The sequence below is a fragment of the Vigna unguiculata genome, chromosome 1 (genome assembly GCF_037176805.1).
Source record: "Vigna unguiculata cultivar grain cowpea cultivar isolate G323 ecotype 2 chromosome 1, ASM3717680v1, whole genome shotgun sequence".
In the NCBI taxonomy this organism is placed as follows: Eukaryota; Viridiplantae; Streptophyta; class Magnoliopsida; order Fabales; family Fabaceae; genus Vigna; species Vigna unguiculata.
In genome coordinates, this window is record NC_140792.1 from 5,206,126 (window position 1) to 5,278,214 (window position 72,089).

Here is a 72,089-nt window from a genome sequence, read left to right on the forward strand (position 1 = left end):
ATAATTGATTATCACCAAGAATAATCGATTATTCCAATAGGTTTCCTGAAAAAACATTTTTAACAGGATAATTGATTATTTCAGGAGATAATCGATTATTCTAGTAGGATTTTGAAAATTAGGTTAAAAACTTAAACGTCATGTTCTAACTACCAAGGATAATCGATTATCACTAAGAATAAGAGACGAATGCAATGCTGCTGATTCTAAGTTTAATTAAATTATTCTACAATACACGTATTTTATTTTACAAGATAACATTTGCACATTTAAATACTTTCTCTTCATTCTTGCTTGATCATCATTCAAAATCACTAGACTTCCTTCTTTTTGCCAACAATATTTATATATATATATATATATATATATATATATATATATATATATAATTTAAAAAAGAAGTTATATAAATATATTATATATCATTTCAATTAAAATTAGCAGGTCCAAGACTTTATATTTTTGCTACTAAACCAGCTCGTCCATTAGGAGTAGGCATATCAAAATGGGTTAGGCCCACCGAGTTAACCTGCTAGCCAACTACAAAAAAGGTGGGTCGGGTTGAAAATCTGAACCACCAACCCACTAAACTTGTCCCGCCTTGACCCGTCAACCCGTCGGATCACAAGGCGGGCTAACCTGCCCTAACCCATGGCCTATTTCACCTTAACCTAACTGTATACTTTATTTGGTTCTTATTCATTTTGCACCACAGCAGCAGCTTCGCAGCAGCCAAACGTTCTCTTCTTATTCTTATTCTTATTCTTCTTAGGCCACCACCACTCACAAGCTACCCACGAGCCACCCATGAGCGAGAGATTTGTCCTACCACCACCACTCACGAGCCACCATCACCACTCACAAACCACCACCAGTCGCGACCCACCACCTCCACCACACACTCATGCCGCAAGCCACCACTACCACGCGAGCGACCAAGCACAAGCGACCACTGCTCGAGTCACCACCACCATGCGAGCACCACCACACGAACCATTACCATGTGAGATTTTTGTGATTTCTAGTTGTGATTTCTATTGTGATTTCTGGTTGCGATTTCTGGCTGCAATTTTTTGTTTCAATTTCTGGTTGCCCTAACTTTTAGGGATTAAAAATTTTTGTTGGCTTGATTTTTACATATTGGAATTTTTGCAGATCTTAATTTCTGGTTACCCTAATTTTACATATCTCGCGTCTTGATTTTTCTGTGAGTATAGAGGGGGAACATGATGGAGAAAGAAAAGGTTGAAGATCTAGAAGAAGAAACATAGACTCAAAATGATGAGTGGCAGACGAGGAGAGACAAAGAAACGGTAGGATAGCCCATCAGCCCGCCGATCAGTCCAGTAACGGGAGGGGTTCAACTTTTAGACTCGTTTTCTGATGTCGAACTGGCCTGGCCTGACCCGATTTTGAAGGGTTAGAAGCGAAACGGGTCTAATCGGGACGGGTCAGCCCATTTTGACATCCTTAATTAGGAGAGCTTCCCATAACTAAATCAGCTTGTCAATTGGGGGAGCAGAAGATAAATTATGACTTTATAACTAAGTGCGATATTAACCAAGAAAAAGTTTGTCCCCTCTTTGGGAGAGACATTTGCATTTATAGGCAAGAAAAGTGTTGTTCACATCTTGAATTCCCACCTCCCCTTAAAATTTGGGAATGGGTGGATTCGTGTTGCAACTGACAACATGACTAGCTAGTGGGTAGAGAATTAACGATTTACATGTTTAAAGATCTCTAAAACAAATAATCGGAACAACGTCGCTCATATTCTTCCTCAAGGTTGGTCCAAGATCAGTCCATATCCTTCCTCAATATCGGTCTAAGATTGGTCTATATCCTTCATCGATATTGGTTCAAGGTCGATCCATATCCTTCCTCGAGGTCAGCCTTCTACCTATCTTAGGTCGGCCCAAATCCTAAAAAGTCACATTGTCCCATGACATATCTTTATCGAGTCAGAATAAAAAGATCACGTTGAGATCGACCCTATAAAATACACTTTACAAAAACTTCTTCAACTTATATTATTTCATAGTTTATTTATATATTCTACTTCAAACCCAATCATAACATTAAAGATGAACTAAGAAGTACCGGAGAACCATAACGAAAAACATGGGATTGGGATCATAACAGTAATTTTCTTCACTTATTATCAATATTCAAACTTTGTATATTAGAAAAGTGAGTGTTCCGACAAGGCATATTTATGTTGACAAGACGAAGGGTCCAAAATAGCACTATCATCATTACTTCCATTACTCTGGCAATGGGACCCAAAATCTTTCATCAAACATAATTTCATTAACATGAGTTAATTTAAACTCATTTCCCTTTGGAATAATCGATACAATATTGTTAATGATGAACCCACAAGCCCTTGTTTGACGAAAACTAAATACAAATATTTGTTTGGACAAATATCTCAATAACCTTCTTTTATTAATATTATTGCATCAACTAATTTATAAAAGAAATACTTTATTAACTTCTTTGAAAATCAGATTTTTAATGCATACCTAAACTAAACTTGGCTTATTAATTTTTATTTTTTTTTTGGGTCATTTGGGGGCAGAGTCCTTGTGTTTTGGACATCTTTTAAAGTTTTCATGTGCAAGACACCCACTCCATGTTGAAAGAACATGAGATCTCAGGGTGGCAGAAAAGAGCCGGTGCATTGAAATGATTGATGATAGTGAGTTTTTAGATTTTTCTTTATGACCATTTTGGCATCAATTTAATTTATTCATCACCAAATGCACTAACTAACATATATTTATGAGTTTAATTCGTTCGTATTGTTAATATAAATATCTACGTATATATATATAATAAAACCTTACCACTTTAACTTACCATCTAGTAATTAATATAATATGGTGATTAGTTCTGTTGGGTATCTGTGTAGAATAATTTACACTAGTAATAATATATGTAAAATAATGTTACACTTATATTCTTATGGTTTCTTAAGTGTATAAACCTTTGTAGTTTTTTAACATTTATAATAACGTTTCTTTTAGGGTATAAGATTTATTTTGACGAGTTTCTCCATAAATCTTTCAAGAGGGGAAAATAAAATTGATTTTTCTGCAAACTAAAACTATCTAATAAATTAAAAAAAAAGTTAGTGAAATTTATAAAAGAACTTATATAAATTAATTCATACATAAACTAATTTTCTAATTCTATCTTTTCTTGTTATTTTTGTCCTTAAAGAAGTTTATGAAAAAGTTCACAGGTCCGTGATGTAATTTCGACAAACCATTAAGACATTTAATGCAATATACAAGTTAAAGAGGAATGAGCAGACAGCTTTAAAACTTTTGTATATTTACGAAATTTGTTATAAGTAGTAAGCGGATATTTTAAATAAGTAATTTAATATCTGTTTATAAACCATTGAGTGTGGATATTTATTATTTATAAAAAATTAAAAATTAAAAATTAATTTTTATTTATATTTATTATGTTAAATTTAATTAAAATTAAATTAAATTTATATTTAATTTAATTAATTCGTATTATATTTTATATTTTTTTATAATTTCATTTTAAAAATTTATAAAATAATTTATTTTGAAATATTTATGGATATCTATGATTATTTGTAAATTGTGAAAATTTTATGGGTATTCTTTAAATGAAATCCGACGAGTAGCAAAATAAGTAATGAATCGGATTTTCTATTACAGAATAGATAGCGGGTAGGCATTATTTGTTATCATTTCTAGTTTGGACAAACCGAAAAAGGACTCTTATAAGAAAAAAATAAGATAAAACTCACTGTAAACTAAAATTAATTTGTAAAAAATCTCTTACATAACTTCCTATCTTTTCTTGAGTTAATTTTAGTTTAGAAGGAAATTCGTTTCATTTATTTTTTTCTCAATTAAAGATCTGTCTTTATACTTTTAAATAAAGTCTATGCTAAGCTTTTCTATTATCTTTTTATCATTGTAAATGTAATAGATTGGACCTTTGTTTGAGCTTTTATGTTTGCTTTTACTTTTTTAGTTGCACCTTTATTATGTCTTTATTTGGCTTATTATTGGTAATAACTATAAGGGTTTTTCTTACTGCATTTTCAAAATTTATTCGATACCTCTAAAATTTTTTTAAATTCTTAAAAAACCTTTTGACCATTTAAGGAAACTCACGGACACCACATCCCCAAAGTTATGTTGACTTTCAGAAGTCAAAATATATGACTTCTGAAAGTCAAAATATATCACCAGAAATCGACTTCCGAAAGTCAAAATATATTACCGGAAGTCGACTTCTGGAAGTTAAAATATATCACCGAAGTCGACTTTCAGAAGTCAAAATATATCACCGGAAGTCGACTTCCGAAAGTCAAAATGTATCACCGGAAGTCGACTTCCGGAAGTCAAAAATTATTATCGAAAGTCAACTTCCAGAAGTCAAAAAACATTACCGAAAGTCAAAAAATTAATTCTATTTTAAATATTTTAAATTAATGTTTTTTTACTTCTGGAAGTCGACTTCCGGTAATAATTTTTGACTTCCGTGATACATTTTGACTTTCGGAAGTCGACTTCCAGTGATATATTTTGACTTCCGAAAGTCGACTTCCGGTGTTATATTTTGACTTCCAGTAATATATTTTGATTTTCGAAAGTCAACTTCCAGTGATATATTTTGACTTCCGAAAGTCATATATTTTGACTTATGGAAGTCAACATCCGAAAATAATTTTGGAGGTGTAATGTCCGTGGATTTCCTTAAATGGTCAAAGGGGTTTTTGGAAATTTAAAGAAATTTTGGAAGTGCAGAAGAAATGCTTGGGGTGTAGGAAGAAAGACCCTAACTATAATAATCTCAAATTGATTGTATAAATAGTGATTTTTTTTGTTTGTTTAAAGATTTTGATTCATTTATTGAGAAACCTCTTATGTTCTTAATAACTACTCTTGAATTTTATAATTTAAAGTAATAAAACTTTCCAACTTAAATATTCTCATTCTCATTGAACCACTTTTCTATTTTTTGAAAACCTAGATTGTTTGGTTGATGTTCAAATGGATCCAATATAAGGGAGAACTTCACTGATAAGGAGGGTGAATGAAATGTTTTCCAAATAGTCAACACATGTAGAGTGAAAAACCAGGCATCGTGTACAATCTCACAAAAATCACAATCTATGTATAAATAAGATTCCATATAAGTTAATGAAATTGCTCATGCAGACAAATGGACAAAATGAAAAGGTAAAAAGCTGATTCTTTATTCTTCCTCTTTCCAATATTCCACTGATTCGATGAAATGTTAAATTAATCCTCCACAATAAATGGCACAACTATTCATTACAATGATATTACATGTGGATTGGTACAAAACAATTTTCATACATAATCTCTACAAAATCTAGTGAGTGAAACAGACATTTTCAATCTCAATTAACCAGGAAAATGTCTTCAGCAATAAATGATTCCTCCTCAAAATCTAGTGAGTGAAACAGACATTTTCCTACCCCCTTGTGTAGAATAAAATATTTATGATATTCAAGCAAAAATGTCTTCAGCAATAAATGATTCCTCCTCAGTAGTATCAACATGGCTTTCTGAAGGTACCTGAAGTGACTCGTAGTTTAGTTGTCTGGAAGCTTCATACAAAGCTATGCCAACACTTACAGACAGATTCAAACATCTGACATAAGTCTCAACCATTGGGATTTTGACAGTCCCTCCACCAAATGGTTCAGTTTTGCAGTCTAACAAGGCTTCAGGAGGCAAGCCACTCGTTTCAGAACCAAACAAAAGATAGTCACCTTTTCTGTAGGAAAATTCCTGCACAGTGAGAAGGAACCACAATTATAGGCATGTTTACAGTTTTCTTATATTGCTTTATGGATGCTAAGGCACACACTACTTTCACATGATAATTAATCTTTGCTTCATGAGATGTCCAAAACCGTAAAAAGAAGAACCCAAAAACCAGAAGGTATAGAATTGAAAAACTGAAAACTAAATAAGCATTACTAAAACACCATAAAGAAAAGAAAGTAAAACTAACGGACCCTAATGTGAAGGCTACTGGTTAATGCCTATGCAAATACTAAACACACAAAGAAAAAGAAAAGAGAAAAAACTGGATTTGATTGGTTTTCAGATACAGATCAATAATATATAACACATAAAATTGATAGATTATCTATACTATGCAAGAACTTTGCTAGTGTTCCTCCAGTCAAAATTAATTCCCTCTTGGATTTAGACTAATTGTAAGATTGGCAATTTATTTGAAACTATATTTAGACTTTAGCTATTAAGAACTTGACTGTATTTTGATGTAATAGCATTAATTCGTTTGAACCTATAGTTAGTGTATTTCATAAATTAGTTTAGACTTGGAATGGTGTAAAAGAAAAGAAAGGGAAATTTTTTTATAAAGCAGACCAATTTAAATAGGACTGGATTGTGGTTTTACATTTTGAATAAAGCAGCTTATATTATATTAACAGAAAAGCGATTAGAATTTTAGAATGGATCAGTTGGCTTTTCAGTTAAAATCAATCTAATATGAAAATACCTCCTACTTCCTACCAGACCCCAAATGATCCACTCTCATAAACCACGTCATAGGTAAGTGAGAAAGTCATATCCAAGACCTGGTTCCACTTGACAATTGTACCCCAGATCTATGCTAAGCTGTCATTTAATCCGGGAAGCAAATGTTGAGTCAGATCATACCCTTAACAGATTTTGGAAAACTTAGAATACTGCATCTCCATGTAAAGAGCTTTACATTTACTTCATCTGTACATAATGCTCAATTCTTTCTCTTTTTTTTTTATAGGGGGGAGGGAGGGGGTTGGTTGGAAGAACACTTCATTATAACATGCTCTGACATAGTAAAATACCTTCACCAATAACTTCAGGATGCAGTGTAGATCTATTTATAACTAAAACCTAATTACATGTTAGTATCAGTCTTCACTGACATTCATTATCTCCTCATAAATGGAAATACCATGATTCTGTTCCCATGTTTCCTATTAGTTGTAGACAATGTAGAGTAGGAAGGATGCTATGGGGATTCCAAATTTGTATTTTGTGTGCTTCAATGCTATAAGAGAAACTACTGAGGATTGAAAACAAAATCTTCAAACTTTAATTTAAGGATAAAAGAAGAAATTCATTATAAGAAGACCTTCGGAGATGTAATGGCATTACAAACATCGAGCATCAACAGGATAAACGCTGTAATTAAAGGAACTATGCTATTGTGGGCAACTCACAGAATGAATTTGTGTTCCCCTCTTTGTAAAAGCTAGCAACCGCTTTTCACCCTCCTGTGCCAAATGATGGAAACATGTCACATGAGGAGTCAAAGGAGATGATGATATACTGAACTTATCTGAATGGCAATTACCTGTTGCCTAAAATAGTCACGAAAATCTGCCCAAGAATTATGAACTTTAACAACCACATATCTGCATTAAATGTTAATAATGGAAAACAAATAAAAAAGCAGCAAAGCAATTATATCAATTTCGTAGCAGTTTTTATTTTCATTTTGGACAAAACAATATTAGATCAGTTAAAATTACTAGATGCGTTATACTAGAAAAGCAACACACGTCACCCCATCAAATCAAAGCTTTATAGGACTTAAAATCCAGAGTCAGGCATTCATAATAAATAATGATAGACAATTACATACAACCCTGTATGGTAGAAGTGTTGGTCTAGTATTGGAGAGATGCAAGTGAGGAAAAAAATCAAAATTCAATAAGCATATATATATCCATGGATACGGCCAGTAATCCAATCCAGCTCGCTTAAGTTTAGTATCATCCACCTGAAATCCTAATGGCTGAATGCAGAGCCTATCATTAGTATTTTGCAACACAAGAAATAGATGACAATCTTGTCATCAAATATAAAAAATATTCAGATATAGAGAGTAAAACTCACCCCAACTAAGTGTAATCCAACATTTGATGCTGCACATGTTCTAGCAATGCACCCTGTGTTTCCTGGAATCTACCAAGGACAAAATAAATCCCAGAACATCTTTCAGTAATTAAAATTATAATTTAATTATAACTCTTAGCTAAAACAAGATTTATCGAGGCCAATTTTAATATTTAGAGCTTTAATTCCTTACTTCTTTAAAGTGATTTGAACTTTAATATCTTTCAATTTAAATTGCAAAACACTTGTTCCAGTCCAACAATAACCATTTTGTTTTTTCATCATCATTATCATTTTGAAGTTAATATCTATCCATTTCCTTATTACAATATTCTCAACAAATATATTAAATTGAAAAATTACGTAAATTATCACAGATCAGTGACTGGCAAATGCATAGTTAGATCATTATTTTCTTAATTCTTTTGATATGAGCCATTGTCGGGGGAATTAGCAGGAAATTGTCATAAACCAGTTTTGTAATATATAGGTGGTGTTAGGATACAAGAGAAAAGATGCATTAAAAATATCAGTATTATTGAATCAGATGTTGCTTAAAGTTAGGAAAAATCTTTCTTGGGAGGAGTTTCTACTCTGTTTGAACTTAAACACCATCTGATTCAATAATACTGATATTTTTATCCTTTTTTTCGTTTGTATCCTAACTTTAAGCACCATCTATCCAACAAAATAACTATATACCAGATAGTTATTCCCATACTCTCTCACTATAACCCCACTGCCCAGCAAAATATCCGCAGTATTGAAATTATCCAAAACTGATTAACAAAGATAGTATAGCAATGCTTCCTCTCCTTGAAGATGTGTCTTCTCATGCCTAAGTATAGCCAGATTAGCTAGCCTAACCTCCCTCATATGCAACCACCACTTTTGTAATGCATTCTCATTGTAACCAACAACCTAGGTGTTGTAAACAGGACATTAAATGCATTACTAGAAGTTGGTAGAATATTAAATGCATTAATAGAAGTTAATAGAAGTTGTTAGAAGATTATAGAGATCTCTTTGTAATTATTACTTTAAGGTTAGAGTTTTCTATATAGATGTACTGTTTCAAATGAATCAATTGAATAAAAATCTTTCTTTCATATTAATTCTTTCAAGTCTAGGTAATGATGAAAGGGAAGCATACTCCGTCCCAATTGCCCTAGTGGCTGGGACTTGCACCTCGTAGAGTTATAAGTCTGAATCTTTGGCCTAGCAGTCTCAGGTTGATGGTCTCATGTAGTATTAACATAGTCTTGGAACCATGAGTTCTATCAGATGCGGTGACAGGTTTGACAAATAAAATTTTATTCAAATAAAAGAAAAAAACTAATCTCTTAGAACTCAAATATTATTTAATTAATAATTCAACAACAGAGTAGTAATCAACTTGTAAGTCGTTGTAAGGTTAAACTAGAAGGCTATTGAACATTACGAAATCATTGACAACATAAATGATAGTCAAACTAAAGTATACAAGTGCATTCTTACCTAATTATTTGATTTTGTAAGGTTAAATTAAGTTCAAACTCAAATTCTAAGATGATATCAAAGTTTATCTTTACAATTATTGTTAAGTCTATTGATTATCCGGTATTGGGCACAATAAAAACCACCCATAATATTTCATGTCTGAGATGTCTAATCTTTAACACCATAGTGTTTGATCGACTCGTGATATGGCCAAACTAAAGAATTTCTCACTTATAAGTTTTGTAAGGTTGACTTAAAGTTCACATCCAAATTCTAAGGATTGACTAATGACTTCAATTAAATAATCTGCATGACATTATGTTTATTCTTGAAGCTTCATCTCTTCTATTCTGCAATCTCTTCTTCGTGCAAAATGGACTGACCGATTAAGTACCCAATACTGGCAGCAAAGGTTGCTTCATAACAAAACGAACTTGCATAAACAGTTACAGATAAATATCATCAGGTTTAATTCTATTTAATTTTTTATAAAGTTTTGGGACTAACTTAATGTTTCAGTTAGTACCGTATCTAAAAAATTCAAAAACTAACAAAAAAGAAAAGTTACGCAAGAAACAAAACAAATCATAATAATTTGAGTACAAAGAAAACTAGTTGAAGGGAATGTTGTTGTTGTTACCTGAGGGGACACGAGCACAACCTGAAGAAACTTGGAACATGATGCTTCATTCACAGCCTCTCCAACGCCGCGAGGCAAAGCACCTTCCTTGGTTACGATTTTAGCTGACCCATCTGTAACACAAGAACAAAATCAACTTTGGAATAACAAAAAGCAAATTACCCACAGATAAAAATAGCGAAAGAGTGAGAAATGTGAAATTACTGAGAGAGCAATGGGGGAAGGACCGACTTGAGGAAGAAGTGAGAAAAGGTTTGAAGTGAAAGAAAGTGAATTGAGAAAAGGGAGAAAATTTAGATGATGGAAAGTGAAATGGGGTTGGAATGTTAAGGGATTTTAGGGCAGGAATGTCCATTCTTCACTCGCCTTTGCTTCTTCCTCCTCTATCCGTTGGAACATGCATAGGAATACAAATATATAGCTTTCTTCTTTAGGGAAAAAGAGTATCCATGTTTTTTAAAATTAAGAATATATATATATATATATATATATATATATATATATATATATTAAACATTTTCTTAGGTTCGCGTTCATTTAAGAATGCATCCTGTCTAAATTAACATTTAAAAAAAGAAAATTTTCGGATTTATTTTCTAAAACAATCAAAAAAGTCATTTGAATATATATATATATAATATATATATATATATATAATATGTTAAAAAAAAAAAAATATATATATATATATATATATCACATATCTTATATCTTTCATATTTTCACAATTTCTTCGTTCATAATATTCTACACTGTAATTATATGATCCTAATATTTCATATTGTAATATGACCATTTAAATTTCATAAATTCGCATCCTAATTAAGTCAACATCAAACTCTGAAGATCAAAATAAAGACTTAAATAAATGTTTAATATATATATATATATATATTTGGTGATAAAATAAGATGTAAATTAAACTTGAGGTAGAACCAGTGGAGTAATTTTGTATGTGTAGTTAAAACATGATATTGTAAATGAAAAAACATGATATGGGTATAATTTATAATGTTTGTTAAAGGAAAATAAAAGTAACATGAAGTTTAATTTATAAATTGTTTTATCCTTTATTGTAAAGGTGTTAAAGTGAGTAATTTGACTCACATGTGTTAACTCACACCGAGTTGAGTGAAATAAATATTCATTTAACTTACATTTTAATTAGTTATAAATCTTGTAATTAGATTTGATTTCGTTACCATTTGGTGGATTAATCTATTTAAGAATATTTTGCTCTCTTAATTTATTTTATATATTTATTAAGGTATTATCAATGACTTGGTTCATATATTTAAAGCAATACAATCAAAGTATTTATCTAATTAAGTGTTAACCTATATAATTAGAGAAATAAATAAATTAAGCATCCAAATTATTAAAATATTATTGAACAATATTTTAGTTTAAAAATTTTAGTAAATAATTATAATAAAGAAAGTTATGAAAAAATAAAAAGGTGATAAAGGGTTGTTGGTGGTAATCCACCACCAACTTGGCTTAAACCCTGGAATTTGGCTTAAACTCACTTAGCTCTCATATTAAGTAAGTTGAGTTCAATTCAATATTACTCAAACTTGTGGTGAGTCGAGTTAACTCACCAGATTTTTCTTTTACTTTTGAAGAGATTTTTCTTGATTCTTTATCCAATTAAAAATCACATCCTTCTTTTTTTTTTCATTAAAAGGTGCAACAATTATATTAACATTTTCACACACAAAAATATGCATAGAAATAAGTTATTCCATAGAAATCTTAACTTTGCTATTTTTTAGAAATTGGTCAATTTCCACATTTTTTATGCATCCTAAAGATTCTTTTTTCCTTATTAGCATACAAGTTTTATTTTCCAAGGGTTCAAGCACACACCTAATATGATCTATATATTCGTCCATAGTCAAGTTTTATATTCAAATGTCACCAAAATATACTACCAACTTAACAATGTAAAGAGAAAACACATTATGCATAACAAGTTGAAAACATGATGTTACATAATGCATAACACATTAATTTTCCATAAAACAACGTAAAATAAAGTAAGGTGATAATTTTGTAAGTATGCACTACTAAAATTTTTCATATTAAATGAGATTTTTCTTGCAAATTTATTAAAAAAATTGCAAAAAATGAGTTTTTTTTGCAATTTTTACTAAAAATTTCAATTGGCAGATAATTCATTCGTGGATAATTTTTTCCTGCAAAATTATAAAATTCGCAAGTATTTCCTACAATTTTTGTTGCGAAAAGTGTTTTATACAAAATATTTTGCAAAATAATTGGTAGCAATTTCTTGCAAATATTTTTTTCATAACAAAATTTGTAAGTATTTCCTGTGAAAAAAGTTTCAAAACAAAATTCGCAGGAAATATGAATTCTTTTAGTATTGATGATGCCACATATTAATCACTTGCTTTAGAATTAATCTAATTTAACATAATATATTATATTTTAAATATTACATCAGCTACTTTAAAATCAATGATTAATGTCCATATTAAATCTATTCATTTAACAATCAACATAACATGTCACGTACTACATATTAGCTATAACACAACAATATAATATGTCACATACTATATTAGTTATAAAACAACCAATGTAATATGTCACATATTACAATAGTTCTAAAACATCATCCAATGTAATATATCTCATTATTATGACACACTCCATTTTCTTTTCATTGTCATTTTCTCCTTGTCTCTCTTCCCACACTTCCTCACTTCTTATATACTATATCATTGCAACTCCCACTTGCAATTTATATGTGGTCACTATATTTAAGAACTTATTTTCATCACATTGTTGCCTCCAAGTTATTGTACCACAAATTACATAAGTTCTGTCACAACCACCCCCGTCCCTCTAAGTTTGATTGCACCCACCACCAACAAGGAGTTGTTGCCACCATTATTGTTGTATCAGCACTTCAAAACAAGTAATAATTATAATACTTAATTATTTATTTTATATTTATATTAAATCATAAATTTTAGTATTTAGTTTTCCTTTATATATTTTAATTAGTAAATTTTTATTTGTTGATCGAATATTAACATTTATTTTACTGGCAAAATATATTTCTTATAGCTGGTTCAAATTGGTTCCAATTATAAATTATGAAACGTATATAATGCAAGTAACTTTGCTAAAATATAAATCACATATTACATTGATTTAAACTTTGATTGATGTTGAAAGACATATATAACATGGAATCCTTCACATAACTAATGTTATATGTATCTTTCTACATCGGTTCCAAATTTAATTGATATAGAAAGATCTCCTAATAAATATTAAATCTTTATTGTGCAATTTTAAAGGATATATACCTCGATGTTATGATACTCACTTTATATCGATGATAATTCGATGTAACAAGTTGCTCACTTTTTACATCGATGACATCTACATCGAGTCTTTGAGTGATGTAGAATGTTAAAAGTACTTGATGTTAAAAGTCTTTTTTCTAGTAGTGGTTTGTCTCATGAATGTGATTGGAGTATTAGTTAAGTTAAAGGGCAAGATCAACAATTTATACAATCCAAACTTTATCTTGAAAGTGTTTTTTCATTAATATCCATCTTTGATTTATATTTTAGTATACACATTTTTTCAATTTAGTTTTGGAGAATATACAAGATCCATCTAACTCATTAAGCAAGTCATCAAGTCTCGAAATCAGTTGCTTATACAACATGGGTTCATGTGCCAACAACCATCATTTTGCAGAAAAAAAATGATAATTGACATAACACACAAGTTCATGCTATCTTGCATCCATCTCTTTTAGATAATCATTGAACTTGCTTTTGGATCTCTTCAAACAAATCACAATTGACAATTATTAGTCTCAAATTAATCATATTGGATATGTCTCAACCAGTCACTCTCATATTGGTAATGTCCAACCTATTTTTAATTCAAAGAATTTTAAAAATCTATGGATTCTTGATTCGGGTGCTACTGATCATGTATGTATTTCTCTTGATAATTTCATTACATATAATTGTATCAAACAATTTTGCATCAATCTACCAAATGGCAATGTTGTATATGTTCCACAATTCTCTTTCAATCTAATTTTTATTTCCATATCACAATTTCTCTTCAATGTACACTAACTTTATCCTTTAATTCATGCACTATACAGGACAATCACACCAAAGAAAAGATTGATTCAATTAGTGTAAAAGTTGGCTTGTATGTTTTTTACTCTAATGTTGTCATAAAAAACAATGCTCGTGCTTTTTCAAATTGCTCTTGTTTCGGTATACCCAATAAGTCTCACATCGCTTAGGAGTCGCGGTCAAGCGCAATTTAAATACTTTTTCCTCCCTCCACCTTCTGAAACACCTTTTAAAGACAAAACTGTCATAAAACTCATTCGTATCTCTAATATATTTTTCAATTGGGGTATGGGTATACTTTCTATCTTTTATTTCTTCTAATTATTTAGTTTGTCATGAAACTCATTCGTATCTCTAATATATTTTTCATCTTATCATAACCTTTATGTAATTATGTTAAAATGATGTATGTAAATTAAACATTTTTTATGTGTCACATTTGAATATTTCTATTTTTTTTAATATTTTTATTTATTGTATATTTTCCTTTCACATGAGAATGTTTAATAGCATAAACCTTTCATTTACTAGGTAATATAAAAAAAATCTTTACTTATTATTATTAATTTTTGTTTCATTTAAAGAACTTTTTTGTTTTGCTAAAATATTTTTTGTTATTTCTTAACCATTAAGTATATATGTTGATATTTGAAAAGTTTTTTTAGATCTCTAAGGTATTTTTCATCTTATCATACCCTTAATTATACATTTGTTTTCCTTTGTACGATTTTTTCAATAGTTTCTCTAATTGTTTATAAGACACACATTTATTAAATTTTTAATATTTTTATTTATTGTTTATTTTCATTATGTAAAATATTATTTCGATATATTTTATCCAATTATTTTTTATTTTCTAACTCATTATCAATTATACTGTAATATTTTCACTATAATTGTATAAACAACTTTTATTTACTGTAATATAAAAATTTAATATAATTGTCATGAATATTTTTTTATCATCATCCAACATATATTGGAGTTCAAAAGGTACAACATCTATGCTAAAATTTTATTATTATGTTTATTATTTGTTCTTTGTGTCATTTTGATCAAGTGATGTATTATAACTTTTTATTAGTGTATAAAAAAGAGATTCATTAGAATTTAAAAAATTGAAGTAACACAAACATTTAAAATATATTTTAATTTGAATATTTGTTTTCCTTTTACATTTTTTTAAAAATATTTTTAAATTTTATCAACTATGTTTTAATGTTTGCAAATTTAATAAATGTTTTGGTTCTCATGAAATTTTACTTGGTATTCTAATCTAAAATGTAAACAATTATAATTTATTTCAAAGTATTTGATATCGAAGAAAAAATCATCTTCCTAATATTGAATATTTGATAATATTATGTTTCATTTACCGTAATTTTTTATTATTTTATAAAAATTAATTAAAATTAATATTGAAGTAGTAAGAAAACGGGTACGGATATGGGTACGAGATTATACATGTTACACGGTGGGAATGGGGATGAGACAAAAGTGATACCCATTGGATTTGGGTATGGGGATGAGGATGAATCTTTTTTATAGGGATGAGTATGGGATAGTGAAACTCGTCCATGTCCCGCCCTGTTGCCATCCCTATTCCTAACGAGTCTGTCGGACAGACTTGGGACATGTCAGAACAACTCTGTTGAGAATTGTAACTATGGAATATCATAATGGGAAACCCATCTGATGACAAATTGCATGCTTTAAAAGCAAAATATTCATATGTTACTAACAATCATACTCATGCTTATGATACTTGCCTTTGTGCCAAGCAAAAAAAACTACCTTTTTGTCATATTAAAACTAGTTTAATAAAACATTTTATTTTATTTTTCACATGGATATTTAGGGCCCTTGCAATGTTTTATCTATGAGAGGTTACAAATATTTTTTCATGTTTTACATGGACCACATATATGTCGTTATGCCTAACAAATCTATTGTCAGAAAACACATCATGGATTTTGTCACCTACATTGAAAACCTGTTTGAAACTAGAATTAAAAGACTTGCACCGATAATGGGTTGAATTTTCTATGATTGATTTCTATGCTTTTGAAGGCATTACACACCAAACCACTTGTGTTGAAGCACCAAAACATAATGGTATCGTAGAGAGAAAACATCAACATTTGTCAAATGTTGTTCATGCCTTGATTTTTCAAGCTAGTCTTCCAACAAATTTGTAGTGTTTTGTTGTCATTCATGCCACTTTTATAACACTCAATTTGATATTCCTACCTCCGATGTTGTTTATAATAATCACAACATAGTAGATTCCCCTAATAACAATCAACTCAGGAATCCTAGTTGTGCCTAAAAAACCCTGGTTATCTCAATGATTTCCAAACCAACTTTGCCACCTATTATCCCATACACAAGTAGGTGTCTTACGTCAGTTTTTCTAATGATTATAAACATGTTGTTATGTCCATCATTGTTGCTATTGAACCACACAACTACAAAGAAGCCTCTAAACATACTAAATGGATCAAAGCCATGATGATGACTTATAGGCCCTTGATGATAACAACACCTGGATCCTAACTAAACTTCTCGCAAACAAAATTGATATAGGATGTCGTTGGGTTTACAAGATCAAATACAGGTCCAATGGAGCCATTGACCAATTCAAGACATGCTTGGATGCAAAGGGATATACTCAATTGGAAGGTTTGGAGTTGATGAAGGATTGACCCCAACCAAGGATGGAGGCAAATGCTTAAGAAGACTAAGCATGTTTAGAAAGGAAGTTCACTAATCCTTCATCCCTTTCATTTGTGTTTGCTATTTTTGATTCCCTAAGTTGACTTAGTTGAATCAACTTTAGTTGACTTGTTAACCTTTGACTAGGTTTAACTTGTTGACTATAGTTGACTTGACTTAAGCCAACATGCTAATCTATGTTTATTTGCTTTGTAGGTTAATTAGGAGTAAGAAAGCAATGTTAGGTGGCACATGGTGATTGGGGAGCATAAATGATGTGGAAGAGAGAGTAAAGCAAAGGCATAAAGCATAAAGTAAAAGGCATGAAGCAAGTGTACCTATGTACCTTTGGTCTCCTTTGTTTTTAACACACTTTGGCCACTTTTTGGAGACATATGAGACACATTCTTTGTCTCCTTTTGTGCTAGAACGAAATTAGCCTTGCACACACCATAGTTAGCTCTTTTGTCTCTCATTTTTGTAACCTTATTTGACCTAGTTTTTAGAAGCTAGGGTTAGGTTTTTGTAGAGACATCCTTAGGTATCTTTTATTTGCTTAGAGCCCCCTAAACTCTTCTATATAAGGGGTGCTCCTAGACATGTAAAAGGGTTGAACATTTTGAAGTAAAAACACTCTTGTGTCTCAACCATTTGTGAGAGTTTCCTCCCTTGGGAGTGAATACTTTTAAGCCTTATCTTGCATAGCAAGTGGCGGCACACATCCACTCATCTTCAAGGTTGCCATGGCTTCTAGCCTAGCCTTGTAGTGGCGTGCTTCTCACATTTTTACCATTTCTTTCCTTTCCATTTTATGTTTTCTTCTTCCTTTAATTGTTCTTGGTTTTCTATGGTTTATGTGCTTTCCATTTCCTTTTTGCTTTGAATCAATCCATCATCTTCTTCTCTCGAGCTTTGTGAAAGGAACCTTCACATCTAGATAGCTTGCTATCTTAATGTCCAGTGGGGATTTCACTTAGCTTTCTTAATCAACTCACACCATATTCAATAATATTAAAAGAAAACAACATAATCCTTCATCAGGAGTACATTAATATGTTTGCACCATTACTGCGTCTTCTTCTTCTTGTTGTTGCCTCTCAAAATTGGATTTTGTAACAACTAGACATCAATAATGGTTTTCTCATGGAGACCTCCAAGAAGATATTTATATGCAACCAATACCTTGTCTGCATCTTCAAAATCTTAAAATGGTATGCCAACTACAATGATGCCTCTATGGGCTCAAACAAGTGGGAAGGCAATGGTATGCAAAGCTTTCTTAATTCCTTATTTCTCACAATTTTAAGTGTACTTTTGCTAATAACTCGTTATTTTTGAAACATGACGCTTACTACATCAAGACCATTCTCATTTATGTGGACGACATTGTCAATTATGTTTTGTTCTTTTGTTTATCCTTTATATATATATATATATATATATATATATATATATATATATATATATATATATATATATATCTTTGGCTATCTTTTCTAAGCAAGTCAATTCATATTATCAATAAAATCTTTCTTTCCTTTCACGCTCTTACCCTTATCTTTTCCTTTGAGTTTTCTCTTTTCTCTATTTGTTTGGAGAGTTACTGCTTCTTATACAAACAATTTAAGTGTGTTGTTTTTTGATCTTGATGAAAGCATGAGGAAAATTCGTAGACACAAAATGTTATATAGGTAGACTATTTTGTTAAACTTAATTTTGATGATTTATACCTTTATTTTTGTTGTGTCTTTTAAGATATCAAACATAATTTGATATGAAGTTGAAGGGGGTTCAAAGTAATTTTCAATAAGGAGGAAAAAAAGAACAAAATAAGATACATTTAATAAGTTGGAGAAAGTGTGTTGTCCAAAAGAGCATAAAGATTTAATAGTAAGAGATTAAATCTGATTCAATGAGGTACTTCTACAAAAAAATAAAGTTAATTATTTCATAATCATGCACATATAATTGAACAAGTTGTAAAAGTCATTTATGAGTTGTATACTCTTAGGAATCCAAGTTAGTCTAAGTCATACATTTAGTAAAAGTGAGAAAGTTGAACATCGTATAAGGATGATGATCCACAAACTCATATGGTGAAACAAAAAACCCATAATTTGTTGTTTACATGCAATAAGTCTTATTTAAAAAGAAAACTTTATACTAAAACAAAATTAATCTATAGTGTAAGCTTCATGAGCACAAATTGTATTATTATAAACTTACAAATATAGCAAACTTTTACCTTGTCTCCTAAAAAGAGGTTATATCAAGCTTAAAAAAAACAAACAAATGAGACCATAAATATGATATAAAAAATGCATTTGTGTAAAAAGGTAAAAAGCAAAGCACTAAATTGGTCTCTAATCATTAAAAAAGCAAAAAAAAAAAAAAGAAGAAAATAATTTTGGTATACTTAAAAAAATATCCAAAATAATACGCATATGAACTTTGAAATCATATAGAAAGCACACTAATGTAAAATGCACTCAAACAAAATCCTTTATTGACAAACAAAGACTATCACGTAAAGACAATTAAAACAATTAAATTTAACATTAATTGAAGAATGTTAGGTTTTTTCTTATGGAAATGGATTTGTGTTAAAGTGATAACAAAACATAAAAGTCGTCAACCTATAGTACGTGTGACAATGTGGGCTTGGCCCAACAGGTCGACCCACATGCCTGTCGAAAAAACGCGGACATGCCAAGATATTGAGTTTGCTGGCTCATAAAAGTCTTACCCTCATAACTCGCAACTCACACGGGCCAAAGGCAAGATGGGGCGAGCTGACCCGTGACTCGCATAAAAAAACTTGCTCTTGTGTATGTTGGTTACTTTCCTTCTAGATTTTTATATGGAGGTTCCAAATTCTTGTATGAGTGGGAAAGGCAAGTGTTAAATATTTTTGAATGTGCTAAAATTTGGAGAATGTATCATGCATATCAAAGTATGAATATGAATATGATGAAAATGTTGGATTATCAATTTATCATTCAACTCCCTAAAGTCTTTACTTAATTTTGTGAATTTGTTAATGTTTCAGAATTTCTTAAACATTAAAAGCTTTATTATGAGAAATTTTTTAAAAAAATGAGCAGGCTCGCGGACTAGAATCTATGCGGGTTAGGCAAAAATTTTGAACCCTCATTTTCAAAACGGGACAGGCCAACTTGACTCGTATTTTGCGGGCCAAGTCAGAGCAGACCTAAACGGGTTGAGTCGACCCCTAACCCATAATACATACTTTTGAAACACTAATTGTATTATAAGCTTACAAACATCACAACATCTTACATTGGTTCCTTTTGAAATCCAAAAGTAGTGTGTAGGTGTAATTCAACTTCAAACAAGAAGTAATCAAAGTAACAAAAGCAGCAAAGCACTTGGGTGGTTTATGATGGTGAAGAAAAAAAAAAGTCTCAAAACCAAAAACCAAAAATCAAAAATCATGAAAATAAGCCTAACAAACAAAACGAACATGAAACAGAATAAAAATCAAACATGGTTGACCAAAACTCATACTCGTAAGCTTGTAAAGATAATAATTCTTCTTATTTGATTTCCGCTCTGCATAAAGTAAAAATTTGTGATAGAGAAGATGCATTAGTTTGGATTTTGATAATTGATATACATCTTCTTAGTCACAAAATAAAACAACTTTTTAGTAAAAACATAAAAACAACTTTTGACAAAATTTCAACAAATCCTAAACCTCAAACTCTTACCTCTTGAATCTTAAATAGACAAATACTTCGATCAAAATCCAAACACTCTTTTCATTGAACAAAAAGAAATCTAACATGCCATCTTTACATTGAAAGATGAATCGTTGAATCATGTACTTCTTCAATTATTAAACCGATACTATTTTTTCTATGATTCATCTTCCACACAAACTTTGGGAGTAAAAATCCCTAAAATAGAAATACATGTTTTTGGGTAAATAATTGGTTTCCATCTCATCAAAACATATATATGCATTATAAAAAAAAAGAGAAAAAAGGTCAAATAACAAGAAAGTAAACTTTTTTTCCCATCTGTTAGCAAATAAACACGAGTAAAACAATAAAGTTTCTGTTGCTAATGAAAAAAATTAAGATTTGACACCTGTAAAAAACCATATATGATAATATAATTTTTTAATATTTTTTATCGAGTGTACAGTAAATAATAAATAAAAATATTATTAAAAAAATTAGATATTATAATAATTATTAAAATGAAACATTATAACAAATTATAAAATACATATTTTATTAAATTTTATAATGTAATAATCACAAAAATATCTAAATATAATTATAAATTGTTGAAGTTAAATTTTTATAAATAATAAAAATAAATTATATTAACAAAGATAAAATTAGTAACAAAGTTAAAAATGAATTATAAAAAATCGTTTATTAGTAGCAAAAGTCATTATCTCGTATCATTGAAAATATTATAGTTTATCAGTATGTAAAATATAAAAATTATTTTTTAATATAAATTTTATTATTCATAACACAACATAGACATTGTTAAATATTTTTATACTCATGGAATTAGAAAACAAGCTTGATCTAACAACCTTAAGGTTTAATTAGTATATATAATAATTTTAAAATTATATCTTTATATTTTTCTTTTCTCAAAATTAACATTACAAGTTTGATTTAAAAGGTCAGCTAATAAACTCTTGATCTAAATCGAGTTATTTTTAGTCAATGACCTAAATAAATTTAGGATTATCTGCTATTCAAAATAATAGTTAATCTTAAACAATTAAAAGAAGAATATTTTATTAAATTAAACAAATTAAAAATAGTAATATTATTGCCTATATTATAATTTATAGATTAAATTATTATATTTAAATTTAAATTAATTTAATTAATATAACCTTAATTCTAAAAATATTTTTAATTTTTAATTTTTTAGGTTGAATCTATCCTTCAAAGAGATTAATAAAGAAATAATAATGTATTTATTATTATGGTTATTATTTATTATTAAAATTTATACGTATTTTTGTCACTGGTCTTCTATTCCATATATAAATGAAAGGAGACAAGAGACAACTATCTATTTCGCTAGGTTTGTACAGCGTTTGGGGGCTAAAAGTTCAGCCTTTTCCGATTTGCATCAAATTCAACACACAACAACATCGTTTGGTCAGTCTTTTTTGCTTCTGCTTCCAATCTAGGGTTTTCTCTCTCAATCTTTTCTTTATCTTCAATGGTTGTAGTTCGATTTAAAGGGATGTAGGATGAGGTTGGAATCGAACTTCCAATCTAGGGTTTTCTCTCTCAATCTTTTCTTTTCTTTATCTCAATCTTTTGTTATATATTTTTTCCTGAATCTGTTATGCAAGGCTTAGGTTATTGTATGCTGAGTATATGATGGCAAAGCTGTATATGGTGACAAAGTTGTAATTGGTGTAATTGGCGAGTCAATATTTTGCGTCCGTTCCATCATAGGGATTCATATGTTCTGTTCCTTTTTTGTCACCCTGGGTAAATGCTGAAGGTCTAAGAAACAATATGAACTAACATATATAGGAGAGAAGCTATCATATATAGTGAGCGTTTAAGAGATGAGAATAACAACCCTAAACCCTAAACCCTATGTTTTAGTTAATTTCAATCTTAGCCATCCATTTGAATTACACAGCTGAAATTTTCTTGTCTCACTCTTTCATCTGATCTTCCTGACGTGCCAATTCGGTCTGATGAACACATTAAAATTTGTGGTTTGATGTTGTTTCTTTGTTACGAACTTCTGCTTCTTTTGAACAACCCTTTTTCATTGGAAGGGTTCCCCTCTTTGATTTCCATTTATATTGATGTGATATATTGCCATAGTTCAGTGGAATAATTGTTACATTTGTTTCACAATATGCATGATAAAATGACTGCTCTTCTATGGGCTTGTTTACCTTGTTTTGAATAATTAGGTTGTGCTTATTGTTAATGATATCAGGCTTGACATTGAATTTATAATTCTTCACATATTTAGATTTCTATTATGTTTGGCTACCGCTTCTTCATGACAAAAAATGGCTTTTGTCAAAAGCTCTTGTCGGAAGCTGCAAAAAAGATGATTTTTCTTAAATAAATTGTAGTATGCAAGGGTTAGTAATTGCCAGTTATGCTTGCGGACACCATTTCAGAGATGTAGTGATTCATTGTAGTATGCAAGGGTTAGTAATTTTAAACGTAAAGTGTTGATCAAAAACTCATCCAAAAAATCTTAAAGACATGTTAATGATGGACAAAGTTTTGTTTTGATAATGACTTAACATAGTCTCTTCCCAAATCAAGAGCCAAAGAAGAGATATGAACATTAAAGATTTTGGTTGTGAATAAATCTGCTTTATTTTCCCTAATGTTCTTCATAATTGGAGTTTGCTACTATTAGAGTGAAGAATGAAGATAATATAAACTTTGTTTAATTCAAAACTTCACCAAAAAGTTAGTTAGATTGGTCTTGACCTATGTTATTTTTTTATTTCAGAAATTTATAAATTTGAGTTATGGTTGACTCAATCTTCCAAGCCAATTGTTCGGATAATTAAATTATAACTTAAAATTCATTATCAATTCAGTATGAATATTATTATCGACATTTGAAAATAAATATAAATATATTAATATTAACCATTATCTCAATTGATTTTATTATTATTTAATTTAAATACATCACATAATATATATTGAATTTACTTTTAATAATAATTAAAAAAATTAAGATTTAATTAACCTTTAATTCTCACAAAACCCACACAACAAGAATCATCAAACTTAGCATCCAAGTTCAGAAAATTAGACACCTCAAGATTTTATTCTAATTTTAAAATTTTAAGAAAAAATATTATGAGAGGAAGCGTGTTACCAGTGAGCTGAGACAATTAAAGGTGGTGAAGTGCGAATTAGTTAATAAAAAAAAGTTTTAGAAATTTTTGGAAAGAAAAGGGTTTTAAGGTTATCTTATAATTGTATTATAATTTGGAAAACTAAAAAAATGGACCTTCAGACAAAAATATTTTCCCCTCATGGGAAATAAAATAACAGATGTCCAATACATATGGGAGTGTGAGTGAAAAACATTGGTTCATAAAGAAAAACATTTGTCCACATGGAGGACATAGAAGAGAAAATATTTTTAAGAGTGAAGGCCCAACAAGTCCAATAGTTCCAAATTATTACACATTCATTTCTCGGTGTTTCTCTCTCACATGGAAGAAGCCGCCTCAGCCACTGCTTCTTGGGTTTCTCTCGCTCTACCAAACTTCAAAAACCTTCTCTTTTCAAAACCTTCTAAAACCCTTATTTTCTTATTTCTATGCAAACGTCTTCTTAACTAATTCGTACTCCACTCCACCTTTAATTGCTTCGTCTCGGTAATACGTCTGCTCTCATGATATTTTTCTTTCACTCAGGAATAAAATAACATTAGTAGAAAACCTTGTGTCTAATATTCTGGACCTTTTTAGGTTTGATGATTTTTGTTGGGTAGGGTTTTGTGGGAATTGAAGAGATGATGAATGTTGGTGTCGTTGTTATGTTATTTTGAATTCATGTTTCATGTTTTTTACGTGATTCTCGTGAAATCTGCTACCAGAAATGGAACTCACGTGATGTGTGGTTCTGGGTTCAGTTTGTGTTTAAAAGTTGAGACCTTTCAATATTTTTATCTGATTATGGATTTTATATTTGGTTGGGGTTTTAACTTTGTCTATAAACTTTGTTTATGAAAGTTTGGAGACATTGTGACATTAGTTGCTTGTGTTAGTATGTTTCATTGTGTATGGGATTATGTCTGTGGTGGTTTGCATACTTTTGAATTGAATTAGGTAAAGTGATGTTGTGGGATGGATTGTTATGGTTTGCTTGTTTCGACGTTTATACCAGACCTTTTAATGTTCTTACTTCATTGTTCTTTTTTGTGGTACTTTGACATGGTTATTTGAATTTCAGAAAGAGGAAATGGCTGGAAAATCAAGCAAGGGGAGGAACAAAAAAGGGTCTCAGCATATTTCTAGTACTTCAGAACCAGCAGTCCATTCTGATCTTCCTGTGAAGAATAACGACGAAGGCACCTTAGAATCTGCAAAAGCTGACATGGCTGAAGCTGCTGCAATTGGTGATTCTATTGGTGTCAATCCAGAGTTGAAGGAACATGAAACTGCAACGTCGGAAGGGAGCCAACAAAAGCAAGGTGAGATGGATTAAAGAAGAACTTATATTGTTTATACATATAATAACGTTAAAGCATAGAAATTGTGCATGGTAATTGGACATTATAGCATGGTAATTGGACATTATAGCATGAAAATTGGACATTATACCATGAAAATTGTGCATGGTAATTGGACATTATACCATGAAAATTGTGCATGATGGTAATTGGACGTGATAGCATGGAAATTGTGCATGATGGTAATTGGACGTGAACCTCCCAATGTGTTACATTTTTTCATTTGCAATAAAAATATATATAAACTTTATTAAGAGATAAAGGAGTTATGTAACCGAACCGATAGTAGCGGGAAAAGACAAAATAAATATTAAAGCACCAATCATTAAAACACAACTTAATGGTCAAATTGCATATTACTTTTGCTATCCCAATTGCCTAACTACATTGTGGCATTAGTTGTTTGTAGCTGCATTTGTGCATCTGTGTAATATTGTGGTTCCAAGTGTTACAAAACTGTTATGGCTGCTCCAATGTGGTAATGTTGGACACGTGGCATCCCTTATTAGCTGCTTCCGTTATTTGCGCTATTTTGCCGTTATTTGCGCTATTCTGGATTGTGCCCATCATATGCTGTGGCACCCATTATGTAACTCCTCATTTTCGAGATTATTTCATATACTTTAAAAAATTATCTATCTTTACCATTATTTCCTTTTGTTTTTCCCCTCCCCTCTTTTTCTTCATTTATTTATATCTTCCTAATATTCTTTTATATTTTTATTCAACTGCAAAGTTGTTCGTAATTGTTTTATTATATAAGACAGTGTCAAGCACCCAAAATCAAATTCTTTTGAGACTTGTGATACGTTGTGGGATTTTTGTCCATGATTTTGTTATTTTAATTTATTTATGCTCTTTTTTAGTTTTTAGACACACACATATCATTACTCTTTGTTCATTATGGCTTCTGCCTGGGCCATCATTCCATCTGCCAAAGGCATTTATCTGTTATTGGTAGCCTTTTACAACTACAATTACAATTTAAAACCTTGATCCTAGTGTTAGTTAGGAAGTCCGAAAATTGACTTCTGATGCCCATTTCCAAAGTGGATTGACTACCCTTTGTACTTGTTGGGTGTTCACTGCCTTTCAAATTTAGTTCTGTTTCATACTTTGCTGTAGAAGCTGCTTTGACACTGGACAAAACTAAATCGATAAATTAATGACTTGAAAATCATCCCTCATAAATTTTGTTAAAGTAATTGAATATGTCATATGGTTATTAAATAATGGTATTGTTTCTATAACCTTTTTAAATGGCTGTTGAAAGTAATTTATGCTCTTGAATGTTTGTAGTGAGGTACTTTCTTTACAGGTCTTAGCAGATGGAACTGCAGACATAACAACTGCTGTTCTCTAGGGAGGCAAATTTCCTATACTAAATCCAGCTTTATCTGACTGGATTTACACAATAGGGCCCTTTAGGTCTATTGATGATCCCATTCTTGCTTAGTGATCTGAATTGCTTTGACAAAGCATTGCTTACAGGGGTTGACTGTTCACTAGTCAATTTTTGTTTATGTTTTATTGTGTTGTATGTGTTTCTATTAGCTACTTCTGAATGTTTTTGTTTTTTTAATTGCTATACTCTTAATTTAGTTAATGTTGAAATTATGTTTTCTAGTTTTTTCTATCCTATCATGTTCTTTTCCATCACTCTCACAATACTAAATTTTTTTCTTCCTACGGTTTAGAATTTAAAATTACTAAGATTATCTGTAAATAATGTGAATTTTTGCAACTTTATATGTTTTTACATAGAATATATGCCTTGCAACATTTGTGAAACCCTTATTTTACTAGTGATTAGGTGATTGTGCAAGTTTTATCATGTTTTGTGCTATGCATTATCTTTGATAACTTTTGTTGTGCAGTTGTTTAGTCTTCTATTAAAAAAATTGGTAATTTAGTCAAATTTATTTCATTCCTTTTGTTAATGGATATACTAAGACTTCAATTTCATTTTATGACCAATATTTGGTAAAATTATTGTGCAGGTGATCTTCAACTTTACCCTGTTTCTGTTAAAACACAAACTGGGGAGAAACTTGAGCTTCAGGTCAGTTAACTTAATTTGTGAAGCTTTTGCTTGTTACTATATCACATCACTTTAAGTGAAACCGAGTGATCAAGCGGTTCCAAGATGATCATGACAGAGATCTGACTATTTCCTTTTATTCTTGTTTTGTAAAATTGTTTGAACATTTAATTATTTATAATATCATGTTTACATGTGCTACTATTTCACCTGAAGAAAAACTGAGGAATCAAGCTTCTTCTAACTTGTATAATTGATTCACAGTTGAATCCTGGAGATTCTGTCATGGATGTACGACAGTTCCTCCTTGATGCTCCTGAGACGTGTTTTATCACATGCTATGATTTACTGTTGCATACGAAGGATGCATCAACACATCACCTGGAAGATTATAATGAAATTTCAGAAGTAGTTGATATTACTACTGGTGGTTGCTCCTTGGAAATGGTCCCAGGTATGTTAATGAATTTTGGGTATTTTTGATGATTAAACATTGGTGGATTACAATATGATAAATCCTCTTTGCAGCATTTTATGATGATCGATCTATAAGGGCCCATGTTCACCGTACAAGGGAGTTGCTTTCCCTTTCTAATCTCCATGCTTCACTATCAACATCGCTTGCCCTACAGAATGAGGTAGCACAAAATAAATCTGCAAATTCGACAGGTATGGGATAATTCTGTAGCTATACTCTGTTTATTTGATAATTCCAGTAGTTATGGGATAGTTACTAGACTGCTTCTGCATTTCCTGCATTATCAGATGCCTTGAAACCTGAAGTTCCTGAGCTCGATGGGCTTGGTTATATGGAGGACATCTCTGGTTCATTGGGTAATTTGTTATCATCCCCATTGAAGGATATTAAATGCGTAGAGAGCATAGTGTTTTCATCCTTCAATCCTCCTCCGAGCTATAGAAGGTATCCCAAGATGCATCCTCTTCAGTTAATGTAATTTCATTGGCTTGCTTTGTTTATATGCATGAGACTGTTCTGTGGTTGCTTGTAGGCTTCTTGGAGATTTGATTTATTTGGATGTGATCACTCTTGAGGGTAATAAATTTTGTATTACGGGAAGTACAAAAATGTTTTATGTCAACTCGAGCTCAGCGAACACTCTTGACCCAAGGCAAAGTAAAGCTACTTTTGAAGCAACAAATCTTGTTGCTCTCTTACAAAAGATTAGCCCTAAGTTCAAAAAAGGTAGTTAAGTGTTATGACTTAAATCTCGTAGAAGTTTGCTTGAAACCCAAAACTTAACCTTTTGTCCAATTTTGAAGCTTTTCGGGAAGTATTGGAGGGTAGAGCAGCTGCCCATCCTTTTGAAAATGTGCAATCTTTGTTGCCACCTAATTCTTGGCTTGGGTTATACCCTGTTCCTGGTGAGCCTAGTCTCTGGCATTTTTGTTTCATCAGCATTAGTTTTAAATTCTTTAGGTTGTAATATTTTCTTTATCTGATTTGATGATATTGTTGCTTTTACTTTAGTTCTTGGCGATGTATTTTTCTTATTTGTTTTGTGAGAGCACATTGTTATCAAGCATCTTTCTATTAACACATCTGGCCATGTAGTTTTCATGCACTTTTGTTATCATTTACCATATCTGAAGTAAGGCAAATTATTGTCACATATTCAAGAACTATTTTGTTGTAAGTTATAACAAATGATCGAAACAGAAGGAAACAAGTAGTGATGGTTAGAGTACTAAAAGAATTTAAATTATTATCAAGGACTTAATTTAAATAGAATTATTGGAGATCTAAAATTAAGTAGAGATATGATCAAATTATAATATATAAGTAGGGTATAAACTTTGGCTTACAAGCCATTTTTTTAGGCTAAATTAGGCTTAAAGTCCAATTTCTAAGATGGTATCAGAGCTTCTCAAGGACCTAGCCTGGTGAGATTTGTTGGGCCTATCGTGCTATCCGATGTGGGTGGGTGTTGGAAATTCCATTGACTGATATATGGTTAAATTTTAATACATAAGTGCGGTGCAAACTATACCAAATTAGTTTTGTGAGATTGAGTTGGACATAAAATATATTTTCTAAGAAAAACCTCTCAGAGACTTGATTTTTATTAGAACACGAAGAAGTTAATTGACCTGTGCAGCTGTTGTATCCTAGAGGGAAGACTTTTATTTTGTTCGTTGTTATTATGTCCTACTTAATTTGGAAGCCAATTTTAAAATGTCATGAAATTTCAGGAGTCCTTGTAATGAGGTTCCTAATATCTGAATCTCAGATTGGATTGATGTATTTGTAATTTGTATTTTGGGGTGTTAGCAGACCACAGACGTGATGCAGCCCGAGCTGAGAATGCTTTGACTCTTCTTTATGGCAATGAGCCAATTGGCATGCAAAGAGACTGGAATGAAGAGCTGCAGTCCTGTAGGGAATTTCCTCATACAACTCCACAGGAGAGGTGTCTTTATCTATCACTTATATGGATGAATTTGGATTTGGTCCTGTTCTTTAGTTTGGTGAAGAGATATTATCATTAAATATCTACGTTTCTTGGGTGATCTGTTTACTGGTGTAGGATTTTGCGGGATAGGGCACTTTATAAAGTGACATCAGACTTTGTTGATGCAGCTATTAATGGTGCTATTGGAGTGATCAGTGGCTGCATTCCTCCAATAAACCCAACTGACCCTGAATGTTTTCACATGTAAGTGTGTCTTTTGAATCCTGAAACCTTACTTTATAGAAATTGTAAATAGCTATTCTTGTATTCTAATATTTTATTATTTTAGGATGTTGAAAAGTAATGTCTAGAGGAAGTCGCATGTTACATATTTCTTCTCTGGGGTTAGGAGAGAGGGAAAATAAGATTCTTATTCCCTGGTCCATAAATATTTTAGTTGTGTTGTGAAAAGCATCTTCATGATGTGGCTCTCATGTTGGTATATGATGCAATGTTATTTTTTTTTATTAATTTGGTTTAGATTGTTTTTGTCATAGATCATATACTTGCTCTCATTGTGACTGTGCCCCTTTACACATATGGGTTTTCCCGTGTAGTTTAAAAGCCTTTCTGCTCATTGCGTGGATTTTGGATTGTTTTTGTCATAGATCATATACTTGCTCTCATTGTGACTGTGCCCCTTTACACATATGGGTTTTCCCGTGTAGTTTAAAAGCCTTTCTGCTCATTGCGTGGATTTTGGTGATAGGTATGTGCACAACAATATATTCTTTAGTTTTGCTATTGATGCGGACCTTGAGAAGTTGTCAAAGAAATGTGTGGATTCTAATTCAAAAACTTGGAGCTCTGCGACTTTGCAAAGTTCTTCTGATAAAGCTTCCATTCCACTTCATGGAGAAACTCAGGTTCCTAATGGGGGAAAAGATACTGGTTCAAGTTCAGATGATCTTAATGGCACAGAAACCACTCAAGATGCTTCTCCAGAAGCTCAGCTGGCTGAGAATGAGCAAGCCACATATGCTTCTGCAAACAATGATTTGAAGGGAACAAAGGCTTACCAAGAAGCAGATGTTGCTGGACTTTATAATCTTGCTATGGCTATAATTGACTACAGGGGGCATAGAGTGGTAGCTCAGGTTTGTAATGAAGCTCAAATTTGCTTATGGCGGACTTGACTTTCTGTTTTTACATGAAAGTGTTGTTATAGTTTATATCAATTTGCTATTATGCTTATCTAGAAGGCAAGCTATGGCTGTTTTTGGTGTTTCAACATCCATTTTTTTTTTTTTTTGGATTTTTTGTTCTAAAAATATTTTGTGGTGACTTAATGAATTAAAGCTTGTCAAAATAGCTTCAAAATGGTGAGAAAACGAATAAGGAGATGCTGAACTGAACATGGCAAGACTTTTCAATTTCTTATTTCTATTTGTTTGTAGGATGAACATATGTTGTATATTATTTTCTTTATTATTATATATGAAGTGATTAGTTTCTTTTTATTTAAACCCAAATATATTTTCAATATTTTTAATAGGCGACCCTTTATATTCTGTGAGTATTGTAAAGTGTGCAGGATAATTGTATGTTATATGCCAAATTGCTTTCTATTATTAATGATTTTAGAGTGATTATAATTTATAAGTATTAGATTTGTACTTAAATTTGCATTAATTTAATTTTGAAATTTGAAACCCTGTGAATCCTTATTCTCAAATTAAATTGTATATTGTGCTGCAGAGTGTATTACCAGGCATTCTTCAAGGGGACAAGTCAGACTCTCTCTTGTATGGCTCTGTTGACAATGGAAAGAAAATTTGCTGGAATGAAGATTTTCATTCTAAGGTAAAGAAGAAGGGTGTAGCCATTTAAGTTTAGTTAGAGTGTCTAATTTGAATTATTTGAATTTAAAGCATCTCCTGATTTGGGTGAAATTAAATTGTAAGAAAATTGGTTGCTAGGGGAAAAATTAAGTATTTTTTAGATTGCATGATCTGTAAATTAAGATGTGTTGTTTTATTTGCTTATTACACTAATAGATGTTGGGATTTTTTAAAATTGCATTATCTGTACAATAAGATGCCTTTCTTTTATTCTCTGGTTTTGTTAATAGGTGTCAGAGGCTGCAAAACGCCTTCATTTGAAGGAACATTTAGTCCTTGATGGCTCTGGAAATGTTTTCAAATTAGCTGCACCAGTTGAATGCAAGGGAATTGTTGGTGGTGATGACCGGTAATTATTTGAGTTTGTTATCTTCAGTTCGTGTACTTTGTTGGTGATATGATGTCTACAGATTTCCTAATTCATAGTTTCAAAGGCATTATTTTTTATTGCAGGAAGATTTAGATTTTACCAATATTAATCAATTCTGGCTATTTTTTTCCATATCTAATTCATTGTCCAATATATGTCTTAGTTATTGAATGCAAGTAGATTGAAGTTAATTCAAGATGTTATCTGTTGCAACTTTCCTAATTTTGTGTTTTAAAACTCTCATTTTTGTTTGTATAGCATGTCGTGCTAATGCACTGATGCTTTGCTCTTTTTAAACCAAATCAGACACTACCTTCTGGATTTGTTGAGGGTAACTCCTCGTGATGCCAACTATACTGGGCCTGGTTCTCGATTTTGTATCTTGAGGCCAGAATTAATTACTGCCTTTTGCCAGGTAAGCACACTATAATGTCAAGGATGGTTGGGGTTTTCCTTGTGTTTTTAGTTTTACATAGCTGACTGGCTCTTTGTGTGAACAGGCCCAAGCAGCAGAGGCATTGAAACCTACCAAGGTGAATTCTCAAGAGGCTGACAATTTGGCCACTGATTCCGGAAAGGCAACTGATTCTGACCAGATGGTAAATGATTCCCAAGATGCTGGTGATGCTGATCAGCTGGTGAATGATTCCCTAAAAGCTGCTGATGCTGACACACTGGTGAACGATTCCCAAAATGTTGCAGATGCTTACAAGCCAGTAAGTGCAATAGCAGTGTAATGTGTATTGGTCCTTCACTAATTATGAAGTATATTTTTTATCCAAGATTTATTGAAATTCTTAATTTCAGAAATAATTACATTTAAGAAGAGTAAATATTAGTGCAATTTCTTAACCACATGCGATAAGCATTATGTATGAATTTGAACATACATGTACTGTAGTTTTAGTCCAGAAAATAGCAATTCCCAATGCATACAGTACCCTCTAATGTAGCATATAACACATCTCGATATGCAGAAGACTTGTTCCCAACATATAATCTGAAAAGAAGGTACTTGTTTGAGGTTCATATTTAGTACCAGAATCACTCCTTTGCTTGTGCATTAATTTGAGCATTCAATTAATATATGCCCTGTATTTCTAACATGGAAGATTACTGTTGTAATGGAAAAGCAGAAGCATGAGTTTTAGTATTTTTGTTTGTTCCCCTTTTATGTTTGTTTCTTTATCTTATTCAGGTGTGTTTTAAAAGGGTAACCGAACATATATGACCCTACCATTGGCTATTATGAAAAATTGTTGTGCTTTTGTACTTGATTATTTGTCTGGTTGAAAGCAATGCTGGAAAGGGTATTGTGTTTCAATTATTTGACTGATTATTAGCTTATGGCTGGTGGGAATCTTCTTGGTGATGAAGTTCCAATAATTAAATTGCATGTCCTTTCTGCAGGATTCAACAAACGAAAACAAAACTGAGGATGTAAAAGAATTTGCTTCTGTGACTGCCAAGGCCTCTGATGGTAGTGAGGATATTGTTTTTAATCCTAACGTCTTCACTGAATTCAAACTTGCTGGGAGCCCAGAGGTTTTTTTCCCTCTTATTTTCCCTTTTCTGTGTCTAAATACGACTTTACTTCCCATCTATGGAAACATTCCCAGAGGTTTTTTTCCCTCTTATTTTCCCTTTTCTGTGTCTAAATACAACTTTACTTCCCATCTATGGAAACATGTGTTTGTCCCATTATTTCTCTATAGTGATTGCTCGTGATGAAAACATAATGCTCTTGGCATAGTATTCTTACATTACACCTTTTTATCACATTCACCAGGAAATAGCAGCTGATGAAGATAATGTTAGAAAAGTTGGTCAATATCTTATTGATGTTGTACTTCCAAAATTTATACAAGACTTATGTACACTTGAAGTTTCACCTATGGATGGCCAGACATTAACTGAAGCACTGCATGCTCATGGAATTAATGTTCGCTATATTGGCAAAGTAAGCGCCATGTATTTTGGTCAATAGTGAATTATCTTCTATTTAAATGTGGTGGTGATTTGATTATAGACTTTTGATAATTCTTATATTGTTTCTGATTGCTCATTTTTTCATGTAGGTAGCTGGAGGGACTAAACATCTACCTCATCTGTGGGATCTTTGCAACAATGAGATTGTTGTTAGATCTGCCAAGCATATTATCAAGGTGAGAAAAGCTAGCTTACTTTAAGCACTTCATTGTTTGAGGCAAACATATTTGGATCCTTGCCAGCCTCTTATATAGAGCCTGGTTTTCAGAGATTGATTTTCTCTGAAAACTGAAGGGAAGGGTCTAATCATTAATCCATTGTTAAAGGAATATAAAACTAAAAAATAGTATTGTTTTTGTTGAACATCCCACATTGACTAGATATATGACCAAACTATAGTATATACGTGGAGGTAATCCTGACCATAATACCAGTTTGGTAAGATTGAGTTAGGCATAAATTTACATTCTAAGATGATATCATGGTTTGTGTTTGCAATTTCTGTTCATTCCATTAGGCTGCTCACTATTGGGCCTCCATTGGATCACATGAAAATATTTAGTCCCATGAGATGTCTTGTCCTCGTTGTGAGATGTATTAGAGAGGATCCTAAATCAGCTATGGTTAACAAACAAGTCAGTTTTGTAGCATTGAAGTAGGGGCCTAAATCAAAATCCCAAGAGGTTTAAAAGTCATGCTATTTTGGAAGTTTCTAAGGTGGCCCCTTGCTTTGCTGTGCTAGGATTTAGTGATGTTTTTAGAGGGACTGAACCTTGCAGTCTCTATGATGTCCTGAAAATCAAATTTGTTATAATACAATTGTTTATCTATATAATGGGTTATTTGACTTAAAAAAGATATCATCTAAATGTTTTGTAATTGCTCTATTACGTGAATAATATGTTTTATACCATTTCTAATTATTGATCACGGATCTTATGTTTCATGATTAATGATTTATAAATTGCCTTCCAATTCATGATTTGAATCCTGATTTGATAACCATGATTATATTACTTATTATGTGTACATTACGTTTATTGCCAGTTGTACATTGTATCTTTTGTACTGATTTACTGTGCAAGTCTTATTCATGTTTTTAATCGATAAATGTATTATTTTTGCTATACTGTTATAATATAAGGTATTACTTGAGCATTAGAAACATGATAGATGTTGCCACATCAGAATAGACAACAGACCAGGAAAATAACTATGAAATCCACTTGCATTTATTAATGATATTTGAGATCGTTCATGTGATATGCAGGATTTATTGAGGGAGACAGAGGACCATGATCTTGCACCAGCTGTATCTCATTTCTTAAACTGCCTATTTGGAAGTTGTCAAGCTCCCAGTGGCAAAGCTACCACTAATAGCACTCAGTCCAAAACTCCTAAAAAGGTATGTCTTTTTATGGTTCATTGTCAATGCTTTGAACTTTTGTTCTCCTTTTAGGGTAAAAAATATTGTTTTCCTGCCTTATTGTACAGGAACATGCTGGTCAACGGTCTCCAGGAAAACATTCCAAAGGGCAAGCTCGATGGAAAGGCAGGTCTTCATTAAGAAAGACTCAACCTTTGTACATGAGTGTCAGCTCGGAAGCTCTTTGGTCAGACATTCAAGAATTTGCCTCGGTTAAGTACAAGGTATCAGCTATTTCCTAACCTACATAGGTGTTTAGTATCCATTTAAAATGAGTCAGAAAGTAGGTACATATTATTATTTTAGCTATTTTTTGTTGAATGAGTGCCAGCCTTGGCACAAGAGTAAGGATGCAGGATTGTGAGCTGTGACCTGGAGGTCCGGTGCTCAAATCTTGGAAATAACTCCTTTGTACATGCAGGGGTAAGGCTGCATACATATACCCTTCTCAGACCCTACTAGAATTGGGGAAAACTGTTTTCTGAAATCACCAATTTATGAATCTTTTAGCTGTCATTTCTTAATATTTCTTTCTCTCTTGGTCAACCCTGTAGTTTTGAATTGTGGCTTATAGTCACAGTTACGGAGACTTCCAAAATCTTCACATTGCAAGGCCATTGTTAGTAAATGAAACCTTTGTAGCTTGAAAGTTACGATTTTCATGGATCCTAACGGATCGCTGTTGAAAATCACAACTTGTGTGGAAACAGTGAGTCTCGCCATGTAGACGTCGTGGTGGCACTCATCACAGAGGTGTCTCTCGTGGCTTGGTGGAACGACTGTCGTGGCAGCGTCTCCCTCCCAGCGGTGAGGGGCATGTTTAGTTTTAGGGTTTTTTAGTGGGGAGGAACTGGACCTGTTTTACACCCTAATACTGCAGGCTATTTTTTAAAACATTTAAAAGCCCAGTTACAACTACCTCTGAAATTGATACTGCAGCCAAAAGAGGTAACTGTGAAAGCTGCCAATGCCTCCAAAAGGTAAAGGTAACTTTTTGAGGTGACTCCTCCAAACTGTCACTTGCACACTTCAAATTGAAATATTAAAAAATTTCGTGACTCCCTCTGTTATGAAAATGTGAGAAAACTGTCACTGCACACTAAAAGTTGCCACTGGCGCTCTTCCTTGATCAAAATCTGTCCAGACTGCCGCTCTTCCTTTTCTAAAACAGTCTTATTCTCACTCTTCCTTCATCTATTTAATTCAACTTCCAAACGCTGAAGGTCTCTCGGAAGATTATGGATTTAACTTACAAGATTATTTGGTTTAGATGAATTATTGTTTTGTTACTGTTTTGTATCTTGAAAGGAGTAACTCCTACTTATATAGCTAGGATGTTGTGTGTGGACCTAATGATGTACTCTTTTAATTCATATATTATGAAGTTTAGTTTTAGATTTTGAGTAATAATAAAATTTGTAGGATCTCACGATCTGTTTTATTATGATCTTCCGATTTATGATTTATATTTTCCTTTCTGATCTTGAGTAGGATCTTGATTTTGACTACCTTGATTTTAGTTAAATTAACGGTGTGACTATATTTATTATATTCAAACTACTACACTGTACTCGTTATAAATTGTTCTAGCTGTATGAATTGATCAGTTTCCCACTTCAAGGTCTATGATTCATTCTGCCTTTTATCCCATCTCAGTTTCTCATCAAATTTAATTTTCTTGTACTGTGCAGTTGTTTTGCTAGCTATATCTCTATTATTTGTAAAATCTAAACAGCTATGCCTTTGTCATGCTTCGTTTTGTTAACACCTGTATCTCTGTTGATGTACATTTGAACTTGAAATCAATTTGCTGCAGTTTGAATTGCCCGAGGATGCAAGGTCGCGCGTTAAGAAAATTTCTGTTATACGAAATCTTTGTCTTAAGGTAAGCACAAGATTGTGTTCTGAGTTTGGGCTGTAAATGGTTTTTATGCGTTTTTCAAGTACTGGCTTTTTTAATTTTAGGGAGTTCCAATAGCATGAAGCTCTTTAAAGAACCAAGTACCAACTCGATGAGTTTTTATATAATGTAAAATATTATCATATCGTAATTGTGTATTTCTTGATACATGTGAAAGAAAAGATGGGATATATTGTGACTATTTTGCATTTCTGTTATATGAAATCTTTGTCTGAAGGTAAGCACAAATCCTGTTGCGTTTGTGCTGTAAATAGTTTTTATAGTTTTTTCGTGTTCTTCTGGCTCTTTTAATTTTAGAGTGTCTGATAGCGTGAAGCTCTTTAAAAGAACCAAGTACCAAATTGATGAGTTTCTATATCATGTAAAATATTCTCATCATAATATAGTATTTCTTGAAGCATGTAAAAAATGACGGGATATATTGTGTCTGTCTTTTCTTTTTTATGTTGCAAACAAAGTGACAATTCTCCAAATTTATATACAGTTGTTTAATGCATGGTTGCACTTGTTGCCAACAGTCTTATAAAACCTATTTTCCTCTGTAATACCTCTGAAAAGTTCTTGGAACTCTTATGTTGGTTTTTGGTTTTAGTGCTTTTATGCCATCAACCTCTTAAATTTTTTACATGTTAAAATTCTGAATGGGCTTTGCCATTCTTGATTTTCAGGTTGGTATAACAGTTGCAGCTCGTAAATATGATCTTAGTTCTGCAACTCCCTTCCAAACGTCTGATGTCTTGGATATCCGTCCAGTGGTCAAGCATTCAGTTCCTTCCTGTTCGGAAGCCAAGGAACTTGTCGAAACTGGGAAACTTCAATTGGCTGAGGTATATGCCATTCCTTGTGTAGAACTTAATCCACGGGGAGCTGGCCTCTTGTTAAGTGGTTTGGTAGTTTGTAGAAGATCTCAGGCACTGGCCTTTGCTGCCTATAGCACAATTAAAAGGGATCGGATATTGATTGGTATCTGTGGCAATCCGTGTTTTTGGATTTTAAGATGTATTTTACTTTCGGGGTGCGGTGGTGTTAAGGTTAACAGAGATCTAATCATTATTTAAGAGTTGGTATAATTTAGAGTTGTAGTGATTATGCTTCATAAGGTCGAACTCTTAAATGTGTTGAATACTGTTGTAAATTTATTAATCCTGGAGGCTTGATTTTTTTATCTATATATTTATGTTTTCATTTTCTCCATTGAATGTGTTAACATATATGTTATTGTTTCTTATAGGGTATGCTTAGTGAAGCCTACACTTTATTCTCCGAGGCATTCTCAATTCTACAACAGGCATGAAATTCTGTATTGGTTTGTCGTTCTTGGATGACTTGTGCATAAAATAATCGTTGTTGAATGGATTTCAGGTTACTGGTCCCATGCATCGGGAGGTTGCTAATTGCTGTCGGTATGTTTAATTTTTATTTCTACCATTTTGGCATGATCCCACAAGTTTTTCTATTTAAATTCCTATATTAATCATGATATGCAATTCTGCATGTTGTGCTGTTTTAGACCTGAATTATGATGTGAATTGAGCTCATTATTTTCAGTTGTGAGTCCTTGTAAAATAGAAGATTTATATCCTTTGCTTGTAAATTTCTGCTTAAGAAGTCAGTTGAATTAATGGCATGTTTTGTGTTTAATCTCTGATGAAACTATTGTATTTCAGATATCTTGCCATGGTTTTGTATCATGCTGGAGATATGGCCGGGGCTATTATGCAACAACACAAGGAACTAATTATAAATGAACGCTGTCTTGGTTTAGATCATCCTGACACTGCTCACAGGCATTCCCTATTCTATTGATCTTCTTTGTTCTTTCCCATAATATCTTAGGGTTGTGTAGTCGAATGTTAAAAATTACATTGGGCCATAAAAATAAACTGGGATACCCAGTTATAGGAAATTTTGAGATGCATGCATCGTTTTGGACAGACATTGTTGAACAAGTTCAGGTTATTTTTAATGTATTCAACCTATTTTTGTTTCATCTTGACCTGTTGTTGCAGTTACGGAAATATGGCTCTGTTTTACCACGGACTTAACCAGACAGAACTTGCCCTTCGCCATATGTCCCGTGCTTTGCTTTTATTAAGTTTGTCATCAGGGCCAGATCATCCTGATGTTGCAGCAACATTTATCAATGTTGCAATGATGTATCAGGATATAGGAAAGATGAACACAGCTCTTCGATATCTGCAAGAAGCTTTAAAGAAGAATGAAAGGCTTCTTGGCGAGGAACATATTCAAACTGCTGTTTGTTATCATGCTCTTGCCATTGCATTTAATTGTATGGGTGCTTTCAAGCTCTCGCATCAGGTACGTGCTGTGGGGTGGTAAAGTTGGCACACCTGTGAGTGGATAACTAATTTTGGCATTTGGTTTGGCAGCATGAGAGGAAAACATATGATATACTTGTCAAACAACTTGGTGAAGATGATTCAAGGACACGAGATTCACAGAATTGGATGAACACTTTCAGGATGCGAGAACTGCAGGTATCTTTTTGCTACCTTTACTAACGGAATTATACATTTCCACATGGCATCAATTTGCACTCTTAACCTCCAATGTATTTCCAAAGAAAGACTTAGAGACTAATTTTTTTGTAATAAGGGGAATTACAATTATATAGTTTTCTCAGCGAATTAGCTAATAAATACGGAAGGGGAGAAAATTGATGAAGATAGCATTTTGGTTTTGAGTGGGTAATATAGAGATCTTTGGAAATGACAATGGTTGATGGCAGAAAAACTCAGTTGAGACCAGGAGGGAGAGAAGTGGTTTTCTAGGTTAGGTGGGTTGAGGTGTTTATGAATGTTAGCGGACTTATCAAGATCATTATGTATTTATTGGCATTCCTATATTTTGTGTACAAATGCAGTCAGGTCAGGTTAAATTACCCTGCATCATAGTCTTCATTTCCGTATTAGCAAATGGTTTTGTTTTGATGGCAGTCTTAGTGTTACATTTTCACAACTTGTTTTAACAGATGAATGCCCAAAAGCAAAAGGGTCAAGCTCTGAACGCAGCTTCGGCTCAGAAGGCTATCGATATCCTGAAGGTACATTGTATTATTTTTTTTATGCAATATAATAAGATAGTATCTATGTCTAATACCGAGAGTATCTTGTATATTCAGCCTACCCTATGTGATATAGTAGTTGTAAAAAATGAGTCACTCTTTTATATTCAGGCTACCCTTGGATATACCACATTTTTCTAATATCTCAAGTGTCTGCAAAATCTTAGTTTTCGTAGATGCTTTTACTAACATGCTAGAGATTATCACCTTTGTTCAGATTGGTTTCTTATTTATATTTCTTTGACATTTATGTAGTATTGTGATTGTGCTTAGATTCTATGTTGGGTTTTTTTGGTACTGTTTCTCTGCTTGAACCTTCAAAATACACTGATGGACACTGATTTTGATGTTTTGTACTGTGACAGGCACACCCTGATTTGATTCATGCATTCCAAGCTGCTGCAGTTGCTGGGGGATCTGGAAGTTCAAGTGCATCTGCAAACAAATCTCTGAATGCTGCAATAATGGGTGAGGCCCTCCCCAGAGGAAGAGGAATTGATGAAAGGGCTGCACGTGCAGCTGCTGAAGTTAGGAAGAAGGCTGCAGCAAGGGGCCTGTTGGTGCGTCCCCATGGTGTACCAGTCCAAGCCTTGCCACCTCTTACCCAACTTCTGAATATCATAAACTCAGGTGCAACTCCAGACACTGTGGATAATGGGAATGCAGATGGAGCAAAGGAAGAAACAAATGGCATTCCTCCAAGTGATTCAACTGATGTCAACAAAGGCCAAACAGTTCCTGTGCAAGAACAGGCTCCTGTTGGATTAGGCAAGGGATTGTCATCCTTGGACTCCAAGAAACAGAAGGCCAAACCAAAAGCTGGAGCTTGAAATTTTGAACTTGTAAGCTCTGGTAGTTGGAAGTGGTAGATTTATTTCAGATCAATATTCTTTGAGATGGTTGGGTTAACCAGGTACTTTGCTCAGCTTTTGTTTTTTTCTGAAGAGTTCTGTAGCGATCAGAAGTAATTTTGTTTTTCTTTTATTGGCCTTTGCTCCTTAGGTTTGGTAGATTTAGACCTCCAGAATGAATGTGATTGTTATCAAGTACATTGTTAATTTTTTGTTCTGGGCGATTGCTGATAATTTTTCAATAAACTCTATATTCCGAGATGCAGGGTAAGAACTGTCATTTTGATAATGAAACCCTGTATCCATGACAAATTTAATTTTACTGCTGAATTAAGGCAAATTAAATGCATAATCTACTGTGTAGAAAATTTTGCTGCAACTTTTGTATGACATTATCATCTTTAATAATATGATGGCAATTCTTTCTGTGGATTGCTTGATCCTGAATTTTACTAGATTCTCTGAGTAGGAGTTTGGTGCCTGAGTTTAATGTTGTGCCTGTTACTTTTTATCATTTTCATTTGTTCATAGACATGGAGTGATGAGAACCATGTCAAATGTGATTTTGTATCTGTTAAGTTCAAGTTAATTTCTATGAAATGTATTCTGAAACACTTTTTCTAATAGAATTTTCACAACAAACTTTTCGTAACAAGTATAATATCTTTGGGAATGGGCCTCATAGAATGAGGGTTTTGGAATTAGTGACAACAATAGCAATATGGAGGTGTAATTAGTAATACTATACGATGACAAGAAAATTTTCACTGAACAGTTAAAAAAATTGAACAAGTGGAAGAAAGTAAGAAAAATAAGAAAAGTAAACATCTTATTTATAATACTATACGATATTTCAATGAGTTATTCATTGTCACTCGTTCTTAATGAGTTAATCAGACATATAAAATAATCTCCAATTATTTTATACTTTAATACTAGGTAGAGTACTTGTGTAAAATAATATTATCTAAAACTATTAAAAATGAAAATCGAAGTTAAAGTAAATCCATATATATAATATGCTATTGAATTGGCACAGGCTATTTATTCACGCAACTAATTTTATTAGAAGCATTGAAATTTTTCTTTTAATTTTCATCATTATATTATTTTGTTTTGTTGGATACATAAAATTCCAATGTTATGAGTTTATTTATTTATAATGGGAGTATATTTTGAGTTAATGTAAAAGAAAATCTCTTTTATTTTCTCACACTGAACATCTTAACTATAAAACTATAAGAGATTCCAACAGTAAGTAATGGAAAATCTTATAAATTTAATAAGAATAAATTACGAATAACTCTAACATTCAAAAAATGAAATTTAAATTTATAAAATTGATTTAGAAAAGTAGAGATTGTGTTAACTTATAAATATTTTAGTTTAATCATATTTTAATAGATATATAAGCATTTTGCATGTGGAGAAATTAGAAAATAAGTTTCTCATTTAGTTTATTTTAAGAATCTGGCATTACTAAGACACAATGTTTCACAATTGATTAATTAGTACCATGATGGTACCAAGAATAAATATTATGAAAAACAAAAAATCATATTATTATTTAATTAGTTATATAAATGTTATCCCGAGTATTTTACACATTTTAATTATTTTATGAATCACAATTTTCTTGGCAAGGATCACGATTTATTATAAAAGAAAATTTCATATTAAAATTGAGAATCATGATATACCGAAAAAAAAAAATTCTGTGTAAAACAATTTTATAAAATCAAGATAGTATTTTCAGAAAAAAAATATTTTAATTTAGAAAAAGTATATTTTCATGACAATAATTTGAAGTTAAAAAGAGTGCCGAGTTACTTTTATTAAAAAAAATTGACACTATATGAAATTATTTAATAAGTGTAAGATGGTATTCATTTAGTAAAGTTTTATTTTAATTTAGAAAAAAAAACTAGATTTTCACTCATGACAATAGTTTTGTGGAAAACTTATTTCTTGAATGAATGTTTTATAAAAAAAAAAAATACAATTTTCCAATTTTAGATTTTTAGAAGACAAAATTTTTCTTTCTAAAATTCTAGTGAATTTTGTAAGAATTTAATGGCTACGTATTATTGTAATTCGAGTTCTTAAGTATTTAAATTTAATTGTCTATTTGTTTGTAATTTAAATTGAATTATTGCTACCATTTGTTCATGACTAAATGTCTTATATAATTATTTCGAAGTCAAATAACTTTTATTATATAACAATTATGATCGAAATGTAAACATAAATGCAGAATATGATCTTATTATTGTACATAACAATTATATAACAATTCTGACATCTTCATGCACATAATCACACTTTTACGCACATAAACGCACATTCATGTACATAAACATAATATAAATCATAATATTGATTCTAATAATCAATCATAAACTCATAAACAATATCTCATACCCATATTGATAATCATGTTGTAAATAACGATAATATTAAAGCACTCCTATATGCGCAGTAATCTTCCTCCTGTAAAGCACCTTGATTTCCCTTTGGTTTTCTCTCTTGATGGGGATAGAAGGAAAGAAACAGGAAAAGTAGGTTATCACTTTGTGTGTGCTCTCAGAAGGTGACCACGACCATTTATAAACTGAATTACTTAAGTTTTAGTATTTCTAATTTGGCCCCTCATCAAATTAGAAATTACTAACTGGTCTCTACACAATATTTATTTTCATGACATATGCCTTTAGCCAAATCTTTAATTTAGTCAGATCACTTTATTATTTGGCTCTATAAATAATGGCCCTAACACATCTAATTATGTATCATATATATGCATGACCCAAAATTACTAACAATCTCCCACTGGTCACAAATAATATGTCCTTACAACCTTATAAATGTGTTAGACTTTATGAGCTCAAAATTGCCATTATATTACTCGAGCATACTCCAAAAGTCCCGTCCATTGATTATATCAGTATGTAGAACCAAACTAGTTTTTCATTGCATCAATCGTAACTAAAACCAACTAGTTTTTCATTGCATCAATCGTAACTAAAACCAACAATGATCACTAATCCTGACACGACCAAATGACATGGATTCATCATGAAATGTGGAGCATGAAAAATTATGTGAAGGTGATCTGTATATACACATCTATTTTCAACTGGTTCAAACTTTAACTTAATGAGATCAATATAAAAACTTAATGTACAAAGTGTAAAATTAAAACCACATATATAAATAACCAAATATGTCTGAAAGTTTAATGTATGCATACAAGAAATTAAACATAGAACATAAAACATATAAAAAATGACTATCTCCCACTAAACCTCAGATTCCTCAAACTGTAAAACACCCATGTGAGCAACATGCTCATGAAAGACCTTGGGTGGAAGTCCTTTAGTTAGAGGATCTGCAATCATGGAGTTTGTCCCTAAATGTTCTATGGAAATCTGTTCACTCTGTACTCTTTCTTTAACAACTAGGAACTTAATGTCGATGTGCTTCGACTTAGTCGAGCTCCTATTGTTGTTGGAATACAATACAGCTGATTTATTGTCACAATAGAACTTAAGTGGTCTTTCAATGCCTTCCACAATTTTCAGCCCTGTGACAAAATTTCTTAGTCATATCCCGTGATTGGATGCCTCATAGCATGCTACAAATTCTGCTGCCATGGTGGATGAAGCTGTAAGGTTTTGCTTGACATTGCGCCAAGAAACCGCACCACCTGCCAACATAAAAATGTAGCCGAAAGTAGATTTTAAGCTATCTTGACATCTGCAAAATCTGAGTCAGACAACCAGTGATCTCCAACTGGTTTGATCTCCTGTATGTGAGCATATAACCTCTTGTTCTCTTTAAATATCTCATGACCCTCTTTGCTGCTTTCCAATGGTCCGTTCTTGGATTGCTTAAGCATCTGCCTAGAACCCCAACTATGTATGCTATGTCCGGACGCGTACATACTTGGGCATACCTTAAACTCCTTACAACTGATGCATAAGGAATCTTCTTCATTTTCTCAATTTCCAAATTTCCCTTTGGGCACTGATTGAGACTGAACTTGTCTCCCTTAGCAACTGGAGTATCCTCGGATTTACATTCATGCATGCTAAACTTTTTAAGAACTTTATCGATATAGCTCCTTTGTGATAATCCTAGAATACCCCGAGATCGATCTCGATGTATCTGAATTCCTAATACAAAGGAGGCGTTATCAAGATCTTTCATTTCAAAATTCTTTGACAGAAATTTCTTAGTTTCATTAGTGGCAAGCAGAATGTCATCAACATACAAGATTAGGAAAATAAACTTGCTCCCCTTAAACTTGTGATACACATAGTCATCAACAAGATTCATCTCGAAGCCAAATGAGAGAATTACTTGATGAAATTTATGGTACCATTGACGGGATGCTTGTTTTAGTCCATAAATGGATTTAGTCAATTTGCAAACCATATTCTTTGGGTCTCCCGACACAAAATTTTTTGGTTGCACCATATAGATCATCTCGTCAATGTCACCATTGAGAAACGCCGTTTTGACATCCATTTGATGAAGCTCCAAATCATAATGTGCAACAAGAGCCATAATTGTCCTAAAAAAGTCTTTTGATGAAACTGGAGAAAAAGTCTCTTTAAAGTCAATCCCTTCTTTTTGGATAAATCCCTTAGCTACAAGACGAGCCTTATACCTCTCCACATTACCGTTAGAATCCCATTTGGTCTTAAATAATCATTTACAACCAATGGGTTTCACACCTTCTGGTAATGGGACAAGTTCCCAAACCTTATTGTCTTGCATAGATTTATACTCTTCCCTCATTGCTTCAATCCATTTTTCTGAATTAGGATCTTGTATGGCTTGACGGACGGTGATTGGATCATCTTCCATCACACCATTGTTAGGATTTTCATTTTCTTGGAGAAATATAACATAATCATCTAAAATGGCACTTCTCCTTTCTCTCATGGATCTCCGCAAAGGTGTTGGCTCATGAAGCATAGGTTGTTGAGGATCTTGAGTTTGTTCTTCACGAACAACCAAATCATCTTGAGTATGGGATTCATCAGCAATGTTTTGTGGAGGTTCCGAACTTACTTCATCAAAAGTAATTGTTTGAATCGGTTCTGGAATTATTACCGATTCTTCCTCCAAAACAAATTTCTTAATCTGATTCTTCCCCCCAAACTCAATATCCTCAAAGAATGTAGCAGTCCCTGTCTCAAAAATTGTCTTTAATATGGGATCATAAAATTTATATCCCCTGGATCTCTCAGAATAACCAATAAAGTAATTACTTACTGTTCGGGAGTCCAATTTCTTTTCATTTGGCTTATAAGGCCTTGCCTCAGCTGGACAACCCCACACATGGTAATGCTTTAGACTAGGCTTTCGCCCAATCCAAAGCTCATAAGGTGTTTTGGTAGCTGCTTTAGTTGGTACTTTGTTTAGAATATAAGCTGCCGTCTTTAGTGCCTCTCCCCAGAGTGACTCTGGTAAGGTGGAATGACAAATCATACTCCTTACCATATCCTTAAGAGTCTGGTTTCGTCTCTCAGCTACACCATTCATACTGGGTGATCCCGACATGGTGTACTGTGGGACAATTCCACATTCCTCTAGGTACCTGGCAAAAGGTCCTGGATGCTGTTCACCTGATCCATCATATCTGCCATAGTACTCACCACCACGGTCAGATCTAACCGACTTAATTCTTTTGTTGAGTTGATTTTCAACTTCAGCTTTAAAAGATTTGAACACATCCAAAGACTGTGACTTTTCATGTATAAGAAATAAGTATGCATATCTTGAGTAATCGTCTATGAATGATATAAAGTATTGTTGACCATTCCAAGAAGGTGTAGGGAATGGCCCACAAATGTCTGTATGAATCAACTCTAAGACGTCTGAAGCTCTATATGCATCTAATCTCTTCGCCTTGGTCTGTTTGCCCTTAATGCATTCAACACAAACATCAAAGTTTGTGAAGTCAATGGACTCTAAGATTCCATTTGACACAAGTCGTTCAACTCTATTTTTAGAGATGTGACCTAAGCGCTTATGCCATAATGCTCCTGATTGAGTATTGTCAATTTTACGTTTAGTACCACGAGATTCCGTATTGAGGGTTTCATTATAGGTGGTCACAGTATCAAGCAAATATAGATTATCATAAGCCAAAAGTGAACCAGTTCCAACAATATTTGAATTAAAAGACAAACTAAATTCATTGTTTCCAAATGAACAAGAATAACCGGATTTGTCCAAATAAGAAACTGAAATTAAATTCCGTCTAAATGACGGCACAACAAAAGTGTCTTTCAAATCCAAATAAAAAACCAGTACATAATAATAATCTAAAATGCCCAATAGCCTCCACCTCCACCGATTTGCCATCTCCAACATATATCCATCTTTCAGAATCAATTGGCTTCCGGTAGTTTAAGCAATCCTTCATAGAAACACTGATGTTAGTAGTTGCACCTGAGTCTAACCACCAAGTGTTACTAGGTACTGACGCTAAATTGACCTCAGAACAGACCAAAGTAAGAAACATACCTTTCTTTGCATGCCAAGCATGATATTTGGCACATCGCTTCTTTATGTGTCCAGTCTTATTGCAAAAGAAACATTTGCTTTCCTGAGATTGTTTCTTTTGTTTTGGACCCTTAGTAGCTTCCTTCTTGGGATCCTCCGATCTCTTTTTTTGCCCTTAGCCTTTGAGGTGCTTGCAAAATGAGCACTTTCTGTTTTGTCTTGCTTTTGTCTTTCCTCTTCTTGCACGCAATATGAAATGAGCTCATTAAGAGACCATTTATCCTTTTAACAGTTATAAGATACTTTAAACTGATTAAACTGTGCAGGAAGAGAAATCAACACCAAATGTATGAGTAAGTCTTCTAAGATTTCAAGCTTTAGTGCCTTGAGTTTGAAAAGAATATTAGACATGCTCATAATATATTCCCTGATATTTCTTTTGCCTTGATATTTCATGGAGATCAAGTTCTGAAGAAGAGTACTTGCCTCCGCCTTATCGTTTTTTGCAAAGCGCTTCTCAATCTCAGCAAGGAATTCTTTGGCAGTAGTAACGTCTTCAGAAACAGTGTCCCTAAACACCTTTGGGATGTCGCGCCTAATGATCATTATGCTCATGCGGTTTGAGCGATCCCACTTCTCATGATCCCTCCTCTCTTCAGGAGTACTCTCCGTTGTAGGAGTAGGGGGTTCCTCAGTCCTGAACGCAAGATCCAGATTCATGCAGCCAAGAATAATTTCAATATTCTCCTTCCAGTCCTTAAAATTTGTTCCATTGAGGATCGGAACAGAATTTACATTGGCAGATATAGAAGCAACTGAAGCTATATATATATATATATATATATATATATATATATATAAATAAAACAAGAGGAATAACTTATTATGCTCACATAATAAAATAAATCATTATAAAAATATTCAAATAATGGTTTAACCCATCCCAAAACACCCAATGCACCATTAATATCAAGTCTTTGAACAGTAATACTAACTGCTAGGGGTATCTTGTTGTAATGATCAAACATTGATAATAAAGCACATCCAACAACAAATCAATCTTTGGATTAATTTATCATCGACAAAGCAAATCCTTATAATTATCACACGTTTATCATCACATGTGTGTATGCAATTCGGCCAAATATTAATCTTCCTTTGGACCGATCAATACCCGCATGAATGTACATAAACACCAACATTTAACATTTTTTCACAAACTATCTACTCAAGAGAGGTCACTTTGGTGACTTCTTGATTCAATTAATTCATTTAAAATATTAAACAAAACCAAAATTTGATTATATATTTATTCCAAAACCAAATATATTTATTTTATATATTAAACAATCAATATATATATATATATATATATATATATAATAAATAAAATTATTTATATTCTAAAATATAAATCCTTATGTTCAAATGTCTTGAACCCAAAATTCAAAATTAATTAAAATAATTTACTTCAATTAGTGTTTTTAGAAACCCTATGATTCTCTATTTGGGGTTTTTATTTATTCCAAAACCAAATATATTTATTTTATATATTAAACAACCAAATAATATATAAAATAAATAAATAAAATTATTTATATTCTAAAATATAAATCTTTATGTTCAAATGTCTTGAACCTAAAATTCAAAATTAATTAAAATAATTTACTTCAATTAGGGTTTTAAGAAACCCTAGGATTCTCAATTTGGGGTTTTTCTCCCAAAATCAAAAATTGGGATTAAGGGTTTCAAAATTAGGGATTTAGGGTTCTGAATAGAAATTAATTAAATTACCCAAAAACAAACATGAATCAAGTATGGGTGGCTCTGATACCACATGTAAGCATAAACGCGCAGAATATGATCCTATTATTGATTCTGACATCTTCATGCATATAATCACACTTTTACGCACGCACATTCATGTACATAAACATAATATAAATCATAATATTGATTCTAATAATCAATCATAAACTCATAAACAATATCTCATACCCATACTGATAATCATGTTGTAAATAGTAAACGGAAGCGTACCTGAATTGAATTGGTGATAACCATAATATTAGAGCACTCCTATATGCGGAGTGATCTTCCTCCTGTAGAGCACCTTGATTTCCCTTTGATTTTCTCTCTTGATGGGGATAGAGGGAAAGGAACAGGAAAAGTAAAGTAGATTATCACTCTGTGTGTGCTCTCAGAAGGGGACCAACCATTTATAAACTGAATTACTTAAGTTTTAGTATTTCTAATTTGGTCCCTAATCAAATCAGAAATTACTAACTGGTATCTACACAATATTTATTTTCATGACATATGTCTTTAGCCAAATCTTTAATTTAGTCAGATCACTTCATTATTTGGCTTTATAAATAATGGCCCTAACACATCTAATTATGTATCATATATATATATATATATATATATGTATGACCCAAAATTACTAACACGAAAATCCTTAAAATTTAAAATTTATCTTCATCTTTTCTTATATGCTCAAATACTTCACCATAAGTGAATAATTATGGATGAGATGTTAAAATTAAAAATATTAAAAAAGTAATTTTATTTGAAGGATATCACACTATATACGAAGTAACATTGAAATGGTAATTGGAAGAAAATGAAACACTTAACATGGTTTGTTTACATTCACAATATTCTCACAAACTCCATAATATATATAAAATAAATTGAGAAGATAAAAATTTAGTTATGACTTTCAATAGTAACGAAATGGTAATGGTTTATCATGTTGTATAATGATAACGAAAAAATAAATTTATTTGTTGCTATTAATTGACTATTTAAATGATTATGATGGATTATCAAATTAAGATGATTTTTGAAAATAGAAAATATTTAGTTTAAACTATTTGTAGAAAAAAAATTGAAACAAATAAATATAATGTGAAATGAGATATAAAGGTAGATTTTCCCTTATCTTTACATAAAGATAACTCTATTATTCCTTGCATAATCCCTAGAAGCTTAAGTATTGCTAATTCATCTTTCGAGAATTCTTCAATAATTTTCTTTTCCATATTAGACCAGCTTCGCTTCATCTTCTTCCAACCACTTTCTGAAACTTTCGAAGCCATATTAACATGCATAATAACAAATACTTATTTTATATATATATATATATATATATATATATATATATATATTACAAATTGATATTTTTAAAATTATCAATCTAATATTAAAAACACATATTTATCAAGATAAAATATTAATAAATTTATTTAGAATGGGATTATGTAGATTTATCTTTAAAAAATATTTTAAATACTAGAAACACATATTTACCAAATATAAGGGTTCACATACTAAAGACACATATCAATTGCAAATTTATTTAAAATGTGATTATGTATTTTTTTTTCTAAAGATAATCTGTTATACTATAAATAAAATATTAAAAGTGTATATTTATCAAGATATTCAAGGTAAGAGATTCGATTTAAAAGTCACTAATCTTTCACAAATATATTTAGATTTGATTGTGCGTTTAAAACAAATAAAAATATAAAAATCTACTAAAAAGTATCAATCAAATATTAGAAGTACATTATACAATATTACATTATGAAAACACATTTATTAATAATATATTTATGTCTTTTAATTAAATCTTTCAAAATATAAATCAAATATTAAATGCACATAATTTATCAATATAAGTAATTATAGTACGTACTAAAAACAAGGTAAATCAAAAATACTTATTTTAGAAATTTTTTATGGTGCCACTGAGTACTTTTAAAAAAGAATTAAAGTATCAATCTAATATTAAAAACACATATTTATGAGGATAATAAAGATAAAATATTCTATTTAAAAGCCACTTATCTTTCACAAATGTAGTTATATGTGCTTGTGCATTAAAAATAAAGAATTTGCTAAAGTATGAATCAAATATTAGAAGCGTTCTGAAAACACATATATTGTTTTCACATATATTTATAATGTAATTATGTGTTTTAAGTAAATATTTTAAAATATTAACCAAATATATTAAATGCACATTTTGCCAAAATAAGATGATTAAATTACGTATTAAACACAACTCAAATTGAAAACATTTATATTACAATTTTTTTAGGATGTCGGTGCATACGTTTAAAAAATAATTAAAGTGACGATCAAATATTGAGAACACATATGTATCAAAATATTGTATGTGAAAAAATTCATTACCTAGTTATCAAAGCTAAGTTAATATGATGTTAATTGCTTCACAATAATTACAATTACAACGAAGTCTTACAAATTACAAAAGGATTATAGGCACTGGTTTAGAGTTGAATTACTTTGTGATTTGGATAAAATAATCAACAAAGTCAATTAAAACAATTGTGTTGATTTAGATTTATAATTTTTTTAGTAGATCCAATTCAATATAGTTAGGTATAAGTTTTTAATTTTTTTGTTAAAACTTATTATTTTAAAACATTTTTAGACTGATTTTTTAAAAACGTAGAATATATTATTTAATATTTAAAGGATTGCATAATTTTATATTTCAAATATACATATCTATTTAGTGGAATAATGAAGTAAATTAGATGGTAATTACAATACTAATAATAATATTATTTTATAATTTTTGTGTAATTGCATCTTAGATTCAATATACAAAAGCCATGATCCCAAGCTTAGGTTAGGTTTGATAAAGAACTATTAGAATATGTAAAATGATTTAATATAATCAAGATGGTAGTTTTCAAAAAGAATTATTTTAATTTAGAAAAAGTATATTTTCACTCATGACAAATATTTTAAGTAAAAAAGAGTGATAAGTTACTTTTATTAAAAAATCATTTCTTACTTTATGAAATGATTTAACAAATGCACGATGGTATTTTTTTTTTTTTGTAAAGTTTTATTTTAATTTAGAAAAGACTATAATTTCATCCATGACAATAGTTTTTTGTGGAAAACTTCTTTTTTGAATGAATGTTTTATAATAAACACACTTTTCCAACTTTAGATTCTTGGAAGGAAAAAAAATTCTTTCTACTATTCTTATAAATTTTGTAAGAATTTAATGGCTACATATTATTATAATTTGAATTCTTAAGTATTTGATTTTAATCGTTGTTTTGTTTGTAATTTAAATTAAACTATTGTTAACCGTTGTTCTTAACTAAATGTGTTAATATAATTATTTCTAAGTCAAATAACTTTTAATTATATAAAAATTATGATAAAAAAATCTTAAAATTTAACATTTATCTTCATCTTTCTTTCATGCTCGGATACTCAGAATAAGTGAATAATTATGGATGAGATGTTAAAATTAAATATATTAGAAGCATATATAATATAAAAAAAGTAAATTTATTTGAAGGATCTGTGTACGAAGTAACAATGAAATAGTAGTTGAAAGAAAATGAAACACTTAACATGGCTGTCCACATTCACATTGTTCTCACAAAGTCCATAATGTAAAATATATAAAATAAACTGAGAAGAAAAAAATTTAGTTATGCTTTCAATCGGTGGTGGATCTTGAACCAATATTTTAGAGATGTCAAAATTTTGGTTGAATTACTCTTTTGGTCCATTTTTTCGTCTAAAAATACCGTATTGGTTCTCTAGTTTTTTTAGTCTCAAATTTGTTTCAATTTTTTAAAAATTGATGCAATTTGATCCTTTTTGTTAAATTTCTAGAAGCGAAACAAAGATTTTTCATCAAAATTGACAGTAGAATTATGTCAATTACATTAACAAAAAAAATATTATTCACGACTACAATTTTTATGAAAAAACATTGTCCAATCCAAGAAATTTAACAAAAAAAAAAAACAAATTGCTTTATTCTTTTAAAATTGGAACCAAATTGAAACTATAAAAAAAAAATTAGAGGACTAACTTGATATATTTGAATTAAAATAAAAACCAAAAGAATAATCCAAAATTTTTTATATAAACTAGTAAAAACATTATATTTCTTTTTGTATGATATTAAAAAATAATAAAATTATTATTATTATTGTTAAAATTATAATTATAAAATTAAATATAAATAATTTTATAATTTTATTATAATTAATTTTCATTTATAGTGATTAAATTAAAAAAAATAATTAAATAAAAGATGGTTAAATTAAATAAATAATCACTTAAAAAATAATATTAAGAAAATAATTATTTTTATTTTAAAAATATTCAAAAGGTCATGTGGACAATAAAAAAACTTTTTCTTATATATTGGTATTTTTTTTAATATTAAATATATAAAATATATTAAAAGTATTAAATTTTTAAAAAGTATATTTAAAATTATATAAATAATATAAATATAAAAAAAATGGAGGGTGATGGGCCCTTTGTCACAACGTATGACATAGATCCGTCGTTATTTTCAATAATAACGAAATCATAATGGTTTATCATATTATATAATTAATGGAATTATAAGTTTGTTTGTTACTATTAATTAATTGACTATTTAAATGATTATGATGTATTATCAATTTAAGATGATTTCAGAAAATGGTGAATATTTAGTTTAAATTATTTGTAGAAAAAAAATTGAAAAAAATAAATATAGTTTGAAATGAGATATAAAGGTAGATTTCCCTTATCTTTACATAAGGATAACTCTATTACGTTTAATATTTTATAATAATAATACATATATAATTTTTGAAAAGACATAAAAAATTAATATTAATATAAATATTAAATAATTAGAATAAATGGAGCATGAAAGTAAAAAATATATGATTTCTATACAAGTTGAAAATAGGAAATGTTGAATGGAAACCAACATTAAGGTTGTAAATTTTGTTCAAGAAAATCAAATTTCTAAACATTATTTGTGAAATGATGATAATAAGGCTACAAATATGGAATGTCGCAAAGGATATGTTGAGGAAGATTTCAATAAACTTGTATCTATCTTGTCATCTTCCAATCTTCTTATAATCTAAACCAAAACATAAATTGCTATGACTTAAATGACGAAATATCCACACCATCACACTATCTTTCTTCTGCAGGTTATGAACTTGGAAGAAAACTTGAATGTTACACTGTAATTATTCTCATCACTATCATAGGCACAAACTTTAATTCCTTTTTCAATATCTTCGTCATTTCTCAAGAATGGTAACAAATATTTTTCAACATCAAGATCACTGAGTGTGAGTTCTTTCTCAAGAAGTTCACCATTAGTGAGATGTTCTTGTGAGGAGAAATATACCTTTGAAGATGAAACTTCAATCGGCAATGTTTTGAGATTTCTTGCATCTTTTGTTGCTGAAAATGTTTTCATACCACTTCTGAGGATCTTTTTCTCCTTGCATAATTCATCTTCCCAGAATTCTTCAATAATTTTCTTTTCCATATTACACCAGCTACGCTTCATCTTCTTCCAACCACTTTCTCAAACTTTCGAAGCCATATTAACATGCATAATAACAAATACGATAATGTTGATTTATCTTTAAAAAACCATTTAAATACGAGAAATACATAATTATCAAAATAAGGTTTTACATACTAAAAACACGTATAATTGAAAATTTATTTAACATGTGATTGTGTATTTTTTTTAAGATAATATGTTAAAAGTAGCAATAAAATATTAAAAACACATATTTATCAAGATTATCAAGATAATCAAGATAAGATATTCCATTTAAAAGTTATTTATCTTTTACAAATATATTTAGATGTGATTGTACATTTAAAAAAATGCTAAAGTATCAATCAAATATTAGAAGTACATTTTACAATATTACATTCTAAAAACATATTTATTAATAATAATATAATTATGTCTTTTAATTAAATCTTTCAAAATATCAATCAAATATCAAATTCTCATATTTATCAATATAAGAAGATTATCTTACGTCCTAAAAACAAGGTAAATAAAAAAAAAAACTTATTTTACAATATTTTAATGGTGTCATTGCATATTTTTAAAAAAATAATTAAAGTGTCAACCAGATATTAAAAACACACACACACACACACATATATATATATATATATATATATATATATATATATATATATATATATATATATATATATATATATTAAGATAATCAATGTAAAATATTCCATTTAGAGTTGAATTACTTTGTCATTTTGGATAAAATAATCATCTAAGTCAATTAAAAAAATTGGGTTGATTTAGATTTAGATTTTTTTTATTAGATCAATTCAATATAGTTAGGTATAAGTTTTTAGTTTTATTAGATTTTGTTAAAGTTTCTTATTTTAAAACATTTTTAGACTGATTTTTAAAAATCGTAGAATATATTATTTATTATTTAAAGGATATAATAATTTGATACTTCAAATATACAAATCTATTTAGTATGGTAATTACAATACTACTAGTAATATTATTTTATAATTTCGGTGTAATTGCTTCTTAGATTCGATATACAAAAGCCATAACTCCAATGTTAAGTTAGAATTAAAAATCGTAGAATACATTATTTATTATTTAAATGATAAAATAATTTGATATTTGTTATGAATTAATGATTGTCTATTGATTTGATACATTCATTTATATGATTCATTACTCATTACTTACTCTTTATGTAAATATTTGTATCAACTATGTTGATTTGTTCCCTTTATAGAGTATATGTTGTATATATAAATAGGACAACTCTTCCTATTAATAATAATACACATATGAGTTGAGTTGCTTCCTATTCTCTATTTTTGATCGTTTCTTCTCTTCTCTATTATTATTATTCTATCTGTTATTTGCTTTATTCATGAGGCTTAAATACCTTTATGGCCCTCATTTTCCTAGTGTTTGTTGCGGATGGTCCTCATTTTGACATAATGTTTAAAATGGTCCTCATTTTTACCGAATGTTTAAAATGGTCCTCATTTTCGCAATTCGTGTTTTATTTGGTCCTTTTCTGTAACGCCGTTTAAATCATTAACGGAGCATTGTACAAGTGGCACGGTTTGTATTAGGGTGTGTTACATATATATGACTAATTAACGTTAATTTTTCAATTTAGGAGAAATTTTGCAATTAGGGAAATTTCTTCATCTTCGTCTTTCTTGAGCTCGGATTTGCAGAGAAAGCGGCTAATAGTTGCCATTTTATCATTGGATTGCAGTTGCAACTTAGGATGAAATTACATATTAGGATGAAATTGCAGAGGAACCATCTCAGCAGTTTAGGATGAAATTACATATTAGGAGGAGACCATGATAGCAGCTACAACGTCTTAGTTATTTTTTGGAATTTTTGATGTATAATTCACTTTTGTCAAACATTGATGTAGCGCATTTTGATGAGGATGAATTAATGTTATGATTTTAACTTTTTCCAGACTTAGATCAATTTAATTCTTCCCAAGCTTAGATCAATATCACTTACTTCAATGCTCAGATTAAGATGTCATTTTGAACATGTTGGGACTAATATCAACATAATCAAACTAATTCATTTCTTCATTTAACAATTGTACAAAACAGATTGGACTTTAAAAGATTACACACAATAACAATATGAATAATACAATAACAACACAAGTGAACCCTATTACTAATTGTAGCCTCTTCTCAGCAAAGAAGCAACCTTCAATGACTTCTCCAAATCATTAATCTGCCTCATTTGTGTCATAATGATGACATCCTTTTCATCAACACCACCATTTGAAAAAGTTGCAGCCCACATTATTGGAACCACCACTCTGTAAATCAATAAACCAAAAATTAAAACCAATTTATTATTAACACAAAAATAAAAACAGATTGTACCCAACATTTTCTACCAATATTCTTTGGAATTGTTGTCATCCTCAAAGCTGTCATCTCTCCGCAGCTACAAATCGGGATTAATCCATTTCTCGTTGAACCACCAACAGTGCACGAAGTGATACAACACGGTTGCCTCCAACGATTACAACCAGAGGTAAAGGAAGAAGATTGGGACGGTAACTTACCTCCACACATGTACAGTACACGTAACACACCCTAATACAAAAACCGTGTCACATGTACAATGCTCTTATTTAAACGGCGTTACAGAAAAGAACCAAATAAAACACGAATTGCGAAAATGAGGACCATTTAAAACATTCGGTAAAAATAAGGACCATTTTAAACATTCTGTCAAAATGAGGATCATCCGCAACAAACACTACGAAAATGAGGATAAAAATGCATTTAAGCCATTTCATAACAATACTTCAAATATACATATTTATTTAGTATGATAATGAAGTAAATTAGATGGTAATTTGTTAATATAATTATTTCGAAGTCAAATGACTTTTAATTATGTGACCGTCACGATTTGAAAAGCTTTAAATTTAACATTTATCTTCATCTTTTTCACATACTTGGATACTTTATCATAAGTGAACAATTATGAATGAGAAGTTAAAAATAAAAAGATTAGAAACATAAATACAACGATTAATTTTATTTGAAGGATCCAACATTGTGATTTGCATATGAATCAACATTGAAATTGTAATTGTAAGTGGAAGAAGATGAAACATTTAACATAGGTGATACTAGGGATGGCAATGGGTGGGACGGGGATGAGTTTTCCTATCCCATATCTATTTTCATAAAACAAATTAATCTCTATCCCCATACCAAAATCCAAGCGGATATCAATTTTCTGTCTCATTCTCATCCCCATCGGGTAACGGGTATAATCTCGTACTCATACCCTTATCCGTTTTATTACTACTTTAATATTAATTTTAGTTAATTTTTATAAAATAATAAAAAATTATGGTAAAATAAATATAATATTATAAAATATTCAATATTAGGAGGATGTTTCTTTCTTCGATATCAAATACTTTAAAATAAATATAATTGTTTACATCTTAGATTAAAATACCAACTAAAATTTTATGAGAATCAAAACATTTATTAAATTTGCAAACATTAACGAAACATAGTTGATAAAATTTAAAAATATTTTTAAAAAAATATAAAAGGAAAAAAATATTCAAATTAAAAAATATTTTAAATGTTTGTTTACTCCAATTTTTTAAATTCTAATGAATCTCTTTTTCATACACTAATAAAAGTTATAATGTATCACTTGATCAAAATGATATAAAAAACAAATAATAAACATAATAATAAAATTTTAACATAGATCTTGTATCTTTTGAACTCCAATATATGTTGGATGATGATAAAAAAATATTCATGACAATTATATTAAATTTTTTGTCTCATCTTCATCCTCATCGGGTAACAGGTATAATCTCGTACTCATACCCTTATCCATTTTATTACTACTTTAATATTAATTTTAGTTAATTTTTATAAAATAATAAAAATTACGGTAAAATAAATATAATATTATAAAATATTCAATATTAGGAGGATGGTTCTTTCTTCAATATGAAATACTTTTAAATAAATTATAATTGTTTACATCTTAGATTAAAATACCAACTAAAATTTTATGAGAACCAAAACATTTATTAAATTTGCAAACATTAATGAAACATAGTTGATAAAATTTAAAAATATTTTTAAAAATATATAAAAGGAAAAAAATATTCAAATTAAAAAATATTTTAAATGTTTGTTTACTTCAATTTTTTAAATTCTAATGAATCTCTTTTTCATATACTAATAAAAGTTATAATGCATCACTTGATCAAAATGATATAAAAAACAAATAATAAACATAATAATAAAATTTTAACATAGATCTTGTATTTTTTGAACTCCAATATATGTTGTATGATGATAAAAAATATTCATGGCAATTACATTAAATTTTTGTATTGTAGTAAATAAAAGTTATTTATACAATGATAGTGAAAAAATTACAGTATGGTTGATAATGAGTTAGAAAATAAAAATAATTAGATAAAATATATTGAAATAGTATTATACATGATGAAAATAAACAATAAATAAAAATATTAAAAAATTAACAAATGTGTGTCTTATACACAATTTGAGATATTATCGAAAGAAAACGCACAAATGAAAAACAAATGTATAATTAAGGGTATGATAAGATGAAAAATATCTTAGAGATATAAGAAAACTTTTTAAATATCAATATATATACTCAATGGTTGAGAAATAACAAAAATTGTTTTAGCGAAACAAAAGAGTTCTTCAAATAAAACAAAAATAAATAATAATAAGTAAAGATTTTTTTTTATATTACCTAGTAAATGAAAGGTTTATGCTTTTAAACACTTAAATTGAGAGTATTAAACATTCTCATGTGAAAAAAATACAGTAAATAAAAATATTAAAAAAATAGAAATATTCAAATGTGAGACATAAATTTTTTTTTAATTGACATACATCATTTTAACATAATTGTTATGATAAGATGAAAAATATATTGGAGATGCAAATGAGTTTCATAACAAACCAAATAATTAGAAGAAATAAAAAATAAAAAGTATATATATATATATATATATAGGTTTCTTAATTAATTATGAATGTTTTAATAATTTAAATAGGGACAAAGATATGGCGGGGACATGTATTATGGCGGGGATATGTCCATCCCATACACATCCCCATACCCAATTGAAAAAGTCCAAAATTCTCAATACTTATATTCATACTCCATTAATGTAGAGATTCCTCGTCAAAATGGGAACGAGTTCGGACAATTAGTGGCGGACTATAGTTATGACAAAGGGGGGCCATGGCCACCCCCAATTGTTTTATTATATTTATATAATTTTAAATATACTTTTAAAAATTAAATTTTTTTAATATATTTTAATATTTGATATTCTAAAAAAATTTATACATCTATATCTATATATAAAGAATTTTGTTGTTGTCTATATTTATTTTTCAATCTTAACTTTTAAATGTTTTTTTAAATGAAAATATTTATTTTATTAATATTATCTTTTAAGTGATATTTTCTTAATTTAACCATTTTTTATTTTCTATATTTTTAAAATTAATTATTATAAATGAAAATTAAATATTACAAAACTATAAAAATTATTTATATTTAATTTTATAATTATAATAATAACAACAATAATTATAGTTTTATTTTTTTATTAGCATAAAAAAACTTAAATACTATGTTTTTACTAGTTTATATAAAAAATTGGAATTAATCTTTTAGTTTTTATTTTCTTTCAGAAATATGAAGTTGGTCTTTTAATATTTTTTAGTCTTAATTTAGTCTCGATTTTTGAAGAAAATAATGCAATTTGGTCATTTTTTGTTAAATTTCTTGAATTATATCAACGTTTTTTCATAAAAATGAAGTTGTGAATAAGAATGGTTTTCTTTGTTGGTATAATTGACATAATCATAGTGTTAATTTTGAAAAAAAAAATTATTGTTTCGGCTACCGCAGCACCTGCTTCTTCAGGTGGAACTCCAGGTTGAGGAGTTACTCGAAATGCTGCCAAGATATCAGTATAATAATTCAATTTATAATCTTTAACACCAGCTTTGAACCCAACACTTGCTTTAGTCTCTGTTTGTGGTGACATAAATCCCTCCCTACAACTCTTGAATTAAGAATTCTTGAAACAATAAGGTCTACTTGATATGACTTAGGAGTTAATGAAATCTTTTACAAAAATCAACTATTATTATCAATTAATCCCAAAGGTTCGTTATGTTATTATTAAATTAAACGATGGTATTTGATTTGTCAAATACATAATTATTGTATACTCTTTTCTATGTATGGCGCAAGCCAATCTTTTTTTTTTCAATTTGATCTTATTTTTGAATTTTGAAATCGAAAGATCTAATCTAAATAATAATAATAATGTATTCTTAATCTTGACAGTGATATATGTTGTCTATGTAAATCCTAGATGTAAAAATAAGCAGCTTTGTCCCCGGAAAATAAAAAAAGAGGTCAAAAAATAGGGAAACAGAGGGTAAGTCTAAAAAATTGTCTACTGAGGAAATACGAAAGCCAATGATAAAAAAAATGAATTCTAAATTAAGGTACAGGTTCGAATTCCATACAGAATATAGATGATATTTTCTAGAATGATAGAAAAAAAGAAAAGACTTTCGAAAGATTTTATCCAATTGAAAATTTCAAAATAACTGCAGTAAGCTTAAGAATTCAATAATTGAATTTGAATAAGTAAGTAAACAGTTAAAGAGGATTGATGGAATAGTACCAAAAAAATGGAGTACTAACTCCCATTTCTTATTTCTTTTTGAATTAACCGATCAACTTGCTTTCTTATCGAACATTTCTTTTTGATTTAAAAACTTTTTCGGAAAAAAAAATTGGCTTTTGATATGCGAATAAATCCTCCTACTTCCGGTCCTGAAGTTTCTTCGATTGAAAAAAAAAATCTGGGACATATTGACCAAATAATTGGTCCGGTACTAGATGTAGCCTTTCCCCCCGGGAAGATGCCTAATATTTACAATGCTCTGGTAGTTAAGGGTCGAGATACTGTTGGTCAACAAATTAATGTGACTTGTGAAGTACAACAATTATTAGGAAATGATCAAGTTAGGGCTGTAGCTATGAGTGCTACAGATGGTCTAATGAGAGGAATGGAAGTTATTGACACAGGAACTCCCCTAAGTGTTCCAGTAGGCGGAGCAACTCTAGGACAAATTTTCAACGTGCTTAGAGAGCCGATTGATAATTTAGGTCCTGTAGATACTCGTACAACATCTCCCATTCATAGATCTGCGCCTACCTTTATACAATTAGATACAAAATTATCTATTTTTGAAACATGAATAAAAGTAGTAGATCTTTTAGCTCCTTATCGTCGTGGAGGAAAAATAGGACTTTTCAGTGGAGCTGGAGTGGGTAAAACAATACTTATTATGGAATTGATCAATAACATTGCCAAAGCTCATGGAGGTGTATCTGTATTTGGCGGAGTAGGTGAGCGTACTCGCGAGGGAAATGATCTTTATATGGAAATGAAAGAATATGGAGTAATTAATGAACAAAATATTGCAGAATCCAAAGTAGCTTTAGTATATGGTCAAATGAATGAACCACCCGGAGCTCGTATGAGAGTTGGTTTAACTGCCCTAACTATGGCGGAATATTTTCGAGATATCAATGAGTAAGATGTACTTCTATTTATCGACAATATCTTCCGCTTCGTTCAAGCAGGATCTAAAGTATCTGCCTTATTGGGTCGAATGCCCTCTGCTGTGGGTTATCAACCCACTCTTAGTACTGAAATGGGTTCTTTACAAGAAAGAATCACTTCTACCAAAGAAGGGTCCATAACTTCTATTCAAGCAGTTTATGTCAAAAAAATGGATCCATTTATAATTTTTTGTCAATTGGATTAGTGGATCATCTAATTCGAAATGATAACAAAATACATAGGTTATTAGAAGGAGATCTATGAAACATATACAATAAGTATACCATTTAATTGTCTTATTTCCTTTATGGGAAAATAAGACAATTAAAGAACCTCCGACTATTGGCAAAACTACAACTGTTGTTAATCAAGGAAAATAATTCGTGATAAAAATAAGATATACTTAGACAACAAAAACCCGGGCTCAAAATATTTTTTTATTTTGAGCCCGAGTTTTTGCCAGTAAAAAAAGTACTTGTATGCGGTTCTTTTTGAAACGTATCAATAAGCTAGACCCATGCTTCGAGTTGTTTCATGCCATAAATAAACTCTAACACTTAAGAAATCCATCGGACAGGCGGATTCACACCTCTTACAACCAACACAGTCCTCTGTTCTTGGGGCAGAAGCAATTTGTTTAGCTTTATATCCGTCCCAAGGTATCATTTCTAATACATCTGTTGGGCAGGCTCGTACACATTGAGTACATCCTATACATGTATCATAAATCTTTACTGAATGTGACATTGGAACATAATCCTTGAACATCAAAAATTCAACATTTTCAATCTAGTAAATTGGTAAACCAATTATATATATCTATATATGATATATATATATATATATATATATATATATATATATCTATATTATATACCAGATGAATCAATGATTTATAAGAATTTTGCTACTAAAAATATATTTATAGATTAATAACTAATAAGAGAATAGAAACAAGATACTTTGATTTCTTATCTTTGTTTCATAAACATGATTAAAAAGGATATATCATTTCTGCTAATTTGAATGGATTATATAGTACGCACTATTCAAAATTAGACTTTTTTTTATGAGTAATACTTTTTATTCAACAAATTTGATTGATTGATACGGGTTGATTTTCTATTACGATATATTGAGGAAACAATAGCTCAAGAAATTTAACAAAAAGAATCAAATTACGTCACTTCTTAAAAATCAGAACCAAATTGAGACTAAAGAACATTAGAGAACCAACTTGATATTTTTGGTCTAAAAAATGAATCAAAAGAGTAATTCAATCAAAATTTTGACATCCAAAAATATTGGTTGAAGATCTGCCACTACGGACAATACACACAGGGAGAGGTTTATTTTCCATCTCTAGGTGCTACATACAAATTCTTCTAAAAACTCCATAATGTAAAAAAAGAAAGACAAACCGAAAAGAAATAAGAAATTATGGCTTCCAATAATAACAAAATGGTAATGGTTTATCCTGTTGAATAATGACAACGGAAATATAGGTTTGTTTATTGCTATTAAATCACTGTTTAACATGATTATCATTAATCATAAGACGATTTTGAAAATGGTGTGTATTTAAGTTTAAACTATTCGCTAAAACAATTGAAAAAAAAAAGAAATATAGTGTGATATGAGAGATAAGGGTAGAATTCCCCTTATCTTAACATAAAGATAATCTATTCTATATTATATTTTATTATATATATATATATATATATATATATATATATATATATATATATAATTAATTAATATTAATATAAATATTATATTAAACTCTTTTAAAATAAGATAGTGAGATAGAAAATGCTAACACACATGTTATCTTTTCTATAGAATCTATGTTACTAAATAATTTGAATAAATATACCATGAAAACAAAAATTATATGATTTTTATACAACTTGAAAATAGGAAATATTGAATAGCAACCAACATTGTGCTAAGCTCGTAAAACATGACAGGTTGAAGAAGATTTCAATGAATTTGTTTGTCACCTTCATATTTCCTTATAATCAAAAGCAAAACATAAATTGTTATGACTTGAATGACGAAATATTTGTACTATGATCATATTATTCCTGTGCTTTTTATGAACTTGGAAGAAATTTTCCACCCTCTATTATGTTGACATGTGAAGAGAAGGTGGTATTCTTCTTGAAGATTTGATGAAGATTTAATGAAGCCTTTTTGAATTATCTTGAAGTCATTACTATTGGAATGAAACCTACATTGATGAAGGAAAGGAGATTTGATGATATCCATGTTGATCAAGGCTGGAACATGTGCTTTCCACATAATTATATCATTACGAAAGTGTATTTGAAGTTTGTAATTCATTTTGTAGACCTTGTAGCATTAATTGATGTATTTGGTCTTTGTTGTGTTTTTTAATTTATTAAATGTTTTTTCAACCGATAATATTTATTTGTCCACTTCTTGAATGTTAACGTGTAACTATTATCACCGATATTGTAAGCACAAACTTCAATTCCTTTTTCAATATCTTCGTCATTTCTCAAGAATGGAAAAAAATATTTTTCAACATGTTTTTGTTGACAAGAAGTCTATTTATATTATCACTGATATTTCTGAGTGTGAGTTGTTTGTCAAGAGGTCCACCATGTTGAAAGATACGCTCTTTGAAATATTAGAAGTACAGTATATAATGTTACATTCTGAAAACACATTTATTTATAATATAATTATGTGTTTTTATTAAATATTTCAAAATACCAATCAAATATTAAATGCACATATTTATCAAGATAAGAAGATTATATTATGTACTAAAAACAAGGCAAATTGAAAATATTTATTTTACAAATTTTTAAGGTGTCATGCATACTTTAAAAAATAATTAAATGTCAATCAAATATTGAAAACATATTTTATTAAGGATATTATATATTGAAAAATTTATTACTTGGGTACCAAACCTAAGAGAATATGTTGCTAATTGTCTCACAATAATTGTAAGTGGAATAGAGTCTTATAAATTGCAAAAGAGAGAGTTATAGGTACCGGTTATGAGTTGAATTACTTTAGAATTTGGATAAAGTAATAATCTAATTCAATTAAAAAAATTGGGTTGATTTAGATTCTGAATTTTCTTTTATTAGATCCAATTCAATAAAGTTAGGTATAAGTTTTTACTTTTTTTTTTCTTAATTTATTACTTTAAAACATATATCAATTGCAAACTTAATAGTAATATTATTTTATAATTTCAGTTCAGTTGGGGTTAGATTCAATATACAAAACTCATAACCCCAAGATTAGGTTAGGTTTGATAAAGAGCTATTAGAATATGCAATTCAATGAATACTCTTAGATTGTTAATCAAAATACGTGAACATCAAGTTTAAGTGATAGTGGCAAAAATATTACTTTTGTAATATCTTAAAATTGAATTATCAATTATATGATAAACTCATCAATGGGTCAAAGTAAACAAATTCAACTTACATGGGTTGACTTAACAAGGGTTCGATTAAAATGAGTGAGCTTGACCCAACTCACTTCATGATAAAGTCAAAAAATTTACAAATTGGCTCAACCCACTATGAATTGGTGGATTAAGTGGGTAAGTTCACTTACCCATATAGGAACTAAGGAAGAAAACATTCTTATAACATAATGGAAGGAACACGAAGGAGTGACATAAAAGATGAAATGTGAAGGAGAGGTTGAGGAAAACGGAGGAACAACATGGAGAAGTGTGAGGACTGCATCAAAGGGACCAAATTTGATGGAGCGAAGATCGTAGAAGTAATGGTCTAGAAAAAGATAGCAGTAGTCACATAGTCAAAGAGTGAAGAGTTGTCGTGGCGAGCTTTTGGAAGTCGAGATAGGATAAGATAAAAGGAAAGAGTGTTGTGTGAGAGAAAAACGAGTGTTCTTTAAATTCTTATGGAATCGACAGTGTAGTTGTGGTTGTGGAAGGTGTGAATCTTGCTTCCAGTCCTTTCAAGATGGTCACCCTCAAGTAGCATGAGGAATGCGGATGTGGAGAGCTAAGAGAGGAATGTGGATAGGGTAGATAAAAATACCATATATAATCCGTGATTTAACTAAACTCAATTCATTTTGATTCATAATCAACAAAAAATTAATTTTTCAACCCAACTCGGCTCAATCTCCTAGTGAATAGACCAAGTTTTTTTAAAATTGAAGAGAGATTTAAAGCATGCCAAAAATGATTTAGGTTATATAAAATACATAAAGTTATACAACTAAGAACCATTCTCCTAAAAAATCTAACACCATTACTGCTATAAGTTCCATCATCACTTTCGGTGTCACTTGCTCATGCATATCATCTATTATAGTAGAAGAAAACACAACCAACTACAAAAGAAGGGTAACTAAGTGAAATTTAACAATTCTTATTCCTAAGCAATTCACATTTCAAACATTCCTATATGCAAAATAATATAATTAAATCTTAGAATAACACTTAATAAGACAAAAGCATAATATGAACTTAACATTTTGGAATATACATGAATTGAATCGGATACTATGAAGTCTTACACCTTTCACGTAGTCTTATAAAGTAATGTAAGGACCGTCTTAATTTCGTTCTATTTAAAATATCCTAGGTTAATTCACTATAGCAGCACCAAATTGTGGTGCTCCTCTGCACTACATTGCTATAAAAGCTTCCTTCAACCCTCACTATTTAAACTCCATTTTATATGAGTCCATGAACTTAGTAGAATTATGATAACTTCACTCTTTGGATCCTTACTCAATGCAAACAATACACTTTACAATATTATGTTTCTCCTTACAAATAACCATATTCATAAAATTCACACAACTTTTATATCATTTCTTTCCATGTTTATTATTTTCCAATAATTAAAATCATTCTCCATTTAATCTATCTCATAAACACGGATGTAATCTCATATTTTCATCATAACTTCTAATTCAGCCATCAAATTTTCAATTAACGAACTTTTTTCCCATCCAACAAACCCATCTTGGTATAGTATTATAAATAAGATTTTCAAATACTATGAATTGAAATTTGAAATAATCAAAATTTCTATTTAAGAACTTAGAAAAAATTTATCTCACAAAACATAAACTTCAATTCAAAATGAGTCTAAACTTTTTTCTAAAAGTCAAGTAGTGATTTAACATTGGAGGCTTATTCTTGGATAAACATTAAGTAAATATTTGTTATATTCTTTACGCTCTTAAGCATTCTCATCATTTTCTTATTTTCTTTTAATTCGTTCAAACATTATTGTTTCTTATCCCTACTCAAACTTCCTTGTCCTATTGTTGTTTTTATTCCATACTAATTTTTTTTATTGGAATCATTAATTCAAAATTCATCATGAAAGTGTTTTATAATAGCATCTCATGAAGAGATTCAACTCTTGCTTATAATACATGTTCATGTATGTTTCTTAAGTTTTTAGTATGTTTCTGATTGCATGTGGTGTGACTCAGATGGTTGTGCTCTTAACATTCTTTGCATGTTTAAACATATTGGATACAATTTATTATTATTATTATTATTATTTATGTCTATTTAAATAGATCAATTTATTATACTTTAAAGACTTTTAAAAGCATTTATAGTTTACCTTAAGAATTGGATAGACTTTCATAGAAGTCTTGACCTTGTGCTTGTGGAAAAAGTCTGCTTTGTCTTTTGTTTGATATAAGCATTTAGGCTATAGAATCTATTCACTCAATAACTTCACTTATTTTCATCCTTAACTTTAATTTACCTAACACTTCATTCCAATAAAATTTACTTTTTCAATCTAACATTAAAACTTTCCATTCTAAAAGAATATAAAGTAAAATCCAAATGCAATGTTAAGAAAATCACCCTAATTAAACATATAAAGCACATTCTTTTACCTTTTATATTATTATTATTAGAAAAATATTTATGTAGATCTCTCAAAGTTTCTCTTAAATAAATGTTAGAGCTGCTCTTTACTATTTATACAGGGAGAGAATTTCCCTTTAGATGAGCTTCAATTTCTGTTTTTTTTTTTTCTTATCATTGTATAAGGATACAAATAGTATAAATACTTTTAACATTATGTCATATCATTATTGAAAATTTTAATTAACGATTTTTTTTTTTTCTGAATTCAGCTTATAGGAAACTATTGTGACTGTTTTTCCAAATGTTTTAGAATTTAATTTAAAAACACTGCAATACAGTTCTCCGATTACAGATTGCTAAGATAGGACGTTTTTTATAATAATTATTTTGAAAATATATTTATAATAATTTATAATTTTTTTACAGTGTAGAAAAATTCATTAATAATACATGAAAATAAAATTCTTATAATAAATTAGCAGTTTTTCAATTATGTCAAATGCTGAAATATCTATGATTTTTTAGCATGAGTATCACAAGACTGTTCAAATTGAAAATATTTTTATTAGTTATTGTTTTTGAGTAATTATTGCCTAAAAGATATGTCCTGTATAATTACCAAATTCTTATTAATCTGAGAAATCAAAGAAAGTGGAAGTTGAAATAATAATTATCAACATTTTTGTTGGTAATATAGGAATGTTTGGATTATAATCTTTTTGAAAAAAAAAATTAAAATGACCTTATTCATAAACTAAAAATTGAAATCAAAATATTAAAAAAATGATTTTATTTTAATTGGTTTCTACTAGTTACTCTTTTGTTTGAGATGTATCATTCTTGTTCCTTTTTGTTTTTTTTTTCTTCTTGTTCAACATTTATATCTTCAAGTCAACAAAGAATACATGTTAAGTAATAAATGATTAAATGATGTTGGGTTCACACAAAAATAAAGAAAATACAAGAATAAGATTCAAAGAAAGAAACTTTTATTAACTAGGTTTTATAAACAGAATTATTTAAACAAATTTGTGTATATAACCTTTCAACTGTGAAAATTTCTTTCTTTAGATCTTGTTCTTGTGTTTTCTTGTTGTTGTTCTGTCAAACCCAACAATTGATGCCATATTTGGAGAAGGTTATACATGAGTAAGAGATTCATGGACAAAACATTTTGAGAAGGAGTTTGCAATGTGTGGATGACAAAGACATTGTGAGGAGAGTTTCAAATTGGATGAAGATGAGCAGGATAAACAATATATAAGGAGAAAGACTTGAAAACCTAATGTGTTAATATTTTCGGTTAGAGGTGGTGTCACATCTCTTACATGGGTTGACTTATAACTCATCTACTTCATAGAATTATGTCAACTTAATGCCTAATTAGAGTTTGATTTACCAACTAGGTGTATAAGCCTTTGTTTGTTTCCATGGTTCAACTGTTGCAGCGAAAGTGTGAGGATGGATTTTGCATCTGCTCTCACATTTGTTTACAGGGTTTTGTGCCGATTTGAGGGAGCCGATTTGCATGAGAGAGGGATGGTTTGATTCGTGTTAGATACAAAGATGAGAGTGGGTGGATTGTTCACGTAATGAGCAAAGATGAAACTATCTTTGCTTTAGTTTAAGAGAAGGTTGTTGCAACTGTCGGATATGACTTTGTCTTCTTCAAGTAAAACGCAAAGAAGTGGCAAAACATGTAAGGAAAAATCACATGCAAATGTTGCAATTTTTATTTTTTATCCCTAACAATTTCAATTCCATTTTAATGTAATTTCCACTAATTAAATTTAAATTTATATCAAATTTCCACAAAAGGGAAAATTGGTAATTATTTATTTTTATCAATTAAAATATATTTTTTTAATCTATTACACTTATCATATCATTCACAAAATTTTCCTGCAAATCTCTTCATTCATCCCTTAATCCAAACAACACCACAATCCCTTCTTCTAGGGGTGGCACAACACAGGTTGGCCCGGCCCGCTTCGCATACTTTATGCGGGCCGAAAACACTGGCACGCCCCGCATACCACTTGGTCCGCGGGCTCGCGAGCCGGCCTGCTTTTTTTTTAATTTTTTTTAATTTTTTTTTAATTTTTATGATAAAACTTTCAATGTTTAAAAATTGAGAAACTTTAAGAAGTTCACAAAATTAAGTAAAGACTTTGGGGAATTGGATGATAAATTGTTAATTCAACATTTTCATCATATTCATACTATGACATACACAATGTATTCTTTAAATTTTAGCACATTAAAAATTACATAATACTTGTCTTTTCCAGTTATACAAGAATTTGAAACGTTAATGCAAGAGTCTATAAAAGAAGTAATTAATATACACAAGTGCAAGTTTTTTTTTTTTTAATTTTATGCAGGCTTGTAGGCCGGCCCGCGCGGGCCTGCGAGCTCACTGCCCTGGCCCGCCCCGCGTTTTTTCCGCAGGTCTGCAGGCCGGTCCGACGGGCTAGGCCCTAATTGCCACCTCTACCTTCTTCATCCTCTCAAATTCATTCACTCACCCTTAGTCATGGGCGAATCGTTTCTTTGACGGGGGAGCCATGACTCCTCCAACGTTTTTTTTTCTATATATTTTAAAGTTATATTTATATATTATTACATTATTTATATTAATTTAGTTTAAAAAAGTTTTTTTAAAATTTAAAAATCACGTTTTCCATCTCTAGTGTAATTTCTGTTACTTCTTTATTTGGTTTCTCTCTTTTCTGTACCTTAATCTCTTTCTCTCTTCTTTTTTCTATGTCAATTTTCACCCTCAATCTCTTATCATTTTCAAAATCAAATTGTATCATTACAAAGTTGAGGAGTTAAGAAACATTTTGAATCAAACAATTTCTTCTTTTGAGTAAATTCATTTTTTACCCTTTTTTTTAAGCAATATGTTTTCCTCTTGTAGATGGCTTTTCTAAGATTTAGGCATATCTGGCATATCTCTATCTATTAGAGATCATCAACTCATGCTCTAATTGTTGATCAAACTCTTCTTGTGTAAATAGAACTATTTTAGGGATTGAAGCTGTGTAAGGGTAGAACAATATTAGGGATATACTTTAAGGTAAGGGAAGCTAATTACTTAGAAGTTGTTAATTTTCTTAAAAAATTGAGTTTTGGTTTTGAGATTTAATTTAGAGTATTCATAATTTTATCTTTTCCTAGATAGGTAAGAGTAGGTAAGAGGTGACAAATTTATATTAGAGACATTATGATAAAGAGTAAAAGAATTGATTCTTTTTTCAAGAGGAAGATTTGTGATGAAGATGAAAAAAAATGTATCTACGTCAACTAAACTTGAAAAACTTCATGAGAATCCAAAAATCAAAGAAAATGAAAAACAACTCTTTAAGTTCCTAGAGTTACATATAATGAATTTGAAAATGCTTAAATGTTTTAGAACGTGATCGGAGAAGTGTCCTCAAATTTGGCAATATCCACCAAA

General features: G+C 30.2%; 2 protein-coding genes and 1 long non-coding RNA gene across 5 annotated transcripts; 2 read left to right on the plus strand and 1 right to left on the minus strand.

The window, feature by feature from the left end:
- Nucleotides 1-452: 452 nt before the first annotated feature.
- On the plus strand, nucleotides 453-1,784 carry LOC114162709 (uncharacterized). The gene is made up of 2 exons (XR_003599293.2): nucleotides 453-1,003; nucleotides 1,218-1,784. It is a non-coding gene; the product is annotated as an uncharacterized LOC114162709 (long non-coding RNA).
- Nucleotides 1,785-5,230: 3,446 nt separating this feature from the next.
- Nucleotides 5,231-10,466, minus strand: AGL26 (tRNA (cytidine(34)-2'-O)-methyltransferase). Its single transcript, XM_028061515.2, has 7 exons — nucleotides 10,270-10,466; nucleotides 10,066-10,178; nucleotides 7,947-8,015; nucleotides 7,787-7,845; nucleotides 7,402-7,462; nucleotides 7,268-7,321; nucleotides 5,231-5,816 (listed from the first exon to the last, which is right to left on the minus strand). Exons 1-7 carry the CDS (start codon nucleotides 10,418-10,420, stop codon nucleotides 5,532-5,534), a joined length of 792 nt encoding a protein of 263 aa, XP_027917316.1. The 5' UTR covers nucleotides 10,421-10,466; the 3' UTR covers nucleotides 5,231-5,531.
- Nucleotides 10,467-21,977: 11,511 nt separating this feature from the next.
- On the plus strand, nucleotides 21,978-41,613 carry NOXY38 (tetratricopeptide repeat (TPR)-containing protein). Of its 3 annotated transcripts, none has more exons than XM_028084425.2 (29): nucleotides 21,978-22,078; nucleotides 24,884-25,124; nucleotides 27,164-27,225; nucleotides 27,469-27,658; nucleotides 27,733-27,873; nucleotides 27,970-28,126; nucleotides 28,215-28,408; nucleotides 28,486-28,587; nucleotides 29,498-29,633; nucleotides 29,751-29,879; nucleotides 30,385-30,772; nucleotides 31,374-31,478; nucleotides 31,747-31,865; nucleotides 32,193-32,301; nucleotides 32,387-32,602; nucleotides 33,297-33,431; nucleotides 33,676-33,846; nucleotides 33,965-34,051; nucleotides 35,146-35,280; nucleotides 35,370-35,525; nucleotides 37,118-37,186; nucleotides 37,891-38,049; nucleotides 38,454-38,510; nucleotides 38,585-38,625; nucleotides 38,890-39,009; nucleotides 39,232-39,541; nucleotides 39,613-39,720; nucleotides 40,215-40,286; nucleotides 40,673-41,613. In XM_028084425.2, the coding sequence occupies exons 2-29, from the start codon at nucleotides 24,893-24,895 to the stop codon at nucleotides 41,135-41,137; spliced, it is 4,365 nt and encodes a 1,454-aa protein (XP_027940226.1). In that variant the 5' UTR covers nucleotides 21,978-22,078; nucleotides 24,884-24,892; the 3' UTR covers nucleotides 41,138-41,613. The 3 variants fall into 3 exon arrangements, with proteins under 3 accessions (XP_027940226.1, XP_027940233.1, XP_085525670.1); XM_028084432.2 differs by lacking the exon at nucleotides 21,978-22,078 and adding an exon at nucleotides 22,087-22,178; XM_085669544.1 differs by lacking the exons at nucleotides 21,978-22,078; nucleotides 24,884-25,124; nucleotides 27,164-27,225; nucleotides 27,469-27,658; nucleotides 27,733-27,873 and having other exon boundaries at nucleotides 28,215-28,406; nucleotides 28,483-28,587.
- Nucleotides 41,614-72,089: the final 30,476 nt, after the last annotated feature.

Coding starts and splice junctions, on each gene's coding strand:
- AGL26 (XM_028061515.2), bottom strand. CDS start 10,420: ATGGACATTCCTGCCCTAAAATCCCTTAACATTCCAACCCCATTTCAC. Junction 10,179..10,269: donor CTTCCCCCATTGCTCTCTCA/GTAATTTCACAT, acceptor CTTGTGTTACAG/ATGGGTCAGCTAAAATCGTA. Junction 7,463..7,786: donor GCTGGATTGGATTACTGGCC/GTATCCATGGAT, acceptor CATTTAATGCAG/ATATGTGGTTGTTAAAGTTC.
- NOXY38 (XM_028084425.2), top strand. CDS start 24,893: ATGGCTGGAAAATCAAGCAAGGGGAGGAACAAAAAAGGGTCTCAGCAT. Junction 37,187..37,890: donor TACGAAATCTTTGTCTTAAG/GTAAGCACAAGA, acceptor CTTGATTTTCAG/GTTGGTATAACAGTTGCAGC. Junction 40,287..40,672: donor AGGCTATCGATATCCTGAAG/GTACATTGTATT, acceptor GTACTGTGACAG/GCACACCCTGATTTGATTCA.